The sequence below is a fragment of the Miniopterus natalensis genome, chromosome 18, assembly GCF_054644295.1.
Source record: "Miniopterus natalensis isolate mMinNat1 chromosome 18, mMinNat1.hap1, whole genome shotgun sequence".
Taxonomy (NCBI): Eukaryota; Metazoa; Chordata; class Mammalia; order Chiroptera; family Miniopteridae; genus Miniopterus; species Miniopterus natalensis.
In genome coordinates this window covers 4,740,242-4,811,921 of record NC_142098.1, presented here as the reverse complement: position 1 = coordinate 4,811,921, position 71,680 = coordinate 4,740,242, and positions in this window count along the sequence as shown.

Below are 71,680 nucleotides of genomic sequence, written 5' to 3'. Positions count from 1 at the left end.
CTGTTTCCTTTTCAGAGGTGACTTTTGGTCCCCCCTGTGGTAGGTGAGTTGACTGTCCTGTTGGTGTTTTTGCCTCCCCTCACCGCTCAATTTTTGTTGGCTGCGGCTAGATTTGCCTAAGTTTAGCTCCTGATTCTGATTTCTCAGCCCTGTTTTCAGTATCAATGCCCCAAAGAGCCTTCTCACATTTTCTCTGCTTGCCTTGCCCCGCCCCACATGCACCCTTGAAATGTTACTCTCACAGATACGCTGTCCGTCTGTTTGTACACTGTGTGTATCTCTGTGCTTTATACATAACAAGAGTAAGTTTTTTTACCCCCACCCACCAGGAGTCAATTTTTGCCTCATTGGGGGTGATCTTTTCCTGCCGAGAACGTTAGAGAGTCCTGACAGGCCAGTCTCCCGGGGCTTCAGCTCCTGTCCGCACATTCGAGCAGGGTAGCAGCCTCGTCACGCGGGCACTGTAGGGACTAAAGGCCACACTGCAGGTAAAGTGCTGAGCCCATGGTTGGCACCAGGCAAGTCCCCGGTAAGTGCCACGGCTTTACTACGAGTGATAACCAAGCAGCTAACATTCATCGGGGGTTATTACAGGACAGGATTTAGAGCTTTTCATAAATTCACAGACTTGATTCTCTCAGCAACCCTGTGAGTAGGGATATTATTATCATCTGACGGGTAAGTTGAGCCCAGGCAAGTTGACCTGTCCCAGGTCACACAGCCAGTCAGTGGCGAAGACTCCTGACACTCCCCACCGTGGCCTCTGTGTATTTGTTGTGTAAGGACGACGTTTGTAGAAACATCAGGCTGACACTTCCACCTTTTCACAGTGGCAAGTGACCTCGCTGCTAAATGTGGCTTCAGCGGGCTCTGGCCCACGGGGTCACCTGAGGGCTTGGCGTGTACTTTTCTGAGTCCTTCCTGAGGGCAGAGCCGCCCAAATTACTGGTAAGGATCAGTGATTTGAGTCCCACTTCCAGCAGGGAAGCCGCCAGTCTCCCCTCGGATCGCCCCCCCGTGGAGAGCCAGGATGGCACTGAGCATGGCTGCTGCCGTGGAGACGCGTGTTGCTATGGCAGCAGCTCCTGCCTCCTTCTTACCCTCTCAGGGGTGCTGACACAGGCGGCGGTTTCCATGGTAACAGGCTGAGTGAAGGGTCCATGAGGAAGGACTGTGGCTCGGACAGGGGGCCTGAAGATGAGTCCTGGGCCTCAGAGGCACTCCCGCCACACGTCGAAGGCGCGCGGCGCCCTGGCTGCAGGAGCAGGGGCGTCACAGCGTCTCAGCTCACTCGTCCCTCCAAGTCCCCCTTCTGTGTGTTTTTTTTTTTGGTAGGAACGATTTAAGACTTTGAAAAATAAGATGAAGAGGAGGGGCCACAGTGGAAAGGAATTCTAGGAGGTTGTAATTTAGTTACCATGCAGGCATCAGACCCACAAACGAACTTTTAAATCACTCATATTGGGAGCCACTTGCTACCGTAGCATAACCCAGTCCTGACTGGGGCCCAGTCCTGTAATGGAGGGGCTGCAAGGGGTCGGGCCTGGCGGCGCCCCTGTGTGACGGGAGCGCCTCCCTCCACTGGCCTGAGGGAGGCTCTTCTCTGCCCACGAGCTCTGCAAGGGCTCGGCCCTCCCCTTCAGGTCTCAGCTCAAACCCCACCACTTCGAGGGCTTCTTGGACCAGCCTGTCGAGACGCTCCTCCCAGAGGCTCTGCGCCTCCATCCTTCAGAGCGCTCGTCGAAGCCGATGCGGGGGTGCCTGCAGCCGCCCACGGCCTCCTAGGGAGCCGGGGCAGCCTTTCGAGGGGAGGGCCCGGAGGGGCGAGGTCATGGGGAGGAGCTGAGGTCTTCGCATGAGGTCTCCTAAGTACTAACAACCTTTAAAGCGGGGAGCAGAGCCTCCCACATTGCCCCTCTCACTTCTAGGACATCTGACGCGCACTGTATGGATGAAGGTTTTCCTTTGCTGCTTTCCCGCCTCTTCACTTAGTCATTCCTCCAACGAGCCAGAGGGCACAGGTTTGGGAGATGGGCAAAGTGCACCAGGGAGGCCGAGGAGGGTGCTGTCGGTGGGGGTCATGGGCTGACGCGGCTGAGACCTACCTGGTCTGTTTCAGACCCTTGTCCAGCCCGTCGCTGAGGATTTTGTAAAGAGCAGAATGTATACAGGGTGCGGCAGCCACAGGCTTACCGCTGCTAGCCGTGAAACCGGGGAGCCACTTTCATTCCTTCCACGCAGCACGGTCCCGCGAACTCACCTTCCCTGCGAGGCCCGCAGACGCATTCGCATTGAGGTGATTTATTTCAGCTCTGCATTTATTAATAGCTTCTCCTACTTGGTAAAATGAAATCATTTTTCTGCCGCCAGGATGTTAATGTGAGGCCGAGGCCAGGCTGGCTGGTCAGGGCAGCGGAGGGTGCACCCGAGCATGCATCTGAAGTCCAGGGACCTTATCAAATCTACTCTGTTCTCTAAACTACCTCCGATCAAGCTCAGAAAAAGGAATGAGCTGCAGGAGGCAGGTCTACGACCTACCCATGGCTTCTCCCCGCCTTTCAACTCTCACACCTCCGCAGTATTTTATAAAAGTCTCCCATTCATTTGGGAGATTTTCATCTCTATAGGTCAATTCCCTTTAAATGAGTTTTAAAGATCTTTATTTTTAATCACATTTTGAAAGGAACAGTTTCTCCATGTGTGGCTGAGAGTATCCTGCACACAAACACTTAGGAAGTGTTTGGGAACCTGGAGGCAAGCTGCACATCGTGTGTGGTGGTCCGTCCGGCACAGCAGCCGGAGTCAGCGCCCGAGTTCTCTTGATTGAAATCCTGGCTTTGTTGGTGGCTTTGCCTCAGCGGAGCCTCTGGTGAAAAGTCCCCCGAAGTGGGAAGAGCTGCCCCGTCTCCCTTGCTCACCCTCCTTCAGCGGCAAGTTGAGGGGAGTGTGCTGCACGGACTGGGGACCGGTGCGTGTCCATTAGGGGCCACTTCCCCCAATGCCAGCCACACAAAAGGGTGTTAAAATCGAGCTATGACCAAAGCCTCTTTCTCTTGCCCTTGAAGATACCCAAGTCCAGGCTGAAATGAAGCCCCCCTCCCACGTGTGTGCATCTGCCCAGACAGCATGGGCTTGGGGCCGGGGCAGAGCTGCAGGGCCACAGCCGCTCTGCAAGGTTGTGGGAGGAGAGAATGGGCTTGGTTCTGAGGACCCCGGGTCGCTTCTGGATCCCTTGTCACAGCCTGGCCTGACAGACTCCTTACTATTACATTGAGGTCACAAATCAGGGATGGCCAGTGATGGGGTCTGGAAGGGGCAGGGAAGGGGCAGACTGCAGTTAAACAAGTTTAAGGATCAGCTGCAGAACCAATAATAGGGAAATTATTGGCAGTCTGGACCCACAGCAAGCCTGGCCCTGGACTCAGGGATTTGGGGGAGATATGGTTTTTTAAATCGTAGTAGAACACACATGACACTGAATTTACCTTTCTACCTGTTTTGAAGTGCACAGCTGTCGTGTTAAATGCATTCACACTCTTGTACAACCCATCTCCAGAACTCTATGCCCATTAAACGTCCTGCTCCCCTCCCCGGCCCTCCACAGCAACCACCCTCCACATTCTGTCTTCTCCAGACCACTTTAAGTGTCCGCTGTTAGGCCTCTTAGCCATAAGTAACAGAAGCCACTGGAAACTGCTAAAGCAATAAAGGAAACGTACAGGTTCGAGAGAAGACAAGGACGAGTTGAGCGTCAGGCACAGAAAGGCAGGGGTGGGCATCAGGAGCAGATGGAGCCCAGACGCTACCAGACTTCCCATCCCTGCTCCGGCAGCACGTCAGCTGCATCTGCCCTCTCTGCAGAGGGCCGTCCTCCACGTGGCACAGCGTGGGCACCAGCAGCCCCACATTAACTACATCCACTAGAGAGGCATGGATCGACCAGCTCCGTGGCTCCAGTATAAATTCCTAGGAAAGGGCCTATGGAATCAGGTGGATTGGAAGAGCATGCCTAGGCCAATCAGCCATGGTCAGGATGGCAGGGATACTATCATTGGCCCAGCCGAGGTCAGGTGCCTACCTCTGACCCATCAACTGTGGCTAAGGGAGGGGTATGTAAGATCCTGACAGATCCCATGGCAATCCCACGGGTAAAGGGAGGCTAAAGGAGATCCCAGCAGAAAGCGTGGGTGGTGCTGGGTGGGTAGGGCAGAGGATATTCACCGCATGCCCTCCGTGGCCTTTTCCTCTATCAGTGCCTGTGTATTACAAAGCCACACAAGTGCTCTTTTGCTCCCACCCACTCCCTGTGACAAACCTTTCCCAAGAAGTACCCCCTTCTCTAGATCTTTCTTTCCTACAAGAAACAGTAAATAATGAGGTCATCATCTGCAGAGTGCTGGGCACACAGGCACACAGGTTCTCTGTTTCTGTTTCTCTTTCTCTTTCCAACAAAAGATCACCTGTTAGGATCTTAAAATGTGAGTCTCCCCAATGGTATTCTTGTACTTCAAAAAGGAGACTAAAGACCAAAACCACTTAAAGGTTCATTGCCCCAAATTCACACCATCTGGTGGAACCCGAGGGATCCAGTGAACTACTCTCCCTTCCCTGAGCCCTCCTAGCAGCCCCTCATTGGATCAGATTGGAGCTGCTGGAGAGATGGAGGGAGGCTCCCTCCTCATGCTTGTTACCACCCTGATTCCCTGTTCTGTGACATTTCACCAGGTGGCTCCATCTGCGTTTTCATACTGGTCAGATCATCCTTGACTTTAAAGAACTGTCTTGGCATTGGGGCTGAGCAGATATACAGGCAAGCAAACACTGTATCTACGCAACACATTAGCTGAAGGGCAAACCCTATCTGTGTCCTGGGAGAACTCTATCCCAGCTGGGCAGGGCCACACACCCACCATGGCAGTGTCCCCACAGGGATCCCCACGGAAAGTTGCGCTCACTGGCCGTCGGGTAGATGGAAGAGCCTCCATGGTGTCCAAAGGAAGGCCTGCTCAAAGTATACCCTTGGGCCGACCATTCCCTTGCATGTTTGAGAGACCGTTCACCCCTTCCTATTGCTGCCAGAGACACTTTTGAGGTCTCCTGCTCAGTCTTAGATTGCTGAGCACCATGTTGACTTTGAACAAAGTCAGAGAAAGGTTTCTAAAAACTGTCTATGCTGTATTTCAGGTCACAAGTATTTCCTCAGACTTTTCTGCCTGGGAAGCAAAAAGAAGTTTTCAATAAGAGTCAGGCTTGGTGATAGCCAGGGTAAAGGAAAATCTATTTATTGAGTACCTACTATGTGCTCACAGTGCCTAAGATTGTGCTCAGAAAAGCATGAGCTGTGATCTCTGACCTCAGGAGGCCTACAGTCTATGTCTGTGACCACTTCCCTTTATGCTACTCAAGGAAACCTGATTTCCTTCGAGGAACAACCCCTACTCCACTTTCAGATTGTGTGGCCATTTAGCACTGCCCCTTCTCAAATTTCAAATGTGGTCACACAACTCAGGGTTAACCAATCAGACTGTTTCATCTCTCCGGTTGGTTCATCAAAGGTCAACAACAAACAGAAAATCTTGAAAGCTTCAAAAGAAAATTGACTCATCACATAAAAGGGAGCCTCTGTAAAATTACCAGCAGTTTATTAGCAGAAACATTGTAGGTCAGAGGAGGTGAAATGATACATTCAGAGTGCTATAAAAACACACCAAAAAAACTGTCAACCAAGGATGTTATACCTGGCAAAACTGTTTCTCAAAATGAAAAAGAAATTAAGACTTCCCCAGGTAAACAAAAGCTGAGGGAGTCCATTACCACTAGACTGTCCTATAAGAAATGCTAAAGGGAGTCCTGCAATTCAAAACTAAAAGATGGTAGACAGCAACATGAAATTATATAAAATTATAAGGTTCTCCAGTAAAGGTAAACACATGGACAAATATAGTCAACTGTATTATTATAATTTTGGTGCATAGAATTAGAGACAAAAACATAACAAAAAAATATAAATCTTTGTTAATGGGTATACAACATATAAAGATGTAATTTGTGACATTGATAAATAAAGTGGGAGAGGAGGGAGTTAGAGCTGTAAAGAAATAGCATTTTGTATGTGATTGAAATTAAGTTTTTATCAGTTTAAAAATAGAATGCTTCAACTTTAAGGTGTCTTACATGATTGCAATGGTAACCACAATGAAAATACCTATAGAATATACACAAAAGGAAATGAAAGGGAATCGAAGCATGTCAGTGCAAAAAATCAATGAAACACAAAGGAAGGCCTCCATGTACACAGGTTCTGCATCCGTGGATTCAACCACTCTCAGGTTGAAAATATTGGAAAAAGAGAATGTCACATTGTTGCTAACATACACTACGTAGTTAGGCCTGTGGTGGCTGCATCTGTACTGAACATTACAGACTTTTTTCTTCTCATTGTTCCTTAAACAATACATCATAACAACTATTCCCGCAGCATTTAATTTTAGTGGGTATTAGAAGTAATCTAGAGATGATTTAAAGTATCCAGGAGGATGTGTGTAGGTTACATGCAAATACCACACCGTTTTATACAAGGGACTTGAGCGTTTACAGATGCTGAGGGTCCTGGAACCAACCCCTTACAGATACCAAGGGATGATTTGTATGCTCCTTCTAAGAGACTCACTTTATCGAAGGACATATAGGCTGAAAGTCAGAAGATGGAAAAAGATAACCCCTGCAAGTAGTAAGCAAAAGAGAGCAGGGTGACTATAGCAACGTCAGGAGAAATAGACTAAGTCAAAAACTGTTGCAAGAAAGGGTATTATTTAACAATCAAGTTCCCCAAGAAGATATAACAATTATGCATATTTATGCACTAAACCCCAGAGTTTCCTAAATATAGAAAAAGCTTTGACGGACTCGAAGGAAGAAACAGGCAGCCACACAATAATAGTAAGAGACTTCGATAGCGCACTTTGAGTAACGGACAGAAAACTAGACAGAGTATGAATAGAGAAGAGGACCTGGCAGCAGGGGCGCCAATGGAAGCAGCAGGCACACGCAGAGCTCCAGAGCGGAACACGCATGCTCCTGACCGCACGGGGCACAGGCGGGGACAGGCCACCCGCCAGACCGCGGAACAAGCCTAGACGGGTCCCGACTAACATCGTACAAAGCATCTTTGCTGGCCACACTGGAATAAAACTAGAAATCAATAGCAGAAAGTAAGCTTGAAAATCCACAGATATGTGTAAATTAAACAACAATCAGTGGTTCAAAGAAGTAACACAGGAAACTGGAAAATACTTTGAGAAAAGTGAAACTAGGACGTGCCAGAAGTTATGAAGGCGGTGCCCAAAGGGAGGCTCGCAGCTGCAAGTGCGAACATTAAGAAAGGAAAGACCTCAAATCGACCTAACTTTACACCTCAAGAAGCTGGAAGAAGAAGCACAAGCCGAGGCCGAAGCCAGCGGAACGGAGGAAATAATAAATAGGAGAGCAGAGCTGGAGAACTGGAGACCAGAAAGGGAACAGAAAGAAAGCACAAAACTGAGACGGCTTCTGAAAAGCTGGGTAAAATCGGGGCATGCCTGCGCATGTTTTAACGCCAAATACGTTTCCATTTCAGTTGTGATTGTTTTCTTTGAACAAAAAAATATTTTAAAGATAGCTTTTTAAAAAATTTCAAAGTGGGATTTTTTTTTTTTTTTGGCGGGGAAATTACGATTTCATTAATTTACCTTTTTACTGCACTATGGTTAAAAAATGTGGTCTAAGAAGTTTATAGCTGGGGAATTTATTAAGGCTTTTGTTTGTTCCTTTGTAGCCAAGCAAAGGGGCAATTTTTATAAACGGCCTGTGGCCATCACACACACACACACACACACACACACACACACACACACGAGCATGTGCCCACGCATGCACAAGGCAGGAATGTGTGTTCTTAATGTGTAGGATACCAAATATATCCTGTTTGTTAACTGTGTTTTCACATCATTTATACCCCTTTAGTGTCTTGTTTAATAGATCTGTCAAATTCCAAGAGCCCTGGGTTAAAATCTCCCACCACTGATGCAGTTCCAGCAAACGCTTCCTGCGTGTCTATGCATTTCTGCTACACTTATTTCCCTGCTTAGCTGTTTACTTCCCAAGACTCACATCTGAGTTTTCCTTTTTCCTGTTATAATTTTTGCTAACGCAGCATTCTCCTGCCCCTCTGAGGCTCTGGCCCCCGCGTGCTCTCCGCTGGCCGCGTGCTCAGCACCGACGTGGCGGGGGTCTAACCAGGTCTCCGGAGAGGGATTGGGATTGCTCCGGGTCCCCTCTTCAGCGATGCCCTTTATCCCCAACTTCTGCGAGCCTCTCGCTTCCAACTTTGTTCTGTTGAAAAAAGTGAAGAGAAACATACGCCCGCGTGTTTGCAGCATTATGAGACCTTTTACGGCTCGGGGCCCTACGGGGCACGCGTGAGGCTTTCTTAACTGGACTTTCTCCCCTGCCAGTCAATCCACCTGTAGAGTTCCCGACACTTGGGAATCGACTTTACTACCATATTATTAACACTAGAGGCAGCAAAGTGAATTATGCTGAAGAGCTTCTTTAGGTCAGAAATTCAATACCAGCGGTAGCGCACGGGATGAGTCCCAGATCCGAGAGCAAACTACGGGCGCTCAGAAGAGAAGAAACCGTGCAGATGGTCCAGGGACAACTCCCACATTTCAGCCAACAGCGTGAAGCCGAGTGCAATCAGAGGGACTTTGAAATATAGTTCCATATGGCCGCTGCTACGGAGAGTCCCCAGGGACCGGGACCGGCTCTGCTGAACACTACTTATTATAAAAAGTATTTGTATCGGAGGAAGGAGGAAACGTCACTGAAGCGCTGGTAGGCACTCTGCTGCCGCGATCCGGATGAAACCGCACTGCGGAGAACGCTCCAGGCTCTCCCACCCGATCATTACTGGGGGGCTGGAGAGAGTTTGATGAAAAGCTAAGAGGGGGCTCCCCTGGGCAGACCCCGTGTGGGTGACACGCAGAAGCCGGCGCTGAGGAGTGAGCCACCGAGGTTTCGGAGCACAGGGAGTGCGTGCTGATCTGGCCGCAAAGCTCGTGGGGGCTGATCTGAGGGACGGCCGTTCTGGAAGAAGAAAAGGAGAGTAATCGTAGGCTGCAAAAAGGGGATTTCCTGCCAGAAGTCGAAGAATGAGCTTAATTTTCAAATATGACACTTCTTTTATGGTGATTCCTGCCTCTGAGATGCACCTGGGGCCAAAAGGACTCAAGACGAGAAGAAGCATTGTCCTGGAGAAAGGACCTTCCACGATTACGTCCTGGGACAAAATTCAATCGGGTGCTCCGCTTGGGTCAGAAATGCGGAGACGGGCACCCAGCCGGGCACCCGGCTCCCGAAGTCCAGTCCCTCGAAACCACCGAGCACACCGCCTCCCTCCCAAGGGGAGCAGAACCCAGGGATGGGGTCTGGCAGCCTGCCCAACCTATTCTCCGACCACAAGGAGACCCCACCATGGGCTCTCTTCTGTCCGCCTTCACCACGCCCCTCCTCTTCTCCCGATGCCAGCTCTGTCCCAAGGGCCGTAGCTGCTGCCCTTCTCTCCTGTCCCTTCAGGGCAGCTACTTGACCGCAGCCCCGCGTGAACCTGGCTACCTGCTTTCTGCATCTGGACCGCTGGGCGTCGCTGCAGAAAGTGACCCAAGCTGGCTCACTGGTACCAGAAACCCAGGGTCCCCGCCCGCTGCCCCGGGAGATGGCCGTGTTTTCCCAGCAGTTCACTCCTGTAACTGGCAGCCTTTTCACCTTCTTACGTCTCAGGTTCCCTGCCTCCTCACGGCTCATCCTGGAGACCAAGTCTGCCGACGTTCCTGCACTCGCTCTGCGGCGCCTGCGCCTGGCCCTGCGGTCGCCCTTGCGAGTGGGCTCACCCACTCCCCAGCTGCCTGGACGTGGCTGCCCGCGGCTCACACCTGTGCCCTTCTCTGGAACCCGGCAGCGGGCTCCGTGCCTAGGAAACGGGACCTCTCTTCCTATTGGAACCGAGTGACCCCTGCTCCTGGCAAGGCCAATGCCACCTCCTGCATTCTGGGCCCTTGCTCTTCCATCTTCCCAGGAACCCTACACAGTCAGTCCTTTCTTTCCTCTTGGTTCCTTCCCATCAGGATGGAAACAACTCAAGCCCCCATCTTAAAAAATGAGCCTGCCCTCAACTCCCCTCCCTCCAGCTACTGCGCCCCACCTCCTTCTCTCTCACAGCCCAACGCCAGCAGTCAGTTGTTGGAGTTTTTCAATCATTTTTTCATGGTTACATTGCTCTCTCATGTGTAGAATGTGCAGGGTCTGCATCGGGACAGATCTGAGGTTTAGGAGGGCTTAAGACGGGGCCAGTGGGAGCCCCTCGAAGGCCGGCTGCCACTCTCGCTGCGGTTCTGAGCCTTCCTGGCCCAGGGGCAGGTGAGCGTGCCCCGTGGGGCCGTTTGCCGTGTCTCCTCCCCTCCCCTCCCACTCGTTTCCCAGCGCACCAGTCTGTTTCCCTGCCACGTCCCCTCCGGCCTCCCTGTGGCTAACTCTAAGGGCCGCCTTTCAGCCCCACCCCGGTGCCTTGGCACACTCGCGGTTCTGGCCTCTCTCCTTTCCCCCCTGCCCAGCGGCTCCACTTTTGGTTCTTCTTCCTTGCAGCACTCAGTAAATGAAGCTCTCTCCGAAATCCGTCTGGAACTTCTAATTTTTTCCTGCATGTGCTCTAAGCAACTATGGGCATTCCCCAGGCTTTGATCAGCATCTTGATACAATGGATTCCAAATGCCCAGCCCCTGCTCTCCTCTGAGCTCACGGACTCAACTGGCTTTGCCACATCTCCACGTGGACCCTTTAACTCTGCCCTAAACAAGATATGTCCAGAACTAAATGAATAATTTTTCTCCCCAAACTGCTTCAGCTCCCATCTTGATAGCCTTAAGAATGGCACTACCTCCCACATGATTTCTCAAGTCAATAATCTGTGAGCCAGTGTTATTCCTCTGCAAGCTCACGTACAATCAATCACAGGCGCCATGAATTCAATCTCTTAAATGTCTCTCTAATGTGCCTTCTGCACCCACGCAGCTCAGCCAGCCCGTCTTGTCTGAACTATCGCACTGACCTCAGTATCTCCATCTACAGTCGCTCTGTCCATTGAGGTTGGTGCAGAGGGACTGGACGTGGGATGCACGGAGCCAGGTCTGCAGGGACAACATCCTGAGCAACAGGACAGAGTAGCTGGGCAGGGGAGCTGCCCCACCGCTAAAATAAGAGTGAAAAAAAATAAAAACATCTCAACAGAAAGTATGAATATTCCCCCTGAAGAAAGACAGAGGAGACAAGGGGTAAGGAAGGTTTGCACCCCATGAACCTCCCAAGTCCATTCAGGCGCAGGACGCAGGGCAGCGGGTGGGCTGCGGTGTGGCTGGGCCGCTGTGCCCGCTCCTCGGCCGTGCCCACCCTGACGGGGCTCAGCGCCCCCCACTCCAGAACCCCACCCAACCATCCTGCCGGGCGGTGATGCCCGAATCCACTCGCCATATTTCCAGGAGGTGGCGGGGGAAGGAGAGGGGCATTATATTCACACCGTGTGGGCAAAGTTCATAAATATTTCCTTTAAACAGCTCTGCTCTGTCCAGAGTCCTCTCCAAAAGCCAGCCAACCGACCTCCCATTCATTCCTCTTCCAGAGCCGCCACCCCGCACCTTCCACAGGCGCCAGCCCGCCTCCTTGCCGTCGGAGGCTGCCCGAGGTCCGTGCGTCCCTGTCTCCCCGCCTTTGGGTCGGACAGTGGGCCCCAGGCTCCCCGCCTCTCCAGGCAGCATTCTCACACGCAGCCCCCGCTCAGTGACGAGGGCCCCTCCTCGGGATCCGCTTCCCCAGAGGGCGGGCGGGTTGTCGGTGTAGCGAGGATGCTGGGGGACACTAAGCCAGTGTAACCTTCGTCCCTACTCACTGCGTGCTCCACATTAAGAACCATGGCGACGGGCTCGGATCAGTTTCTTCCGTGAGGGAGCGAGGATGCCCTCCCTCCTGCTGTCAAGCCTGAACCCCGAGGCTCGGTGGCCTGGGAATTAGGGGAAGTGCCTCCAAGGAGAAGGTGGGGACTGGAACAGCCCTGTCACCCCTGTAAAGTGTGGAAAGAAGCCGCAGGAAGATGTCATCTCCCTTGCTGGGTGGAAGGATTGCTGGCCAGCAGATGGGTCCAGCCAGGTGAGGGAGAGACAAGGTCCTGGTGGGCTAGCCCCGGAAGGCCCCCCACTTCTGCTATTGCCTGGGGGACGTGGCCACACCCAATGTGGCACCGGGAGGAAGAGCGTCCCAGAGCAGGGGTCAGATAGGACACCCTGAGGGCGCTCTGAGCCTTGTGCTCGGGCTGCAGGAGACCAGAGCTCCTACGCGTTCTTGTGACGGAGACGAAGGTTCAGGGAGGACTAAGGTGCAGCTGAGGCCAGGGTCAGAGAGAGGCCGGCGGGGGGGGGGGGGGCCCAGTGACCAAAGGCAGTGACCACAGAACTAAGCAAACACCAGTCCAGGCATCAGAGCAGCTCAGCAGTGCGACAGGGAAGATCAGGGATGGAGGACAGCGTGTGCCAGGTGTCCAGACCCCATGCCAAGGCCTCAGGTCTCCCCCCATGCCCGAAGTAAGACGGGAGGGGAGGGAAAGGAGAAGCGGCTTCGCACTGACCAAATATTTGCCCAGTAGAGACCGTTATACACCAGAAGAGACTCCTTAAATGATCTAGGTGAAGAAACCATTGTTTGACAACTTAAAGTTTGTTACCTGCCTCCTACTCTCTCCCCACTATCGAGCCCACGCTCAGCAGAGGAGTCTGGTGACCCGGGGATGCGGCCGCTCCAGGGCAGGTGACCATACTTAGCAAGCCCGGTCCTTCAGGACTGAGGCACAGCCACCAGGCTGGGGGCTGCGGGCTGCGGGCTGTGTCCCAGCCTCTGCATGGTCTCCACAGGGATCCCGAGGGAGCAGCGAGGGACCTCCCGCTGGCTCCGCCTGAAGGGCCTGGCTACCAGGCCTGGCTACTCAGGAAACGGCAGGCCCCTCACATCTCTCAGTGTGGTCCTGCCTGCAGCTGGACGGCTGTAACACAGCAAGGCCAACACATTCTGAAACCCATTTACGTGTTCCTAGGGAGCCCCCGTCCCAGGAGGCGGCGAGGGAGCCCTTTCACATGGAGAACAGGGCCAGCCAGCGACACCCTGGCTGGCAGGCCCAGGAGTGAGGGGAGATGGTAAAGCAGGAGCGAGGACCCGGCTCCGCTCGGTGTCACCACAATGCTGTGGTCTCCCAGTGGTCTTTACAGAATGGCAGGTGGCAGGGAGAGGGTTCGGCTGGGAAGGCTGTTGGAAGGATAGCATTTCAGGACCTGCACTTTGGAAATGCCAGTGCAGCTGTTTAAATGCTTTGGTCGGTTGTACAGAACGATTGTTATCTCGAGGCCTAAATTCTGCTGATTCAATTGCTCTTATTTGGATTCGCGAATTATTCCTGACAAGATAATAAATCTCTTTCAAAACATTAAATCAGATAAATCTCCCGGCTGGAGGTCTCCAGCTCCATTTAATTTTCTGCAAATATTCTAGGGATCTAATGAGAAATCAAAATGAAAGGGCTTAATTGGGATTCCTCTAATTCCCCAGCACGAGTCCTGTGTTAAAGAGCTTCCCTCCCTCCCTCCTTCCCTCCCTCCCTCCCCCTCTCTCCTTCCCTCCCTCCCTCTGTGGGTTTAGCAGAGGAAGTCCCCTCTTGACCTTGAGACCATCTCAATAAACTTCAGTCTGTTAAAGACTGAGTCTTAATCACAGAGCTTGATTCTTGCTTGTTTTGAGACCAACTTTAACACACACACACACACCGGTTTTCTCTAGATCTGTTTAAGGCTGCGTGTTATAGCTTCAGCTGAGCGGCATGGACACAGCAAATCAGATGTGGGTTTTCAGAGCTGTGACTGTAGTCGTGGAGGGCTGAGCACTGAGCTTGGAGCCCCTGCAAAAGGGGTTTGTCAAAATACACTCCCGGGCTTCCCTGGAGAAGTGCCTCTGGGTGCAGCGACCGTCCACACCAGTCACAACCACCACCCTTTACTGAGCACTTACTGTGTGCCTGGCGCTTTGTTAAGCCTTGTGCGTGTGTTTTATACAATCCATCTGCACAACACATCCCAGCCAGGGACATGCTCTGATCCCCCCACTTTACTGACAAGAAAGAGAAGTCACTTACCTGAGGGTGCACACCCAGTAAGCAGTGTACGTGTCGGGACGGGGCCGTGGGTTCCACTTTAGATCCCCCTGCCTCCCAAACTCACACTCATTACCCCAAGTATCAACTGTCTAAGTTACACAAAAATTGCTTTCAACTTAGGAGAGCAGGAGGTGCCTTTGAACAGCCGTCGCTGTCCCCCATCCAGCCACACATCACGCAGAGACCAGCTCTGCTGCTCCAGGGCCGTCTCAGGAAGGGCAGCGAGGCCGGAGGAGGGGAGATCTTCCCTAGAGAAGGGGTGCGGTTTCCTCACCAAACACGTCACCCAGACAGGGAGAGAGACCCGCGGGACAGTCGCTACTGTTGTGCTCCCAGGATCAGGAGGAAAGACAGGGCAGTCACATCCGTTGCTTTTGGCAAAGATCCCCTTTCATTGAAGATGTCATTGGCCACTTTCACGGTCCTGAGACAAATATGGAGAGAGCGCTTCCCCAGAGAGGCAACAGGCCAGAGGACACCCACCCACGGCCTTCATCTCCCCCGCTTGCTACCTGGGCCGACAGCTGCACCCCGATGACAGCTGCTGCTGTCGCCGGGTGTTAACGGCCACCCAGATTAATAGAACCAGGAGGGTCAAGACCAGCAGCGACTGCTTTGCAGTGGTTTCAAGTGCAGAGTTTGCTCGTGTCCTATCACTGCTCGACTTTAGTCACTGGCCACAATGAGACTGCAGAAAAGCCTGCCCTGCATTGATCGGCCAGGATGCCCCAGGCGGGCTCACCCCAAAACTCCACTAGAAACATAAAATGGCCTGCGCCCCTTCCTTCCAGCCCAGCACCCCTTCCTTCCAGCACAGCGAGAAAAAGGGGGGAGGAGCTCACTTTGGCTTAATCAGCACAGAAACTTTCAGAATGAGGGAAACGTCAGGGTCTTCAACTTGGGGGACAATGGCTTCCTCATAAAAGGGCAACTGAGCCCTGGGCACCAGCATCCAGAGCGGAGCCCTCCCAGCACCTCCCGCTACCTGCCCTACACCCCGATTTCCTCCCTCCGCTCACTGCACAGACAACTGGGACCGAGTAAGTACGGGAATCCCCTTTGAAAGTTCGGCCTAGACCTGAGCTCCTCGGTGGCGGGAATGGCTTCTTAGTTCTCAGTCCCTGTCCACGGAGCAATCAGAGGGGGCATTCAGACAGCAGCCCGCGGCGCGGGAGGAGGAGCTCGGAGGGCGGCACTGTCACCCACGCGTGCGGTGAGGCTGCGGGTCAGGGTCTGCAGGTGAGGCACAGCGTTGGCACTCAGACCGTGTGTGGGTCAAGCACCTTAGGAGCTATTTATTGTCTATGCCCCGACTACTTTCTAAAAGATGTGAGGCAGCTGACACCAAAGGACACATGTCCATTAAACTTGTAAAAATGAGACTCAAATAACATAAAACAAACATTGGAAGAGGCGAACTAGAAAATATTAGAGTAGAAACCTAGACTATAATAAGTGTAAATGTTACTTTGAGCTTCCTGGCATCCAAGGCAATAAGAGAACCATGTTAAAGTACACGTTTTTCCACATCTGATTTTAATAGCCACCCAATTTGTCAGGGTCCAGGGACCACTCAGTGTACTCTGTCCATGGCCCCTGCCACACCACGAGCAAAGGCCAGACAACACCAGGGAAATGAGTTTGCAGACCCCCCGCCTTAAATGAAACAACAATGTGGTTACATCTTGCTCAGACTCCGGCATCCTCTGGTCATTTCTCGTGAGCATCTTTGTCCATTTCTTGACTAACCCTCAGTAGGATTCTGGGTGGGAATTAATTCCATTAATACTCCCTGCAGGCGTATTTTGTCTGGTAGCAAGAGCTGAAGTCCACTTCTCCTGCCTTGTGGGAAGGCGTGAGAATGGATTACTCTTTCCAAAGGTCTGGTTACAACAGGGTGTGACAGTATTCCAGAGAGCACTGGCTGGGGTCAGGACCTGGGGGTCCTGTCCCACCTGGACCCTAACATTGCTGAGAGGCACTGAATCCTGCCCCACCTGGATGACCAGCATTGCTGGGAGGCCCTGATCCTGCCCCACCTGGATGGCCAGCATTGCTGGGAGGCCCTGATCCTGCCCCACCTGGATGACCAGCATTGCTGGGAGGCCCTGATCCTGCCCCACCTGGACGGCAGCATTGCTGGGAGGCCCTGATCCTGCCCCACCTGGATGACCAGCATTGCTGGGAGGCCCTGATCCTGCCCCACCTGGATGACCAGCATTGCTGGGAGGCCCTGATCCTGCCCCACCTGGATGGCCAGCATTGCTGGGAGGCCCTGATCCTGCCCCACCTGGATGGCCAGCATTGCTGGGAGGCCCTGATCCTGCCCCACCTGGACGGCAGCATTGCTGGGAGGCACTGACACCGCTCCTCCCCTCTGAGCTGCACTTTCCCAGTTGGCATCCTAAGAGGGTTCAGATGGTTTGGAGGCCCTCCACTCTGGCTGCACACTGGAATCACCTGGGGCTTGTAAGCATACACAAGTAATCTAATGGCCCCTCCACAGGTAATCTAATCGTCTGTCATGTTCTGGGGGCTGAGCCCGTGTAGCCATGACTCGGATCACTAGGTGCACGACCTAAGAGGCCCCTCCAGACCCAGGTGTCCATGAAGACGCTCCTGTGTTGAGGGATCTGTCCATGAACGATTCCCCTGGGCACAGCCTCGGAGAGGTTTAGAAAGAACAAGCCAGAAAGGTCCTTATAAATCATGCAGAACGAGCTGCCTGCCCCCGCAGCTGCGGACAAAAATGCCTCAGGGCAGCGTCTCCCCCGCCCCGCTGCTGCTGATAAACAGCCCGGCCACGGAGCAGGCGCCCCAGCTCTGACCTCCGGTCCCCCTGCCTCCCTCACTCCACTCCGCAGGGCGGCCCGTCTGTGCTGAGTGACAGCAGGCCCTGACCCTCCAGACGGGCTAAATGCGGACGAGACACTCAGCTGCCGCTTCAGCTGGCACTTTGAGTAAACACTAACTCGGCATCAGCCTGGTGAGGCTGCGCTAGGGGCGCTCACGGCCGCGCTTTCAGTGCCACTTGGCGTTTGTAGCGAGGAGGAGCCCCTGCCCCCCTCTGACCCTGAGCCCAGCGCTGGGCTGAGAGAAGGCTGGCTGTGGCACCACAGGGGCTGCTCCGCTGGCCTCCAAGGAGAGCCTTTGCCAAGGGACACGCGGAGCAGGTTGGGGACGGAGTCTGACAGGCGGCCCTCTCCAGGGAACCGTGACCAGCGGCTTCTCCCAGGACCTGGGGCCACTCGCCCCGGACGCGTTGACCAGGAGGCCCGCGTTCCTCCAGTCACATGGCAGGATTACACCCCAACTTCCGTCCAGGGCCCAGTGCTTTGCGTTAATATTCTGCACCCTCTGGACCACTTGAAAAACACACAGTATCTAGGTCCTGACGCCCCAATCTAACCCCCCAAAAACCTGACTTGTAATAGAACAAGCACTATTAAAACTGGCAAGAACTCACGAACATAGAATAACATTCTCGAGAGGATTATTGTTCCAGTGTAGAATATAAATACATAACATCCTGATAAATTAAAAGCCAACAAAAATTCAGTGCTGAGGGGAGGGAGGAGGCAGAAATACCAACAGGCAGTCAACTCACCTACCCCAGGGGGAGCAAAAGCCACCTCTGAAAAGGAAACAGAATTAGCAACAGAGTGAACTCTTAAAGGTTTTATGTTCTCTTGACCATAGGAGAGTCTTTGGGGAATTAGTGAACCTTTGGGGAATTAGTGAAACTTTGGGGAATTAGTGAAACTTTGGGGAGTTAGTTAGTGAACCTTTGGGGAGTTAGTGAAACTTTGGGGCGTTAGTGAACCTTTGGGGCGTTAGTGAACCTTTGGGGAGTTGGTGAACCTTTGGGGAGTTGGTGAACCTTTGTGGAGTTAGTGATTCCCATACTAAATGGGTTAAGTAGAAGTTGGAAAATTCCTACAATTTTGCATCCATTTCTTTTTCTTGCATTAAATTCATACAAAATTAAATGTAAACACTTTTATTGTCTGTGAAGCATGTATCTTTACAGATTTCTCTCTTTCCCCCCTCTTTATAGTCATACGGAGATGTAATATTAGTTATTTCTAGGCAGTGGGAGTTTAGTTAACTTGTTACTTCAGCATTTGTTCTTTTCTGTCTTGTTAGCATTTTTTACCCCAATCAGGTACTGTGTTTAAAAAAAAAATCATCACTTAAAAAAAGTCAATGACTATAGATGGCTTGAGGATAAACCCTGAAATTCTACGCAGCTCTTTGTATAAAATATGTATATGTACATGTGTGCATTTTTTCTAGAAAGTGTGTCATGTTCTCATCCAGGTATCAGAAGTGTTTATGATTCCAGAATGTAGTTCTGAGCTTTCTAAATTTCTTCTACCTTCAGTTTTTCAGCTTCTGGGATACAGCTGTCCTCGACCCAAAGGCCAAGAACTTTAAATGCCTTACCTTTTGGTTTCTGCACAACTTATAAGATAGATGTTATCATTTCCACCTTCTGGAGGAGAAAGGAGGGTCAGGGATGCTCAGTCACGTGCCCAAGGTCACACCTGAACCGAGCTCCGCCTGGTCTGTTTGCTGAGTCACCAGAAGCCATTCATCTGCTGCTGTCTGAGGGCCTGCAGGGAGCTGGCGACGTCCCAGGTTGTGGGGACACAGCAGTAATCATCGGAAACAATTTTCTGCTTTCTTGGAGCTGATGTTTTAGAAATAGCTCAGCACAGTCCTTAAAATGTTTGTATTATTTAATTTAATCATTATAACAATCCTTTGAGCAGGCAGATACCACTACCCCCTTTATGGAGAAGCCAACTAAACCTGAGAGAAGGTAGAGTTATCCAAGTTACGTAGCTAGTAGGTGATGGAGTCAGAATATCATACCCGACAGGCCTCTGAGCCTCACCTTTAAGTTAAAATATGCATGAATTTTAGAACCGGACTCTGCCACGGTGCAGCCCTCAAAACAGACAAAGTACTCACTTTGTCTAGACTGAGACAATCTGTTTGTGAACATGCCAGAATTTCTCTTAATAGAACTAAACACGATCAACACTACTGCGAGTTCACAAAACCCCGACCAGTGCTGGGCCTGCTTGAATGCTTCTCTCTGGAGTTCCCGTGTTTGGAAGAGCTTTACAGGCCACCCGCTCAGCCTCCAAACTACGAATGAGGCACTTTATCTCTGGGGGAGGCTTGAGTGTCCACCTGTAAAATGAGAGGACCGGACAAGTCGACATCTAATCCGCTCTGTTTCCAACACCCTATAAGTCAATATCTAGGTGCAGAGAGCACTCACGACCCTCTGGGGCGCGATCAAACACGCTGAAGAAAAGCAAAAGTTGCAGCTCTTTTCTTTGCTGCCAAATGTCAACTCATAAATGCTAACTTTAATTGGAAGTGTTTAAAGGGAATCTGGTCTAGTCTGAGGACACATCCAGGCACATCTAGACATGTAAACACTCATTTCTTTCAGGACGGTGAAAGGTTGCTGATGGGCATCGAAGGGTAGCCACGACACTGTCTCACCCCTTACCAAGCGTGCACCCTCGGTAGAGGTGCCAAAGGGTAGTCAAGTTCCCAAAGCTTTAGGAAAAAACAGGTCTTCTCAGATTTCCACAAATGCTAATTACTCATGATGACAAGTCATTATCCAAATCTACTTCTGGAAAGTCACAAGGACTTGAGAGGTCAAAGCAAAAATGTCACTCTGGTTCCAGCAGGAGACTCTGACAAATTAATCCTCAGTGTGCTCGAATTTCCAGGCCTCTTTTTCCCCCCAGGAGAGAGAAGCACCAACATGGAGGCCCGGTACCTGGGAGAGAGGAAACCAACTCAGGGCATGCACTTGGGGTGACAAGGGCAGCCACGGGGCTCCAGGGGCAGGGACTTGTATCAAGGATGTCCTGCGGCCCATGCGGCATAACCGTGGACATCTGCGGGGGGCGGGACTGCGGGGTTCCCCGGGTCACGCACCGCAACAGGCTGAGACGATGGAGAGAAGCCCGTCCTGGGGGGGGGGACTCTTCCTGGAGACCTTAAATGCTGGTGGGCTCCCCTCTTCAGGAATAAAAATGGTTAATGTCTGCTGAGCGCACTGTAAACCATCGCACCACAGCCTCATTGATCTCCACCAGGAGACTCCCCATTACCTCCCCATTTAGCGCATGACAACCAAGGCTTAAGAATAAGAAGCGACTTGCCTTAGGTCACGCAGCTGCTGGGAGGGAGGAGACGGAGGCGGAGGCGGAGACGGAGACAGAGACGGAAGCAGAGACAGGGACAGAGGCAGAGACAGGGACAGAGGCAGAGACAGGGACAGAGGCAGAGACAGAGACAGAGGCAGAGACAGAGACAGAGGCAGAGACAGAGACAGAGGCAGAGACAGGGACAGAGGCAGAGACAGAGACAGAGGCAGAGACAGGGACAGAGGCAGAGACAGAGACAGAGGCAGAGACAGAGACAGAGGCAGAGACAGAGGCAGAGACGGAGACAGAGACAGAGGCAGAGACAGAGACAGAGGCAGAGACAGAGACAGAGGCAGACAGAGGCAGAGACGGAGACAGAGGCAGAGACGGAGACGGGGACAGAGAGAAGCTGGGCTGGGTTCCAGTGCAGACAGTCTCACTCACAAGCCACTGTCTCAGCCAACAACTGGTTCTACTCTGAGATGAGCCTCCGCCCTCACTCCCTCTAAGATTTCCACACACACACACACACACACACACACACACACACACACACACACTTTAAGAATGAAAGATGAGTTTATATTCATTTGGCTTTAACAGTTGAGCATTTTTGCTTAAAAAGACCCCACGGATGGGACGCGGGGCTGCCTCCCCCAGTTCCCCTTGGAGACTCGGTGTCTCCACCGTGACTCCGCGTGTCCCTCTCGCCTGCTGATGGCCGCTGCCCGGCTGGGGGCCGCCGGAAGGAGAAGAGCGGGGCAAACCAGAACACACACAAGGACAAGTCTAAGTATTATAATTCTGATTTAAAAAAAATCAAGACACCATAAAAATTCTATTTCTGGAGATTTATACTCTACTTAATGCCGTGAGGACTGGAGGTGGCTAAAGAAATTTTACTTGGAAAGCAAATAGAATTATTGGGTTGTGAAATTGAAAGCCATAAAACTTAAAACAATTTTACATGAAACTTCCCTTTTTTTGGTATTTCAAAGTAAAAGAGTCAGAGCGTGAATCTCCTGAGGCTTGAGGACACAAAGAGTGGGGAGGGGTGAAGGTTTCCCTGAGCTGAGCAGCTGAAAGGCTGCGGGAGCCGAGGGCGGCTGGGGTTAAGGCGGCCTCGGGCTGGAGCGGGACTGGGACCGGGAGCGGGACCGGGCCGCGCCCGCGCCCCTGACCCTGCTGTGCAGCTTTGTCTCGTGAGTCTCGCTTCGTTCCCGTGCAGAGTCTGCACCGACTCCCGTGCTGACCCGCCTGCCGGGACGGGGCGCCTGGACTCCAGCCCTGACCGTGCCCTGGAGGCATTACCGTCTCGGTTCCCCATTAGATTTCTTCTTCCAGTTGAAGAGCAGGCTCTTCGGGCGCAAGGACTCTGACAGTGTCACCTGCTCGCCTGAGTGGCCGCGCAGTGACTGAGACTTGGGTCTGAACCTGGAATCTGGGTGATGTTGAATAGGTCACGCACCCGTTTCCTCTGTATCACAGGGTTAAGGGAGCGTCAGGCACTCACCCCGGCGCCCAGCGCAGCCGCTGCCCAGCAAGCTGTTTGTGACCAGCGTCCTTCGCCGCCGGGCGCCCGCAGTCCCTGCTGCACAGCTGAGGCCCACTGAGGCGGCCTCCACCCCTGCTCTCTGGGTTCTTAGACCCGGGCCCACCCCTTTCAAGGCGAGGAGCTGAACTCTTCTTCCTGCTCAGTGAGGACCCCCCCCCCAAACACTACAGCGCCTCTCCATCTGGCCCGAGTATCTGTCTCCATCTCACTGAGATGCTTAGACGCGGCTTCTAAAGTGTGGGCCGAGGAGGTGGCCGGTGTAGGCTGGGGCCGAGCACCGCCCATTAACATTCAATCCACAACAGAGACCATTATCCTGGCAGCAAAATACCCCAACGGTAGTAGCGTGAGGAGATGGGGGTGGGTTACCAGAGCAACAGAGACCAGAGCCCGCTGTTTCTATGGCAACAGAGAGCAGGCACTGGCACTTTCCCAGCTGAAAGCGGTTAGTTAGGCTCAGCGACAGTGCAGGTGACTCATCGGGCAGACTGATTGAAAAGGGTGGGTTAGCAGGAGCTTCTCTGGGAATTCTGGCCACAGTGAAGCCCGAGGTAGAGGCCTGAACCCTTCAAGCTGGAGCCCAGACTCGCCTCCTAGGAAGCGCTGTTCTCTCTCTGGCTGCTGACCAGCCAGTCTGCTCCCCCATAGCATCAGTTCTTACTTATGGCCCGAGTCTCCGTGAGACGGGCCTGAACAAAATCCATTTATGGAGAGCCAACTCATAAATTAAGGAGACAAGTAAGTTCCCAGGCATGTTTTCCTATTTCCCTTAATTTTAATTTATCAAAGAAATACACTCACATCATTAAAAAGTGAATCAGTGCTTAAAAGCTTGTAAGAAAAAAACAGTAGTCCCCAGGGTGGGGCAAAAGTAGGTTTACAGTTGTAAGTACATGAAACAGTTTATTCTTGTATTATTATTTATTAATTATTGTATGATTTTTCATAGGAACCACTGCCAACCTCCTTTTGCCCACCCTGTATAACACTGCCTTCGTTACTCCAATTCTTAGAGGCAAGTGCTTTTAACAATTTTTGCTGCATGTCCTCTACTTACCTCTATATTTCCAAATATTTCCATATTGAATACAATTTCCTATCAAAGTAAATAAGGCTCTCTGATATCCTACTTCTCTGAAACTCAACTTTCTAATATTATATCATTTTAGGAGCTTACAAAATAATGACGCCTGACCCCGCCCAGATCAATGGAATCAGACAGTCCACCGATGGTGTGAAGCACCGGCAACTTTTTAAAGCTACGAGGTGATTCTCGGGTGCAGCCGAGATGGAGAACCACCGACTGCGAGAGATTATTGTGCAGAGAGGCCAAGGGAGCCTTATAGGCAACACTGAACCTCATTCCAGCACCCTTGGTTTCCAGAGGACACTATTGAGCCCGTTATTAATTTATCCCAAGTCCAGGAGAGAAGGGAGGTGTTGATGAGGCTCCTCCAAGCTTTCCAGGGATGTTGACTGGTCTCGGAGATGAGGCGGACACGGAATGAGTGAGGCCTGGCGTGGTCGTGTGAGTGAGTAGGGCGCGATTCTCTCCACACCGAGAACACTACCTCTTTATAAAGTGAGGTTGGGAGCCTGGTGTCAAGGGAGACCTGGTAGCACTTCCTTAGGCGCCGGATCAGAGAAAGTCCCAGATTCCGTTTTCCACCCAAACCTCCCTCTCCCTCTGAGATTCAAGCTGTGTCTCATGAGAGCCCAAGGAACATTCCACAGAAATTGGCAAGTTTTCTGGGTTTCATCTTGGCTATTTGCTGACAAATTTCTATCAAGAAATGACAAAGAAATAAACACTCCCGGGTTTATTGTGTTTCCCTTCCCTCCGATTTTCTCGCTTGTTTGCTTTTATCCTCCTGAATCTTTCATATTTCTATAATACCACTCACATCCTCTTTTAGAATCCAGTGGGGGAGAATAAATAAGAAGTCATAAAGCCAATCGGCCATGTTCCACGTTTGCTTTTTAAAATAAAATCCTTCATTTAGTCAGCTAGTCAGCATTTATTCAGTTCATTTTTAAAAAATATATCTTTATTGATTTCAGAGAGAGGAAGGGAGAGGGAGAGAGAGACAGAAACATCAGTGATGAGAGAGTCATTGACCAGCTGCAGCCCGCAACCCGGGCACGTGCCCTGACCGGGAATTGAACCCCGATCTCCTGGATCCTAGGTCAACCCTCAACCGCTGAGCCACGCCCAGCCGGGCATCCAGTTCATTTTTAAAAATTTCTATTGGGAAACTCTAGGTGTGCTGTGAAAGCTACGAAATGAACACAGCTCTAATCCCCTTCCTTTTAAAAGAAATTCATCTCCCATTGTTATTAGATGAAAAGAGAAACACCTGGAACAACTAAGGAACAGTATGTGATAAATTACTGAGCTAAATGCTCTCACATGTGAGGGAACTAACGCGCAGAGCGCTCAGTGCAACCGGGCAGTGGGCGGCTGTTCTCCGCACATCATTGCACGTGCCCCGAGTGGTGGAAATTTGGAAATTGGGGGGGCCCAGCGGCATGGGCCTGCCGGGCCCCTCGCTTCGCCCCTGTGCCTCGCAGGGGCGTGAGGAGAACAGTACTCCTGCCTCAGTGGCCGTCCTGGAGCGGCTCCTGTAAGCAGCCAGCAGTGTGCACGGGCGTGCTCCTCACCGCCTCAGCGCGCTCGGCGGCCAGCACGTGCGAGCTACTTGTCACTGTGAGATGGCATTTAACTCCACGTAAAGACGTGGAAACGGCTGTGAAAGCTTAATACCACGTCATCGTGACACAGCTAGGCGCCAGCACCTGTGTGCTTTCTTCTCTTTGGCATGTAAAACCGAGTGCTAAAATATTTAGCATAGATCCCAGGCAATGGACCATTCGGTTTGCATTATAGAAATACACACCCAAGGTCTGACTATACCCGGTTAGTCTTACTCCTTCTTTTTGGGAAAGAAACATGTTGCAGGAAACGTGAAGTTCCTTGCTGCAAACAGCTCCCCCGGTGCCTGGTCCCCGGGCCTCCAGTGCCATTCCCATCCCACCCAAGTCAGGCTCCTGCCGCCTGGCGCTTTGCTCGCTGACCCCTCTCTGCCCTTCCTGGTTCCTCCTCTTTTCAGTTCGGGACCTCCCCATATTCCAAGGCGAGGCAGGCCCCTTCCTTTGTGACCCTATTTCCCCTGCTCCCTCCCTGCCGCTTCCCAGACCCCATGCAGCCTTCCTCTATGTTGTGACCACAGCGGCCCCCTGCTGGCCCTGCATAGCCCCCCCCCCCCCCCCCCCCCCCCGTGAGCTCTCTGAATACTCTCACACCTTGATCTTGGGCCTCACGTTAGAGGGTGAGAGACTTGGGCTCAGAGGAGTTAGGAAGATTGTTGGAGGCCCCACATCTAGAAACAGAGAGCTGACTCTAAACCGGGCTCTCTCGCCTTTGGCTACAACACTCACAATTTCCCCTTCATTGGTCCTGGCTTCCCCACGAGACTTAGCTCCTGGGATTCAGTGAGCACAGGAATGGGACACAGGAGAAGTCAACGCTTAGTGACTAGCAGAGCAGAGGTCTACGTACAAACACTGCCTCCGTCACAAACCCAGCTTGTACAATTGATTGAAGAGGACCCATTGGGCATGGACTGGCATTGGGGGTGCTACAAAGACCTTCACAACGAAGAGCAGAGACCACAGTGTTCCCCCAAACTTTGAGTAGGTTGTCCCCTTTCCTCTCTATTTCTATCTGGAGTCTGAGTTCCTGTGGACATTTACCTGATTTAATTTTTGAATTTAAAATTCAAAATTAGGGCGCCACACCTAATGAGCAACAAGAAACACACTCCTTGGCTTCATGGAGCAGAGCCAGGTAATCAGAGCCCCACAGGTCCAAGACGAGGAGTGCTGTGATGGGGAGGCGGAGGGGCCCTGGGCTCTGAGATCACGCAGGAGGGAGGGAGGTAAAGCCTTCCTTGTGGGAGTGATAATTGAGCAGAGCTCTGAACAAGGGTAAACATCCTCTAAAATAAGGTGTGAGTGGTGCAGAATGTGCAGCAAACAGCGAATGCAAAAGCCTCAATGTGCTGGTTACATAAACAGGCAAAGGGAGGGCAAGCCTGGCTGGGGAGACAGGCAGGAGAGGGGTCAGACCATGATGGCCTGGTGGACTTGTCAAGGATTTGGGTTCTTTTTTCAACTTAACTTTATTGTTGAAAGTATTACAAATGTCCCCCTTTTCCCCCCATTGATCCCCTCCCCCCAGGCCCTCACCCCACTATTGTCTGTGTCCATGGGTTATGCATATGTGCATATAAATTCTTAGGTTAATCTCTCCCCACCCACCCCCACCTTCCCTCTGAGATCCCTCAGTCTGTTCCATGCTTCTCTGTCTCTGGACCTACTTTGTTCATCAGTGTATTTTGTTCATTAGATTCCACATATGAGTGAGATCCTGTGACACTTGTCTTTCTCTGACTGACTTATTTCACTTAGCATAATACACTCCAGGACCCACTATGCTGTCTCATAGGGTAAAAGATCCTTCTTCTTTACAGCTACATAGTATTCCATGGTGTAAATGTCCGAGAAGATGCTTGATATGATTTCAATCTTCTTGAACTTGTAGGGACCTGTTTTGTGTCCTAACCTGTGGTCCATCTTTGAGAATGTCCCATGTGCACTTGAGGAGAATGTATATTCTGCAACTTTGGGGTGGAATGTTCTCTAAATATCAATTAAGTCCATCTGATCTAGTGTGTTATTTAGAGTCACTGTTTCCGTGTTGATTTTTTTGTCTGGAAGATCTATCCAGTAAAATCAGTGGGGTGTTAAAGTCCCCTACTGTGACTGTATTGCTGTCAATCTCACCTTTAAAGTCCTCCAGAAGTTTTTTTTTTCCAACCTGTGTGAGTCTTGTTCTGAGGTGAGTCTCTTGTAGACAGCATATGTTTGGGTCTTGTTTTCTTATCCATTCAGCTACCCTATGTCCTTTGATTGGGACATTTAATCCATTTATATTTCAGATTATTATTGATAAGTGCTTATCTATTGCCATTTTAATTCTTTATGACTATGTTTCTCATTCTCTATATTTCAACTTCTTATTGCAGCAGTCCCTTTAACATTTCTTGCAATGCTAGTTTGGTGGTGATAAACTCCTTTAGCCTTTTTATTTTTTGTCTGAAAAGCTCTTTATTTCACCATCTATTTTGAGCGATAGCCTTGCTGGATAGAGTACTCTTGGTTTCAGATCCTTGTTTCTTTCCTTTCTAGCCTGTAGAGTTTCTAACAAGAAATCATCAGGCAGCCTTATGGGAGCTCCTTTGTGGGTAACAGCTGCTTTTCTCTTGCTGCCTTTAAGATTCTCTCTTTGTCTTGGATTTTTAGCATTTTAATTATGATGTGCCAGAGTGGGCCTCTTTGGGTTCTTGCTTGGGACTCTCTGTGCCTCCTTAACTTGTGTGACTTTTTCCTTGACCAGGTTGGGGAAGTTTTCTGCCATTATTCCTTCAAACAGGTTCTCTATCCTTTGCTTACTTTCTACATCTTCTGGCACTCCTATGATGTGAATATTGTTATGTTTCATGTTGTCCCACAGCTCCCTTAAACTGTCTTCCTGTTTTTAATTGTTTTTTCTTTTTGGTTCTCTGATTGAGTGATTTTTTTCTACCTTGTCTTCTAATTCACTGGTCCAATCCTCAGCTTCCCCTAATCTGTTCTTCATTCCTTCCAATGTTTTTCATTTTATTTCTACTATGTCATTCTTAATTCCCTTCATAGTTTCTATATCTTTTTTCATGCTGTTGAGCATCTTTATGATCAGTATTCTGAACTCTATATCTGATAGATTGCTTATCTCCATTTCATTTAGCTTGTCTTCTGAAAAATTCTTTTGTTCTTTCATTTAGGGCTTGTTTTTTTGTCTCCCCATTTTGGCTCCCTGTTTGGATTTGTTTCTATGTATTAGGTAGATCTGCCAGGACTCCCAGTCTTTTGGATGGTCTCTCGTGCAGGCCAGTGTCAGACACTGTTTGTGACTGGCCTTGAGTACCCTGTTTGAAGTTTTCCACACTCCACAGCTTCTGATTTCCTCTGCTGGGTCTGGGTGTGTTTGTACAGGACCAAGATATGAGCCAAGTTCTGCTTTTCCAAGCCCTGGGTCCAGAAGCAAATCAGGCAAAGACTCAAATCACCCAGGTGCTGTTATTCAGTCTCTTAATGAGCCTCAGGCTGTAGAAACTCCACAGGGTGGAGCCAGAGGTTTCCCAACAGGTTGGGGCAATTCCGCACCCCCCCCTCCACTCCCAGGCAAAAGCTGCTTGGAAGATAAATGTCTGCCAGAGAAAAATGTCCTCTGCTGTATGTGGGAATGACTCAGCACCAGGGTCCAGATGCCTGTCCCCTGAGATCTATTCCCCCAGCCAGCCCTCCTGAATTTTCCTCACACTGCTCTAGTCCACTCTGCCTCCTCCGGAGCCCAAGGTGAGTGGCTGCACAGGAAACTTAGTGTGTTGGCCTTCTAAGAGGGTGCCTGCATTTCCAGCCGTCTCTCCCTGGCAGACAGAAACCAGTTGCTTTTCACAGCCAGATGTTATGTGGGCATCTTTCTCAGTTCTGGTGCTCTAGGTTGGGGAGCCCAGCTTGGGGTTTAGACCCCAGAGTCCTCAGTGGGGACCCCCCAACAGCTGATATATCCCTCTGGACCTTCAGCTGCTGCCTGTGGGAGCCCAGCCAGCCCTCTTGTGCCTCCACACTCCCTACCAGTCTCTATGTGGTCTCCCCTTTTTCTCCTTGGTTATGAGGGTGCTCCCCAGCTCGTCTTCAGTTGCAGTTGATTATTCAGGGTGGTTTTCCTATATTTTAGTTGTAATTCCAGTTTGGTCCTGGGAGAGTGTCAGTGTAGCCTTCACTCAATCTGCCACTGTCTTGGATCTGCAGATTTGGGTTCTTATCTTAAAATCAACTGGAAAACTCTGAAGTTTTTAGGCAGAGGAGAGTGTGACATGATTAGATTCATGTTTCTGAGAGCTTACAACATGAAAAACAGACTGGGGCATGCCGGAAGTCGACCAGTAGGCCAGGAAGGTGATGTGAGCAGGGTGCTTGCAGTGGGGTGTGAACCAGTGAACCAATGTGGGATGTTCCAGTGACAGGCCTGCAGAGGTTAGTGACAGGGTGCACAGTCAAGGGCAGGAGAAAGGCATGCCCAGGAGGACATCCTGGTTCTTGGTTGAAGCCTGGGGGGTGGGGCCACTGTTCAGGGAGGTGGTATTGTGGAGGACAAGCTTCTGAGGGGGAAACACTGTGTTCAGATTTGAAAAGGCCAAGTGGAGGAGCCTCTGACACATCCCCAGGGAGTTGTGAGGAAGGCAGGTAGGCATATGGGTTTGGGCTCTTCAGACTAGAGTTTGTGAGCCACCTGCCCATCAGAGGTGGTTAAAGTCACAGACATGCATGAAATTCATAAGAAGAGATTAAAGAACGAGATCCGAAAAGGGATTGGACTAAGCCTTAGCTTCCTCAATATTTAAAGGCCAAGATACACCTGTGAAAAGACAGGCATGCTGCTCAGAGCAGTGGGGAGAAAATCAGAATGAGGCAGGGAGCGTTTAAGGGCAATCTCACGATGTGGAGGTCACGGGGCCTCCCCTGAGCTCCGCTGTGCAGGGATGCCAAGAGCAATAGAAATGGAATCTGTTGTCAGCGGTGATTTTCATGGATACTCATGCCAGCAACTCCCCGTGGCGGTCCCAGCCAAACACTAATAACCTTGGTCTTGGTACTGGAGTCCATGCCAAGCTGTTTGAAAGAAAGCTGGTTTCATCCAACTTATTTCTAGCATTCCAACCCAGCAAAAGAGAAAAAGACAGAGAATTTGAATTTGTTGATCTTCTCTGGTCCAAGGGTCGAGACAAGAAAGGGAGTAATTATCCGCAGAGAAATCAACTCTCTCTCTCAACCCAAGGTGCTGGGCTCACGGGAGGGTGCCTGAGCCACCTGATGAAAAGTCCATCTGTTGTGAGATGAGCTGTGGCAGAGCTCCAAGCACGTCACGGCAGCCTGCGATGAGACCTGTCCTGTCAGGCATGCTCTAAAGACGAGAGGGCTTCCTTTGGCACCTGACATGAAAGGGCCATTGAAGGATTCAGAATACAGTCTCAGAGCCAGGCAATTCTGAGGACGGCAGGATGAGTGAACTCATCCCATCACTTTTAGAAGGACAGAAAACATTTTTTAAAAAAGAACAGAGGTCTGTTTGAAGAACAGAAAAGCTGGGAAATGAAAGAGGAGGAATGTGACTGCACGTGGGATTGCAGCTTCGAGCAGCACCCGGTGTGCTGGCATCCTCTGAAGGGACGGGCCACGAGAGAATCTGCGCAGACGTCCCGTGGACTGGAAACCTGAGCCCCTCCTCCCCAGATCCTGGGTGCTGGCCATTGCCACCACACTGACCATGTGTCCCGAGACTCTCTATATAGTTCACACCCAGTTCACACAATGACTGTGACTAAGAGCGCCTCCCCTTTTGGATAGCTAGTGAACTCATCACCCACCAGGGAGAAGGACAGGGGTCCCGGCGGGGGGGGGGTGAGAGAGGAGCAGGTCTGTTGCTGTCCCTTCATGAAACATGATGCAATGGCTGCCGTTTGCTAAGGGTCTGCTAGGGGCCACTTTGGAAAGGGTATCTCTAATCTGCACAGGAGCCTGACACCTGGACACGACTTAGCTCCATTATACAGATGAGGACTCTGAGTCCAGGAGAGAGTAAGTGGGGCCCATATTATGGCTCCAAGGTCCATTCTCCTTGGACTGCACCCCAGATTTGTGTGTGGCTGTGAATTCAGTGGGGACATCAGGAGGAGGCATTAGAATAGAAAGTACACCCAGAGGGGAACCACCCATTACTGTCTGTTCACCGAGCATCCATTGCGCCTTTGGTGACATTGCCTCTTCCCGCTGGGTTGTCACACAGGTATGGGAAGCTGGCTGCCTGCCCTCCACTGTGGGGCTGTAGTTGGCCCCAGGAGCTCCTCCTGCCAGATCTGTCCCCCACTCCCCAAAGGCAAGGATTTGGCTCATGAACTAAGCTCAGCCAACCAGTCTCTCTCCTGGGACACTGAGGGTGTGGACGGTCCTGTGCCCCTGTGCACTTGGCACAGTTTCATGGGTCCCTAAATTCCAATGTCACCTTATTTCCTGTCTTTCCCTGAGGACTCCACACCTCCCTCAACAGAGGGAAGTGGTCTACTTTTAGCACTTGTCACATGGCAGTATGGCTGGTTTTTAACAGGTCTATCTTCTCCACTGTGAGCTCCCGGAGGGAAGACTGTGTCTACGTGTCTTTGTGACCCAACCTCCAGCCCAGGCCTGGCACCGAGGAAGCTCCCTTCCAAAATGTGAACTGCTTCACTGAGAGGCCAGTCCTTAGGACTGAATGGCTGTGTCCCCAGATTCATGTTGAAACCTAATCCCAGTGTGATGGCATTTGGAAGCAGGGCCTTCAGGAGGTGATTAGGTTACACGGGTGCAGTTATAAGAAAACAAGAAAGGCCTTGTGAGGACACAGCAAGAAGGCAGCTATCTCGCTGACCAGGAGGGGAGTCCTCCAGAGGCCTCACTGGCCAGCACCTTGATCTTGAACTTCCTAAACTTCCAGTCTGTGGGGAATAAACGTCTTGTCTAATCCACCTGGTCTACAGCGTTTCTGCTATGGCAGCCTGAAGTACGGGGAGCTCTTTCCGGGCCTGGGAGTCGGGGGGCTTCAGGGGGATGGGGAGGGCTCGGATGAGCATAAAGGAGATCATCACTGAAGAGGAGGTGGCGCAGACAGCTGGGGGGCAGGAAATGGCTCATCATGCGTCATGTGGTCTAGAAAGAGCAACCCCCTCCAGATGCGAGTAACCTACTGTCTATAAATTATAACTCAACCAAGAAGTGGGCTTCCTCTCAGTGTATGTCCTGATGCTCAAGCCGAGGGAACATGGCTGGCTATCAGGACAGACAGGAGCAAGGACCTGGAATGCTGGCAGGTCACAGGAAATGGCATCTTGTCTCTGCTGCTCTCTCCACACCCACCTTTCTCCAGATCTCCTTCATTTACTCCACCTGCACACTGTCCGGCCTGGACTCCCTGACTCACCCCACAGCCCCTCAAGTCCACACAGTCTTGCAATGTAGCTCTACAGCTAATGACCCCCCAGACCCACCCAGGCCCAGTCAGCTCTGGGTGGGAAGAGGGACACTGAGGGCTACAGGGGTCCCCTCCCAGGATGGTAAAAGGGCTGTTTCTAGACAAGAAGGCCAAAGTGAGACAGGAACTCCACAGGTGTGTCAACCACAGGGCATCCTAAGGAGGTCAGCGCGGCCAGACTAGATGTGTGTGAAAAGAACTGGGCGTGGGGGTGGGTCAGCTGAAGTCTCTGCAGGGTCATAGACAGTATCCTTTTGCAGGAGAGAGCCTTCACAGTAAAAACACATTAATTCGGGGCTCCAGGACCCCTGGGGGTGTATCTTGCACTTCTCCTGGAAAGGCCTTCCAAGGGAGAGGACCAGAGAGAGCAAGCCTAGGCCATTGGGCTCAACTGCTGATCCACTTTCCATGCAAAGCAGGGCTGTTGTGAGCGGTTTCATGACCCGCCTCCTTTATTACAGAGGCTGCCCTTCTTCGTGACCCTAGGAACAGGGACCTCGAATCCCCTGGCCGCAGTGGCAGAGAAAGACAAACACTGTACAACCTCCCTTACGTGTGGTATCTAAAAGAGCCAAATCTTAGAAACGGACAGGAGAATGGTGGTTGGGGACTGGGGTGGGGGCTGCTGTTAAAGGGGACAGACAGGCACCTAGGGACGGGTAGGTCCGGGGTCTGACACACAGCGCCGTGATGACTGTTTTGTACCTGCAAAGTGCAGACAAACACCTGCCTCCCAGGGGTGTTAGAGGCTCACCTGGGGTGAGGTTTGGGAAGTGCTGGGCACACCACGAATGCCACAGGGGCTCAGACCCACCGGTGCTTTCCAGGGCAGGCGTGGCTCCTGGAAGGTCACTGTGGGCTCACCTTGGCAGCACCTTGTGCCCATACTTCTCAAAAATCATCCCCCATCTCTCCAGGTGAACCAGGCTCCATGAAGCCCTGTATGGTAGTTCAAGTGTTGGAAGTCAGCACAGCTGGATTTAAACACTGGTTCTGCAATATTCTGGCTGGGTGACCTTGGGAAAGTGGCTTAACTTCTCTGAGCTTCTTTTTCTTCCTCTGTAAAAATGATGATAATACCTACTCTCAAAAGGTTTTTGTGAGGATCAAATGAAAAAGAGAGCCAGCCTGCCCAGCCTTTCATCCCCCTGCATTCTGTCACCATCACCTGCCACCAGCTGCCGTGGCTGTGACATTCCTGTGCTGTGACATTCCTATGCATGCCTTGACAAGAGCTGCTATTTCAGGGACATGACGAGCTGCGTTGCGCTGGCCGCCGGAGAGGACTCCGTGGGAAAACAGGCCTGACCGTCAACTTCATGGTTCTGACAGCGGTGTGTCTGGTAATGGAAACAGTCATCCTTTCCGCAGGAGAAGAAGGGAAAAAGCGTCTCCCGAGCCCTTTAAATGAGAAATAATTCATGCATGCAGAAAGTCATTCCAGGGAGATATTCTTAAAATCCCACCCTTCTTGCTATTAAAAGGAAATAAGTAGAAAGTGCTGGTGGGGGAAGGCTCCTCTCCCATGTCCACAGCTCACAATAAATGTAAAGTGGCTTCTCTCTAAATGTTGAAACTACATCCCTGCTCACTCAGGACCAGCTCAGAAGTGAGAGAAATGGGAGGTCTCTGCTCTACTCACAGGGACCCTTTTAACATTTTTACTCTTGTTTATACAGTCAGTGGGGTGGGGGAATTCTTCTCTGGGGAGATGCAAGGCTGAGCTTCAGGGGTTTGCCCTGGTGGTATTTGGGGGTCAACTACAAAAGGGGTGACTGGGGAGCTCCTTTGACGGTCGGGATTGGGACCCCACACTTAAACCAGGCTGGCCAACTGGAGCGCCAACAGCACTGGCAGGCATTTAGAGAAACAAGTGGAGAAACCACCTCTGGAGGGTCCATTCTCCATCGACAGTGGACAGCTGCCATTCAACTCTGTTAACCCCATTGGAAAAGAGGCCCAGAATCGCCAGATTTTCCAATCCTCCCAGAAAAGCCAAAAATCTAAGTTTTTGTCTGCAATTTCTATTTAGGTCACAATTTAAATATTTTTTAAAACCCTGAACAGCCCCAGAAAAACCAACCAGATCCATCCGTGGGCCACATCTAATCCGGGGAGACTGGTTTACAGCCTCTGGTTCAAGCACGTGTCCTTCGCCTCGTCTCTCGCCCACTGGGAGTCTCTAGGCTGCTCTGCAGGTGCAGTCATGGGGCACCTTTCCAGACACCCGTCCTGTGGCCAACCCACACAGCACTGCCCCATGTCCCTAACAGAGGAAAGTGACACCGCGCCTGCCTCTCTGGGACATTTGCTGCATCCAATCTGCCCAGGTTCTGAGGAGGAATATTAGTCTCAGACGTGTTTTCAGTAGGGATGTTCTCTTGACACCAGCATAATCTACTGTGATGTCGCCTGTTTGCTTGACAAATGACAAGACAGGGACTTGACAACTGGGATGGATTCCCAGCTGCAGGGTCCTCAGGGGACCCGGAGAGCACTAGCCACCTCCTCCAGCCGCTTGCAGGCTGCCTAGCACACGGCTGTGCCCAAAATGAAAACGGATGCTCTTTACCATATGCCTGAGCGCTGCACTGCAATACTGCGACAGTTATCTGACAACCAGGAGGCCACTCAGTCCCTGACGGGCAGGAGATGCTGGACAGAAGACGACTCATGCCCTGGGTGGTCAGAGTGGGATGGCACAAGATTTCATCATGTTACTCAGAATGGCACAAAATTTAAAAGTTACGAATTGTTTACTTCTGGAGTTTTCCATTTAGTATTTTTGGACTGTGGGGCATAGCAGGTAACTGGAACCACAGATAAGGGAGGGCTGCTGTATTTCATTGGTCTTCACATGGTAACGACTAAGTGTGTGCTCTTGGGTATGTATCCCTTATCTTCTCCGGCCTCAGTTTGCTCATCTGTGAAATGGGATAATCTAATGCTCTAGCTGATGCACAAGGAGAAAGCGTGGGAAGCTGAGTGAAAGCACTGGAAAGAACACGAAAAACGATACACAGACTCAAGCTGTCAGTCAGCTCGATGCCCCAGTCGCCTGGGGGTTCGCGGCCACAGCCGGCCCTCTCACATGTCAGGGTGACCTGGGCCCTGCTCATCAGAAGCGGGGGTGAATCTTCTCCGTGACAAAGCAGACGTGGGGCAGAAAGGCTGGTCTCCAGGCTACCTCAGTGCCTGGCAGGATGACATTTCCTGAGCTCATATGTCCTTTACACACTCCCAGCTCCTCTCTTTCCCTCTGCCCCATCCCGTGACCGCCTCGCTGGTCCAAGGCCCTGCCGCCCATCCTGACAGCCTCCTCCCTGGCCGTATCCCTTCCTCTGCCTACAGCCTACTGTGCACATGACAACCAGGGTGGCTTCACCGTGAAGGTCAGACAGGCTCCCTGTCAGTCATGCTCGCCACCCCAGTGGTCCCGCCCCCTGAGGATGAAGGTCCCGCCCCCTGAGGGTGAAGCCAGGTCCACCTCGGATCCCAGGGATGCACCTGAGCTGAACCCCGCTCCCCTCTCACTCTCCCCACAGCCTCGCAGGCCACCCAGCACCTGACATGGAACCTTCCTGCAGCCCCATCACGACAGAACTCTGACATCCTTACAGACGAGGGCCTGAGGCTCAGAGGTTGCACTGTAAGGAGGCGATGGAGTCAGGATTTGAATTCGAGGGTCCCTTCATGCAGATCTTATTTATTTTACCCTGTTGTGTAGGACGGATAATCCACTCAAATCCATCTTGCAGCAGGCAGGGAAGGAAGGAAAGGAAGGAGGGAGGCGGGGAAGGGAGGGGCAATTTGGGGTCCGGGACCAGCCATGTCTCTAGACCAAATTCCTTGGAAGCCAGAAAGCTGTTTGCATGCTAAAATCGTCCAGTGCTGTAGCCCCAGCTTGCCCGCTGCTTCAAGAACTTCTGCAGACACAGCGAAGGCACATTTCGCCCTCAGAGAAATGGGCTGTGCTGGCCGTCACCGGGGGCGAGCGGGAAGAAGCCCACAGGGGCCAGCAGAGCGTGGCTGTGGGAAACCACTGTCCTGAGGACGGTCTTGGGCTTCTACATGCACTTTACCCTCTCAGCCCAGCTGCCAGGCTCGCGGACTCACCTTCTGAAAGGCACTGACCTGCAGCTGGAGGAGCTCTGGCTGGTACCAGGGCCGACCGCTGGCTGCAGGAAACCCGAAACCGATCGGCTGTCTTGGGCAAAAAGGGCTGTAAAGAAAGGGTATGGGCCTCAATCAGTGGGTCCGTGGACCAGGCTTGGGGGGTGGGGTGGGACCAAGGTCACGCAGCAGGACCCGCCTGGCCCACACTGCCTACCAGCACGGGCAGGGATCCCACCTCCAGATGGTCCCCCCACTTTTACTGATGGCCTAGCAAGGTCACAGGAGGGAGCAGCTGACTGACTGAGCTTCCGCCAGCTGCCCTTCCCTGGCCGGAATGCGGACAGAGGGAAAGCAGAGAGGGGTCTGGGCCCCTCGGCTTCCACGGTAAGAGGTGGGCATGGAAGGTCCCTTTTTTGAAAGTGTACATGGGGTATTTCCCAGATGGAGACCAGGCACTAACAGGGCAAAGGACGTTTGATTCAGAAGAGGCTCAAAGGCCAGAGGGTCACTCCCCCTACTCTCCTCCCCACACGCAACACATCAGTAGCAGAGGAGGAGGAGCTGAATCCAGGTCTGCTGACCCCGGCCCTCCTTTGCCCACCCTTCTAGGACAGGCTCCTGCAAATTGCAGGGAGGGATGGTGGGCGGAGGCACCAAAAGGGAAATGGATATGGGATAGGGTGCCCAGGTGAGCCTTACGAATGTACGGGGGGGCTGGGCAGCCCAGCCAGCTGAGAGGAGGTGGGGAGGCTTTGTGGGAGGGGAGGGGAGGGGAGGGGAGGGGAGGGGAGGGGAGGGGAGGGGGAGGGGAGGGGAGGGGAGGGGAGGGGAGGGGAGGGGAGGGGAGGAGGGGTCGCCTCCAGAGAAAGGGGGAGATGCTAGGGGTGCAGTGGGCGGGGAGTGGGCAGAAGAGCAGTCCTGGTTCTGGGTCTGGGACATCACTACACAGACATGTGTTCCCCAGGGGAGGCCAGCACATCCAGACCAGCTGCCCTTGGTGCTGAGTCAGCACAGCCAGCGCAGCTACCCCTCCAAATGCAGGAGCCCATATATCACAGCTGACAGGGCAGGGTGCTAGCTGTGCCACCTCCTGTTTCTGGAGCAGGTGGCCGCTGAGCACTGGTGTGGATTTTGTGTGGTTGGGGGTCTGCATCTGCCTCCTGAAGCAGTTATTAGTCTAAGAGCTGAAATAAACAGGTTATTCAGCCCAACTCACCACAGGCCACAGGCTGAAGCTATTAGAATAGCAATTGTTTTGTTACCTAATAATGTCCTATTATTCAGACTCACTTTTTAATCTAAATAAAGGTATTCTTTTAAAAAGGTGTAGACTTCTCTCCCTAGCCAGTTTGCTCAGTGGTTAGAGCACTAGCCTGCAGACTGAAGGGTCCCGGGTTTGATTCTGGCCAAGGGCACGTACCTCGGGTGCAGGCTCGATCCCTGGCCCCGGTCAAGGCTCAAGTGGGAGGCAGCCAACTGATGTGTCTGTCTCTCTCCCTTCCTCTGTCTCTGAAAAGCAATGGAAAAAATATCCTCGGGTAAGGATTACAAAAAACAAAAGTGTAGACTTCTGGTTTTGGGTCCTGCACAGAAGGAGCTTGAAAGTTGTCACTGTGTTCCAGTGACAAGTATAAAGCTGGACTAAATGAAGAGGCAATAACTCTCCTTAGATGTATCAGAGAAGGTAGGTCGGAGGGCTGAGCACAGCCCGGACACTGCAGAGCCAGACCAGTGAGTGCAGGAGTCACAGCTGCTGGGGCAGAAACCTTGGGAAGCAGCCCGTGGGCAGGAAAAGCTGAACTGCAACCAACACATTGCTGGAGGCTCAGCGGGGACAAGTCTGAGAGTTACAACCCCAGCGGACCCAGTCGGGAGGGGGGCACAATATTGTGAGTTTTACCTTCACAGGTTCTCACAATAAATATCAGAGAAAACTCTCCTGCTCCTATGGGGAGGAAAGGAACCACTTGGAAACACAGCAGAGCCCCTGTCTTTCCCCAGGAGAAACCCCTCCAAGTGTAACTCACTCCTGAACTGTTCTTTCATCTTCCCTCCATCCCCCCCACCTCTCTCTCTCTCTCTCTCTCTCTCTCACTCACACACACACACACACACACACACACCACGTTCCTCTTATGGTACAGGAAAACCTTGGAAATGGTTGCTCCATTGAAGAAATATAATGGGGCTGTGCTCAGGAATGAGGGCATCCTAAATGAGCACAGTGCCGTCTGCTTGAAATCAATTCCACCCGAAGGGTCACTGGTTGCAGATAGACAGCTGAGGTCCTTTATTACACTACAGAAACTGCGGCTTCTTGTTGGATTCCCGGCTGCTGGTTTCTGAAATCTATGGCCCAGGCCACCAGCAGGGCTGCTAACTGAAGAGCGGAGCAGGCTTCCCCTGAAAGTCAGGATGACAGGGTGAGACTGGGCACGTTGCCTCTGCTCCCCAAGCACCCTTCTGGAAAGCACGCTCCTCTCCACAAAAGGAAACTTGCAAGGCACAGCAGACAGAAGGCTGAAGGTCAGGAGACAGATTCTAAATGCTAAGAGAGGCTTTTCTAGGGAAGGTCTGTGTTCCACTGTGTCTCGGCACACAGGGACTATTCTAGGGAACGTCTGTGTTCTGCTGTGTCTCAGCTACAGGGGGCAAAGCTCCGGGAACAGAGCAGAGACTCACAGACTCAGCAAGAGCAGAAGACTTGAGATCAGGGTGAGGGAAGGATGCTCCCTGGCTGGGAACTGGTCACTATTTGCTGAACACCTACAATGCTCCAGAAAGAGAGAGAAACATCTATCGGTGGCCTCCCGTCCACGCCCCAGCTGGGAATCGTATCCGCCACCTTTCGGTGTATACGGGATGCTCCAACCAGCTGGGCCACCCGGCCAGGGCCCATTGACCTTTTTATTGGAGAAGCTACAAATTCCTAATTCTAGAATGAAGACAGCCATGGCCACCTGGGGCAGCTCCTTCGTTTCGCAGTGGGATTCAGAGTGGACGGGTGACTGTGATAAGGTCACACGGCTCGGTGGTGGGTGGCTCTCATCCCTGCAGTGGGCTGATGGACTAGACAATACCTGAAGGACTAAACCCAGTGAGACACCCCCTTCGGGGCAGGTGAGTGACGGGCGCTGAGGAGAATGACTTCTGCCCGGCCCGCCGGCCGGGAAAGCCCTGAGAGGCCGCCCGCCTACCCAGCCACATGCCGCAGCATCACGCGAGCACACTCTTCGCTGAGAATCAGGTACCTTACGTCACAAGGCCTGCAATTACAGGCACCTTCGAAAGACCCCTTCAAGACAAATGACAAGGGACTGAAATACCTTGTTATGAGTCACTTCTGAGTTTTTCAGAACAGAAAAAAGACACAAGGGATAGTGATTTTCAGCACAGTCGTCGTTTTCCATTACCGTGCCAGGAAAAATGGGCAATTCATTGCGTGCAATTCATCTCTGCTCTTTTGTACGCGTTTTGATGAGATTTCTTAAATTCCCTTGGTAAATAGCAGATATTATGGGCTCTTTATTAAAACTTGGGAGCAACTGAGCATAAAATGAAATACGACTCCTTTGCAACAAGCCCATTACCATTCATAGGAATATTTCGCCAACACAGGTTGCACTTGTCAGTTTTGCTGAGTTATAATTTTATACTTCACAGCTCTGATTTGAGATTTCAAAAAACAACAAGTTACCCATTAGGCAGAGAACATATTTCATAACAAGAAGCAACAAAGCCGCTTTATATTAGCTGTTCTGCTGAGCCTGGGCCTCGGCCACTTCTGTACATACCCCAGGGAGTGTGTGAGTAGTTTACTATGTGCCTTGCCTTTTTTTGTTTGTTTTCATTTAAAATTTTCCTTAATACCTGAATTCTCATGGTAAAAATTAATACAGTGTAGATGTAGGACTAAACATTAAATAAATAAATATTAAATGAATACATTTCCACCCCATCCACTTGAAATACCACTCACCTCCTAAAAGATAACCACTATTACCCAGCCGGTGTGGCTCAGTGGTTGAGTGTCACCTGTGAACCAGGAGGAGGTCACAGTTCGATTCCTGGTCAGGGCATGTGCCCAGGTTTTGGGCTTGATCCTCAGTAGGGGGCATGCAGGAGGCAGGATCACTGATGTTTCTACCTCTCTCTCCCCCTCTCCTTTCCTTTCTCTAAAATCAACAAAAAAAATGTTTAAAAATTAAAAAAAAAAAAAGATAACCACTATTTGCAATTTGGTATATAACTTTCTAGATATTTTTCTATGCCTTCATATTTGCAACATAAACATATAAAGGTCTTTTTCATCTACATTTTTATACTTAAATTCACCTTTACATTTAATCACATGTCCTAGAGAGTTTTCTATGCTGTTATATATAGATGCACAATGTTTTTTTCCTGCTACATAGTATTTTATAGAATGGAAGCGTCATAGTTTGACCTTCCCCTTATTGATGGACCTGCAGATGATTTCAAATGACTTTTTAGTACCGCCAGTAATGCTACAGTGAATATTCATGTCTGTGTGTATGTCTCCTTGTACTAATGCTTGTGTATTTCTGAGTATAACTCCATGAAATGGAATTACTGGGTACAGAGAACAGGCATGTTGGACTCAACAGATTCTGTCAAACTGTGTTCCTAAAAGGCTGTATAAATTATGTTCTGTGTTCAATGCAGACAGGACCGGACTCAGAGAGCTTTGCAGGCAGACAGGCAGGGTTCAGTTCAGCCTCCCTCACTTCCTGGGTGGCGACCTGGGCAGCCACTCCTGCTTTCTGTGCCTGTTTACCCACTGCAAACACGGGCCTGATGCACATCTTTAAAGGGCCTGGGAGAGGCCACAGCATGGTAAACTGAAGTGGAAGTTCCTGGTCTACAATGGGTATTCAACTTTCCCCCAAAGCAGTAATCTTGCTTTGAAAAAAACCTCCCTGGGGATCTTGTTTGCAATACAGGCTCTAAGGCGCCCCTCTAGAGGTGTGACTGGGCTGACCTGAATGGCACCCAGAAAGTCACATTTGAATGGCCTGCCAGGAGATTTGAGTGTAGTCAGTCTTTGGAGCCCACGATGACCATCACCTCCTCATTAGGTAAGTCCCAGTGCCTCTGGTGACCTCTTCCTGAACGGAACCCCACTTCGTATATTTAAATGGACGAATTCCAATCCAGATTCCTTGCTGTCTGTCTGTCTGTCCTCTCCAGTAAGAGAGAGCAAATGAGTCAGGAACAGAGACGGTATCATTTGTTAACCAGGCCTTGGGACCCCATGGACGTCGAGATATATTTGTTTTGAGACAGAAAATTTTACATCATAAGTTTATAATAATAAAAATGCTCTTGGAGAGAAATAGCCCTGTATTCAACTAGAAAGAAATGCCTTCTTTAATCAAACCTAAGATGCTAAGAAAGAAAAACATTCTCATTTATAAGCGTAATGTGTCTTCTACTGTAAGTAGTAATTCCAATTTCAGAGATGCTAAGTATGAAAAAACCTCAGCCTTAGAGCTGATGAAATATGGGGATTTGTATGAGCTATTTGACATGTGAGCAGGGAAAGACCAAGTCATAGGAAACTACCAAATGGTCGCCAAGCCCGTATCTTCTGATGGAGGGTGTCCCAGGGCGGCCATGTGGTAGGCTGAGTCCCAGACGAGCCTGGGCATCAGGCTGGGAGCGGCAGAGCTGCTGTGCTCGCTGGGAGACAGAGAAGTGTGGGGTTCTGGAAGGAGCACCAGGAGGCGGAGGAGAAGTGAGGGTCCTGGGGACTACAGGAAGGCCCTTTAAACACACACACACGTGCAAGCGCACACATACTCACACATGTGCTCGCGCCGACATCCACGGTCCCTTTGGGATAATCCTGAGGCCTGGCTCAGTCATACTGTCAGCGAGTGGGCGCCCAGGGGATGCTGAGGTGTTGTTTCCACTCTGGCAGTAAGCAAAGACAGAGAAACCTCAGGATGGGGCAACAGGAATAAGAAAACAGCTGCCAACTGGTTGTCAGTGTCAGGTGTTAATTTAATTCGTAAGTAAGGGACCCCATTGGAAGAACCGGTGGCTTGTCTGACTTGGTTCGATGGACCTCAACCTGGGTATAGTACAGGAGCCCCGAGTCCTCTTTGCTTCCAGGTCTTGGGCTCCTTCTGAAATCAGGGACATGCCCCTCCTGTAGCCACATCTAATGTTTATTCATTAAATTAACTATGAGATGGGAATGTCTGGACTCCAAGGGACCCGGGACATGCAGCGGGTTACCCTGCGTCCTCTGAGGCTTCCCCTCCCGACGTGTCCACACAACCATGCTGCCCTGACCCGACAGAAAGGGGCGTGTGGTCCTGGACACAGAGCTTGCTCACAACGGAGTATCTGCTGCAAAGAAGGGCACGCTGAGCTCTCCTATGACCCCAGCTCTTGGAGGAGAAATGATTAGCCCTGAAGGGCGAGGGTCAGGCACCAGTTGTCATGACATCTCTGTGCGTGGACATGTGACTGTAAAGTGTTGCAACTCCCAGTTGGCTGAGTGTCCCCAGTTTGAAACCCACACTGTCCAGGTAGAGAGGACGAGAGGACCAGGTCAGTAAGTACTAAGGCTGAGCGTGGTTCTCAGCGTTCACCCCAAAGGAGCCGCCCTGCCTTTGCAGAGTAAAGGGAATGCGTCATAGTTCACACGGGGAGCAAAGCCTGTAAACAGCTGGCTCAGGTTTAACAAGCGGAAGACTTAGCTGAGTGTCTCTGCTCCTCGACATTCAGAAGTGACATCCGCACAGTAGAGCATATGTCACTCTGCTCAGCAGATTCTCTGTTTCTCTAACACAGGCAAGTGCCCCACGGAATCCGCTTCTGTGTTGTTTTCTGCAGCTGCAGTAGAGCTGCATCGCCAGCACCCCAGGGACCCCAGCCTGCTCCGCCCGCCCAGCAAGCAGCCTCTGCGGCAGGATGTGGGCCCGTGGGTGCTGCGCCCGTCTCTTCCCTGGGACGACGGGCAGGGTGAGAAGAGCACTCACAGGCTGTCATCACCAGGAGGTCTGTGCCTCTGGTTTTGGGGGACTTTACTGACATGTGATGGACATTCAAATCGCTACGTGCATGTTAAGTGTGCAGGTCAGCAACACTGACAGAACACCTACACGTCACCACACAATCACAACACAGCATGTCAGCATCACCCCAGAAAGCTCCCTGCGACCTCCCTGCGGCAGACCCCCACAGTCCCCAGCCCAGGACACCGCTCATCTGTTTCCCTTGCTACAAAGTCCCTGTTTGACATCTGGGGACCCGTGGCCCAGGCATTCGCCTCGTGGCATAGTGTCTGCGAAGCCTGTGTCTTCCTCTCACAGAGGACCGCTCCCCCGCAGCGAGGATGCACCACAGGTTGCCCCTTCGGGGTGATGGACACGTGGGTTCCTCCCAGCTTGGACAATGACAGGTAAAGCCACATGAGCACCTGTGCCCACGTCTTTGTGGGAAGCCTGCCTGCATCTCTCCCGAGAGGGGAGCTGCTGGGTCATGTTGTAAGTGCAGGTGTCAGTTGACAAAAGTGGCCCCGCTCTCCTCCAGCCTGCCTGCTCTCCTCTGGGGTTCCAGCCTCACCCACCCTGGGGATTTTCACTCTTTTTAACACCTTCTGGTGGGTGTGAAGTTGTTTTCATGAAGACAAGCGGCAGGCAGCATGGTTGCATGTGCTTGTGGTCCCTCTGTCGCCCGCATTCCCGAGCCACCGTGTCTCAGGTGCGGCCTCCCTGCTGCGCTGCAGGAGCTGCTGACCTGTTCTGCCTGCGAGCACTTCCCCGGGGGCACTGTACGTGAATTTTCTCCCAACCTGCAACCTGCCTTTTTAAATTTCCAAGGCTTTTGTGGTTCTTTTGAAAAGCAGACCTTTTTCATTTTGATGAGCTCCAGTAGGTGAGGTTTTAAAAACTATTTTGTGTGAGAGCATAACGTGTCTAAGAAACCTTCTTCTATTCCAAGGTCACGAAGGCTTTCTCCTGTTTTCTTCTAGAATTTTTATAGTTTTCGCTCTTACGCTTGTCTGTGATCCACTTGGAAACACTTTGGTAGTTTCTTAGGAAGTTAACTGTACACTTTCCACACGGCCCAGCGATGCCAGGCCTGGGGATTTTCTCGAGAATTACAAAGACACGCCACGGGGAACCTGAACGCGCGTGTTCGAGGCAGCGCGCCCCGCATGGTCAGCAGCGTAGGCAGCAGGTACCTGTAAGTGCAGCGCTGCAGCGTCTGACGCTCACCTGAGCGAGAGGCCCGGGCACGGAAGGGGAACACGCGTCGCTGCAACCGCAGGTAAGAACGCCCGCAGCGGCCCAGGCTGGCCCCACGCGGTGGGCGGGGCCGGGCCGGGCCGGGGGGCGGGGCGGCGGCCGGCTCGGTGCCTGCGGGAGGGCTCCCGCCTCAGGAGGGCTCCCGCCTCAGGAGGCGTCGTGCGCCCCGGGAAACGTGCGGATTCTGTCGCGTCAAGTGACGTCTCAGCGACGCCCGACTTACACGTGACGCGCGGAGCGTCTCCCAGCCGCGCGAGTCCCGCTCCTCAGAGCCGCCGGCGGGACAAGCGCGCTCCGGGGCCGCGTGGGGCTGCGTGGGGCCCGGCCAGGCGCTCACAGTCCAAGGGCGGGGGACGCGGGGGCCCCGTGCAGGGGGACCCCTCCTCCGCCTTCTGTTCCCTGAGCCCCTCGCAGGGCCGGGGGTGCTCCCCGCGCGGGGGGAGGCCGCCGCGTTCCTCAGTCCGCCCCAGTTCCAATGCCGGCCTCAGCCGCACCCCCCCGACACCCCCGACACCCGGGCCTCAGCCGCACCCCCCCGACATCCCAACACCCGGGCCTCAGCCGCACCCCCCGACACCCCCAACACCCGGGCGACAGCCGCACACCCCCGACACCCCCAACACCCGGGCGACAGCCGCACACACCCGACACCCCAACACCTGGGCGACAGCCGCACACCCCCGACACCCCAACACCCGGCCTCAGCCGCAACCCCCCGACACCCGGCCTCGGCCGCACACCCGACACCCCCGACACCCGGGCCGTGCTGAGCCGCCGGCGCCCCACGCAGCCCCGGCCGACCGCGGGTGACGCCCCGTCTCGGGGACACTGCCGCGCGTTCCCCCCGTCAGCCCCCAGCTCCAAGGCCCGAGCCCACGCGCTCGCCACTCAGCCCCCAGCGCCCGCCGAGCCCGGAGGCCGCGGACGGACACTCAGAGGAGGGAGAGGAGCCTCGGGCCCCGGGAGACGGCGTCAGCGCGGGGACAGCCGCCCTGCGTGCTCAGGCGGCGGCGCTGGGGCGGGCGAGGCGGCGAGGGGCCGCGAGAGGAGAGCCGGCCCGCCGCGGGTCACTCGCAGGTCGCGGCGGCGGGGAGCGCGCTTTGGCGACCCTTCCAGGGCGCCCGGGGGCACGAGGGGCCGCGGTCCGCCGCCGGCCACGCGAGCCCACGCCCAGGCCTGGCCGCACCCGCCCGCGCCGCAGCCGGGCCCGGGGCGAGCAGGCCAGGGCGGGGCGGCTTCGCGGGGAGAGGCGTCCGCGGGAGAGCCCGTTCCCTCGGCGGGGCGGGGGCGGGGCCCGCCGCCTTCACTCGCGTGCACCGGGCCGGACACGTGCGGCCGCGCCCGCCGCCCGCCGCCCTCCAGCCCTCCAGCCCCGGCCCCGCCGCCCCTCCGCCCGCTCCAGGCGCGCGTGTTCCTGCCGCTCGGCCCCGCGTGTTCCTGCCGCTCCCGGGCGCCTTCAGAGCCGCTCGCCGCAGACCCTCCACCCCCGCGGGCGGCCTGCGGCGGGCGGGCGGGGCGCCTCGGGCAGGGCACCGTGTCCCGCAAACGCGGGGAAATCGTCCCGGGCCTCCCGCCCCCAACCGGTCTCATCCCCTCCCCCCGCCCCCAGCCCCCAACAGGACTCATCTCCCCCCCCCGCCCCCAACAGGACTCATCTCCCCCCCGCCCCCAACAGGACTCATCTCCCCCTGCCCCGCCCCCAACAGGACTCATCTCCCCCCCGCCCCCAACAGGACTCATCTCCCCCCCCGCCCCCAACAGGACTCATCTCCCCCTGCCCCGCCCCCAACAGGGCTCATCTCCCCCCCCCCGTCCCCAACAGGACTCATCTCCCCCCCCCCCCGTCCCCAACAGGACTCATCTCCCCCTGCCCCGCCCCCAACAGGACTCATCTTCCCCCCCGCCCCCAACAGGACTCATCTCCCCCTCCCGGCCCCCAACAGGACTCATCTCCCCCCCCGCCCCCAACAGGACTCATCTCCCCCCCGCCCCCCCGCCCCCAACAGGACTCATCTCCCCCCCCGCCCCCAACAGGACTCATCTCCCCCCCCCGCCCCCAACAGGACTCATCTCCCCCCCCGCCCCCAACAGGACTCATCTTCCCCCCCGCCCCCCGCCCCCAACAGGACTCATCTCCCCCCCGCCCCCAACAGGACTCATCTCCCCCCCGCCCCCAACAGGACTCATCTCCCCATCCCGGCCCCCAACAGGACTCATCTCCCCATCCCGGCCCCCAACAGGACTCATCTCCCCTCCCCGCCCCCAACAGGACTCATCTCCCCCCCCCCGCCCCCAACAGGACTCATCTTCCCCCCCCGCCCCCAACAGGACTCATCTCCCCCCCCCGCCCCCAACAGGACTCATCTCCCCCCCCCGCCCCCAACAGGACTCATCTCCCCCCCCCCGCCCCCAACAGGACTCATCTCCCCCCCGCCCCCAACAGGACTCATCTCCCCCCCCGCCCCCAACAGGACTCATCTCCGCCCCCCCGCCCCCCCCCGCCCCCAACAGGTCTCCCAGCGGAGCAGCAGACCCTGCAGGGGACCGGCTGGCGCAGGCTAGCGTGTGGGGCCGCACGGGAGGGGCGCGGGGGGGGCCCCCCGACCGCGGATTCCCGTCTTCAGGTCGGCAGCGCGGACTCACCAGGACCCTGCTCCGCCAGCGCCTCCACCCGCACGCAGCGCACACGCCCCCCACGCCCCCCACACACCCCCCCCACCCCCCCCCACACACACACCCCCCACACCCCACCCCCCCACTCCACACACCCCACTCCACACACACCCCACACCCCACACCCCCCCCACACACCCCACACCCCACACACACCCCACACCCCCCCACACCCCACACACCCCCCCCACACACCCCCCACACACACCCCACACACCCCACACACCCCCACCCAACACACCCCACACACCACACCCCCCACCCCCCCACACACCACACCCCCCACCCCCCCCCCACCCCACACCCCCCCCACACCACCACACACCCACACCCCCCACACACCCCCCCACACCCCCCACCCCACACACCCCACCCCACACACCCCACCACCCCACCCCCCACCCCACACACCCCACCCCCCCTCACCCCCCACACACCCCCACCCCACACCCCCCCCCACACACCCCACACACCCCCACCCCACACACCCCACACCCCACACACCCCCCACACACACACCCCCACACACCACCCCCCACACCCCCCCCACACACCCCACACACACCCCACACACCCCCACCCCACACACCCCACACACACCACACCACACACACACCACACACACCCCACACATACTACACACCGCACACATACACCCAATACACACACCACACACACACCCAACACACCACACTCACCACACACACCCTAAATGCACACACCCGTCACACACCACAGACACACATACACCACACACACACACCAAACACACATACCACGCACACCAAAGACACACCATACACAAACACACACACACACATTCCCACACACACATGTACCAACACACCCCTCCCTGTTCCGTTTCCCGGAGCGAATGCAGCAAGTACAGGAAGTTTCTGAGAGGCAGTGCCAGCCTCAGGCCAGTGAGGAGAGGTGAGGACACTGCGAGCGCGGCTGTCACACTGGCGGCCTCCACACGCTGCTCAGGGAGACCGTCGGGCCCCTCCAGGCTCCGGGCCCGGCGCATGACTGTGCTCTGACCAAAGGCTTCGGAAGTGAACCGATCAGGCCACAGCAACACCAGAGCCCGGATCCGCCCCCAGGCCGGCTCCATGGTCCACTCGCCTGCACAGCTGCCCCTCTGATGGGGTCACCGCGACTCCCCACCGAAGCCAGACCCCAAAGGAAGTGACCCTCCAGGACCTGCTTCCGCCTCCCGCAGGGCAGCGGTGGTTCGTGAGGACCTCCTCGTGGGCACTGCGCCCCTGGGCTGGGGACCTGCACGGCCGCTCTCTGCCCCTTTGCTCCCAGGCGTTCGGCCGGGCCAGGAAAGCCCGCTGCCGCTCTGAACCCTGGCAAGTAAGAGCCGCCAGCCTCTCCTCGGGCAGCCGGGACCCGATCGCCTGGAAGCCGACCTGGCCTCTGGTCCTGCATTCGGACTGAGTCTGGGTGCCCCTGTCGCTGACCTCTGAAGACAGAGGCAGCCTGGACGCTGCAAAATTGATTAGCGAGCTTTCTGGAGCTTGTTAGTGGCTACCTGCCTTGTGCCTTGAGCAAGACACCTCTCTGACCAGGTGCCGTTCTTCCTCGAAACCCGAGGCCAGGGGACCCTGCAGTCGGCTCCCGCCTTTGCGACATCCCCTGAAAGCGCCCAGGTCGAGCCCCCATAAACCACCGCTTGTGGGGCTGGTGAGCGAGTTCTTTATGACTCTGCTTCCAGCTCTTAGGAGAGAGCACATTTTCCTGAACTTAAATCTTCCAAATTGGAGTTGCCACCTTTAAAGGGTGAGCTGACCCAATGTCCCTGCTGATGGAGGAACCTAAATGCAGAGGAAAAGTTAACACCTTCCTTTCCCGCCACTGAGGGGGGAGGGCATGTGGTCAGACACATGGGCCTAAGTTAAATTGCCAAGGTAGTCTGAGTTTATTTTTATGAACAGAAAAATTGCAGAGTCCCTTCTACCTCCTCCCTCTCCTAGGGCTCTACCCATCCATCAACAGCTAGTGCCCCAGGCCCTCCAGGTGACCCGACCTTGCCCCGCAGCAGATGAGGTTGGAAGCACTGGTCCAGAAGCCTGTGTGCCTGCAGGAGCTTCAGCTCCAGAGAGGGCAGAGAGCAGTGCCCACTCCAGGACAGATGGCACAGCCACCTCCACCTGCACCTCGCTGCACGCTCTGCTTTGGGGGAACACCTGACGCTGAGTCTGAAAGTGGCTTGAAGTGGGGTGCACAGAGCATGACCAGACTGTGGCAGATAAGCAGAGAGGGCTTCCTGGAGGAAGTGAGCTCTCAATTTAATTTCAGAGGAGAGAAATGTGGATTGGCAACTCACAAAAGCCCTTGGGGTTGTAGGGTTTCAACTCCCAAGACTTAGTGGGGAAGTGTGAGAAGGAAGTGCGCAGGGATCGAGGTTTCTCACCTGAGACAGTGCCCAGGGCTGCCCGAGTGCAACCCTTCCTTAGAGACGAACTTACTAGATGCTTCTGCCTTCCTAACAAAATTTAGCTTTCTAGTCTTATTACCCGTAATGCGAAAAAAAATGCTTCAATCTCTTTTTTTCTGGAGGTAAAAGCAATGATATTAAATGCTCCAATTTAAGCATTTCTAGTCCCACTCTGGCCACTAACAAAGACACATCTGCGACATCACGCGAGGCTCATCTGGGGCCTTGCTGGGGGATGGAGAGCGCGCAGACTGCCCCACGCAATAAGGAAATGCTGGACACAAATTCAATTTTTGTGAATCAAACCTTGCTCTCCCCTGGATTCCCATAATTGTTTAAGCATCACAGTTTCTAAGGAGCTGGGCTTTGGCAGGAGGTCCCCGCACACTCTACGTGTCCTCACCGCCAGGTGGCTGGCGGCCCACATGGAACAGTGTGCAAAGGGAGCAAGCACCTCGGCCAAGAGCAGCAGGGAGGGGCGCTGGGCAGACAGGAGAACTTTTAGGCACAAATAGGTTAACACTGAATTTAACGATGACCACAAGGGGCTGAGTGCACACAACAGTCCTATGCGGTAGGTATGTCACGACTCCCATTTTTGTAACTGGAAACCTAAGGCTGAGGGGTAAGCCAGTGGCAGGGTCACCGCTGCTGGGCACGTACCTGTTGTGGCTTCACACCACGTCCACAGCTAAGCACTAAAGGACTTTGTTTATCTCCAATTTCACACTCATGAATCCATTCACCGAATATTTCCTGAACAACTGTGAAACACCAGGTACCAGATGTCACTGGCCTTTGACTAGCCTTCCTTAGGTGCCTCTGTGTTAGGTGCCTTATCTCCTTTAATTCTCACAATAATCTCACTCTTACCCCCGCTTTCCAGACCGGGACACAGAGGCAGACAGCAGGCAGCGGAGGAGCTGGGACCTACACCAGCCACCCGGATCCACGGCCACCTGCTCTGCCTTAACCCCAAACTCCCTCCCATGGGGAGAAATTAAAGTTCAAACCTGCGTCCCCTGATCCTGAACTGTTCGCCACCGCTCAGGACACATTGAAGTGGTAGCCACGGCTCCCCGCTGAAGCCTCTGCCAGTCGGGGCCCATCACAGGCGAGCATTCTGGCCCCGTGTTCTTTATGCCCCTTAGATCCCACCCACCCAGAGGCGCTGGATAGAAATGAAAACAACGGGGCAGGTAAGAAAAGAGAGACAAGGCGCTTCCCCGATCTCAGGCCCTGGGCACTGCCACTGCCTCGGACGAGCCTGGCTCCCACGGGTGTCCAGCTGCCTCTGTGGCTCTGGCTTTGGTGGGAGCTCTGCACACATTCCTTTCAAATCCAACACCCATGCAACGAACCCCGAGTGAGCGCCCTTTCAAATGCTGATGTGAGGTGAACAAATTAAAGGAGATGAAAAAATTCATCTGAACGTAATTATTTGTAATGATTCATGAAGTGGTGTTTGAGGGAACCAGTTCTCTAAGAGGAGCGCGACCCATCACAGTTGTCGAGAGGCACGGGGGTTTTCTGCATATTAAATGCACAAAGAGCCATCTGCCCCCGGATGACAATGATTGAAATTGACAGACAAGTCCATTACGTATAATCTTCAACTTGAGACTTTCGGGAACAGCTTGCAAGAAGAGGGGATGCTAAAGATTTATTATGCTTATGAACTATTTTTGTACAATTATTCAAAACAGACTGAGAGTAAATTATTTCATAAAATGTACTTGAAATGAGTGTGTACATTTAGGCGTTTAAAGTGTATGCATTTATTAGAGAGCTCTTAACATTCTGTTATTTTATTGGGCATGTGGTTTGTATTTTACAATGTCAGTTATGTATTTCTTTGTTTAGGGATATTTTTCAAGCATTTCTGTAGGAAATGGAAAACAAAATATGGCTGCTAATTTGGCAAAATTATAGCTGGAGGACCATTAAACTCGGGGGGGGGGGTGCTCTGCTCATTTCATAAACAGTGCGATGTCTAACAGTGGAGGCGGCTGGTGTGTGTTAAATATGGATGGGAAATGGGAGAGGCGCTAATATCTTTATATATTATTACAATGCCTTAATCTCACGCTTTCGGAAACTTTGAGCCACACTCTTGCACCATAACGCAAGCTAACCTTCATTCCCCGCCACATCGGTTCTCCTGGTGATCTTTCTATCCCTTGTTTCTCTGGGCAGAATCTGACTCTTCTCATTCCCTCCTTCACTCCATCTCTCTGATCTTGCAGGACTTGAGGGTGTTGGAGCCTGTGTCCCTTCCTCTGAAGAGCTGGCCTGAGACACATGGATCTGACACACACAGAGTTATGCTCCTGAGCCCGATCCATGGGCCTTCTGAGGGCATGTCCCCTTCCTGGGGAGACCAGGGCCAAAGACAGAGGGGGGCTGCCTGCTAATTCTGCTCTTATGGCCAAGAAATATTTAATATTTCAGGGTCTCTTGTTTCCTCTCCAAACCCTACACTGTCAAGGAAAGGAGGGCAGCTCTCAGGAGCTACCTTTCAACAAACCTTTCGGAGCTTACCACTAGCTATAAAATACATTCTCCTAGAATCAAACATCCCCTCAACCAAGAGAGAGTAGGAGGAAAAGTGAATTAGGCATTGCTGTAGCCCCAGGGACTGCAGTGATGAATGAGCCAGATTATTAACAATTTCTTGTTTAATACTTAACAAACCAAGGCTCTCCCCTTGACAAGCCACTCTCTGGGTCCAGACATGGTCCAGGCAGGACAGGAGGCCTCTTTCCCCACTGCAGAATCTGATTTTTATTGCTCTCGCTGTGATGCTAGAAACTGTCATACACTCTACATTTACTCTCTTCTCTCACTGCCCCGGACGCCCAGATTCCGCCTGTCCTTCCCTTTGCCCTCAAGTTCAGTACGGTCCCAGTCCCTGGAACATGCAGAGCCTCTCCCACAGAGCTAGCGCCTCTCCCCTCTATCTCATGTTCCTCTCCCCTCCTTCTCACGGCGACTTCAGACAAGGAGAGAACAGGGGCTTGTGACCAACCAAATCAGAAAGTTGGAGCAGTGAAGACTCTGTAGGGATCAGCTGGGAAAACCGAGGCCCAGGGAAGACGGGACTGAGCCAGGGTCACGCGGTCAGCATGCGGCACACCTGGGCAGGTGAGCCAGGTGGGGCAGGGATGCGTGAGCTCCGGGATCGGGCTCCCAGGGAGCCCCGCCTGGTTCCACCGCCTGGGGCCGGAGCTTCCTCTGGGAGCCTCTTTTCAACCTATAAATCGGGGGTAAGAACAGAGATCTACCTGCTGTGGGAACTCCGTGGGTGATGCAGGCAGAGCCCGAGCGGCGTCAGTGACGCCCACCCGTCAGGAGAGGCCACCGTCCCCTGAGTAAGCGCAATTTTTCTTTCCACCAGCGGGGGCTCTGGGCGCCCCTGGAAGTTTCCTTCCCGGCTGCATCAGGATTCCTGCCAGAGCAGCAGCCTGCCCTTCCTCCTGCCGCAAGTATTCTCGGAGACGTTAAATAATATTCTGTTGCCCTTGGCGTCTTGACAAATAAGCGGGAAAAGGGAAAGGTCAAGGAAGAAAGGGAGGGAAGGCGAGCTCAGCGGGAGAGGCAGTGCCCGGACGGGGCGGGAGAAAAGGCAGCCCGAGGAAGCAGGCAGGGGCCTTTTTGGATAGAACGGAATCATCGGGCCCAGCCCCTCGCGTTACATTTGGGGAAACTGAGGCACGGGGGGGACGGGTCTCTGTGCTGGCAGAGGTAGGATGGGCCCCAGGATCCAGCCTTCCGATCCGCCCAGAATGCTTCTCTTCCGCGCCGCCCTCCCGCCCCTGCCTTGCCGAGACCATTACATTTGAAATCTCAGCTCCCATAGCCACTCCTCTGTCGAGTCTGCCCCGACCTCGCCCCCTCCACTCCATCCAGGCCCCTCTGCTCAGCCCCTGCCGGAGCTTCTCCCCAGCTCCCCGTCTCCCCCGGGCAGGAACACAGAGCCGATGCTGCTGGAGCCAGCAAAGAAACACCTCCCCTCAGCTCCCTCGCAGAGCAACAGCCAGGCAGCTTCCCTGGCACCTCTGAGCGGCCGGTCGTGCAGGGTTCGTGGAAGGAAGCGGTTCCTCGTGTGCCCCTCCTGCGGAGGAGCCAGTGTGGCTCCCCTGCAGCCTCCCCCCCCCTCGAGACAGAGCACCTGCCAATAAGCTACTCCCGTCAGTTGTTGGAGGGCTTTATTTGTTTCTAACACTTGCTCTTGTAGCCCAGGACATACTTTATGTGGAACAAATTGATTCAAACATAAAAGGAGGGTTCTCTGTCTGCTGGGCTCTGGAGTAGAGTTCCTGGGATGTAAAGCGATCCAAGCGGCTTAACTAAGTCCAAAAAGTCCATCTCTGACCCTCTAGCTTCAGCCGTAAAGTCTGAGCTCGCCCTGAGAATGGTGGAGGAAGAGAGCCAGCGTTTATTGAGTTTCTACTGTGTGCCCAGCTCTGGGTGGGACGGCTTTAATCGCTTATGTCGAATGCCTGAGTCCCAGGCACTGTTCTGGAAAGTGGGAGGCAGCCGGGAAAGATTCAAGTCACCATTTTCCTGTGTCACCACTTTCCTTCCCAGGGAGGGGTGGCGAGCAGTAAGCTAATAAAAGAGCACACACGTCAGGTAGAACGGGGCCGTGGAGAGCGGAGAGCCGGGTGAAGACCCGGGAGTGACGGGAGGGATTCCAGGCCGGGGGGGGGGGGGGGGGCAGCGTTTGTTTTCTGTGCCCAGGGGTATCAGGCACACGCGCCAGGCGGTAGATCAGGAGATGTGCACAGAGGGGCTGACAGGGGCTAGGTGGCATCACCGTGACAAGGATTCTCAGCACTATTCCAAATTTCACACGTCCTTGGAGGGTTCTGAGTCAGCGTGGGCCATGACCAAACCGACTTTTTAAATGGTGTGTCTCATTTAATCCTCAAAAGGACCTTGAGAGAGGAGGAGCATTAACCTCCCTTTGTAGATGTAGAAACGGGCGGCTGGGAGATTAAATACCTTGCACGAGTTGGTGGTGCTTGTACATGGTGGGTCTGCAGTTCCGACTCAGGACCTGTGACACCGCACACCCCACACCACTCAGGGCTCGACCCGTGTCTGCCGGGTTCTGAAGCACCCAGGGCTGGGCCTGTGCCTCATGGTTCTGGAGCACCATCGTCATGGCAGGTGGGGAGTTTCCAAATGAATGTGTAGGACTCCAGCTCTGCCCCATTCCTGGGACTCCTGGGCAACTGAGTCAAGGAGATAGAGATGGAGATAAAGGGATTTTTATAACCAAAAAAGAGAATGGAAAACACTAAGCTGTTCTGATCTGTACCCTCTTTTGGGGAACACCCTTCCATGGAGAACCAGGGTTTTTCCCCATTGCTTCCGTTTTCCCCTCAGATATTTAAGATTCTGTCTTGTACATAAACAGCTCTGTGGGTACACACACATCGATGTTGAAACGAACTGGCCACCTGCTGTTCGGTCCAAGGGTCTACTGGAAACAACAGCCATTCGAATTTGGCTGAGCTTTGAGCTTACTCCTAATGGCTGTTCACACAGGGGGATGTCAAGAGGAGTGAGCTGTGATGGGGTGGTGGGCGCCGTCTCCTTCCACACCCACATCGCCCACCGTGCACAGGCTCCTGGGTCCATCCTTTCCCCAGGCTGGAAAGAGAAAAGACCATTTTCAGGTGAGGACCCATTAGGTACCCACTGCTGACTCAGGACCCCTCCCTGACCACCCCCGAAGTCCTTCCTGTCGTACAGGCTGCTAAGGAGCTGTGGGTCGCAGGGTGAGGTCCCGGTGGCGCTGGAGGGCAGTGAGCTCAGCCGGCCACCTGCTCTCAGGGACCAGGCCACACAGTCAGTGGGGAAGGGACCAAAGTCTGCCACCCTGGAGCTGCTTTTTGGGATATTGATGTTAAGCTGCTTATTAAGAAATAAAAGACATGTAAAGAACCTTTGACACACACACACCCCCCTTTCCTGCCCAGGAGATTCAGACAGAGAAGCCTGCTTCAGGAAGGAGACCTCAGGGTGAGGACCTGCTTCAGGAAGGAGACCTCAGGGTGAGGACCTGCTTCAGGAAGGAGGCCTCAGGGTGAGGACCTGCTTCAGGAAGGAGGCCTCAGGGTGAGGACCTGCTTCAGGAAGGAGACCTCAGGGTGAGGACCTGCTTCAGGAAGGAGGCCTCAGGGTGAGGACCTGCTTCAGGAAGGAGGCCTCAGGGTGAGGACCTGCTTCAGGAAGGAGGCCTCAGGGTGAGGACCTGCTTCAGGAAGGAGGCCTCAGGGTGAGGACCTGCTTCAGGAAGGAGGCCTCAGGGTGCTGCCTGAGCCTGCCAAGTGTGTTCCCTCCTCAACTACCTGTCAGTCACCCACTGTCACTTCTGAAACCTAATATCCACACCACCCCCACCCCCACCCCGGCTCCTTTTCTCCTTTGTCCAAATTGTCATATATACCCCATGTTGCCTCACTGTCTTTGGGATTTTCATGGACTTATCACGGCTGTGTATCCTCCATGTGCATGCACTAAACGTTGGCTTTCTCCTGGTAATCTGTCTGTTAATTTGGATATTAGCTCAGCTGGAAGAACTTAGGAGGTGTGAGGGACAGTTTTAATATTGTGTTTCGCCACCACACTGGGAACGTGGGAAGGCTCTGAAGGAAACAAGCCGGGAGTTCTGGGAGCTTCGGGAGGGGTGGAGGCTCAGCGGTTCTGTGATGACGGGCAGGCCACCCATTGAGAGACGATGCTGGGCGGGCCCTAGAAGATGAAGAAGAGGCAGGAGCAGTGGTCAAGTCCCAGAGCTTTCTCAGCTCCGAAAAGGGCAAAGGGCAAAACCAAGGGACCCCAGAGTATGCCTGGGGTGCGGGAGGAGGGAGGCAGGGGCTTTTAGGGTGTTCTTTGTCCCCAACCCTCACCACGTGTTGACCGCAGCCTCTAGATGAGACAGCAGAACGCACATGGGCGCAGGAGACCCTGAAGGCCCCCCGGGGAGTCTAGACACTGGGGTTCCACAGTCCTGCAGGAGAACGGGGAGGATTTGCAGAGAAAACCATTAACAGCCCCTTCCCGGGGAGAGGGCCTCCAGGTGGGGCTCTTGGAACCAGCAACCGTGAACAGTCTTTCCGTCCCGGGCTCCTGGATGAAATGAGAAGCAGCCATCAGCACAGCAGGCAGCCCTAATCCTCCCTCCCCGTAATAACACTGTCACCGGAGGAGGAAAATTACCCTGACGTCTCTATGTCTCCAAATTGCACTTTGGAGGCAGACTGCGTAAGGCAAACAGACCCCGAGCGAAAACCTCTGGCTACACTTCCGAGCCAAGGACTCATAAATAACCCTGAACGATGCATCTGGCTGTGGCTTTGCTCTGTGGCTCCTGCTTCTGCCCTGGGAGGACCACGAATCCCGGGCGGACAGCTGGGCAGAGAAGCCGTGTCTGCCAGTGGGCGAGACCCTGCAAGGTAACCCCAGCGGTGCTTTCCGGCGAGTCGCCTGGAGGCAGGGACTCCCGGGCAGGAAGGAATCGGCAAGCCCACGGGTGCACAGATGAGACGCCCTGCTGGAGAGAGCTCCAGGAACCACAGGACCAAAGACGGCAAACAGGATTTCAGTGGCGACTGAAAATGCTCATTAGGAGAGACTCTGAAAACCCAACAAAAAGGTGTGAAACTTTCAGTCTGTGTTTTTCTCTCTCACTCAAAAACACTCCATTTGCCAAAGCGCTTTTGCAATCATTAGTAAATTGGTCTGCGAGGGTCTCCAGGGGAATGTGAAATTGATAGAGGAGGCCATCAGACAGGCGTGAGCAGAGTAGGAACGACGGGGGCAGGAGGTCACCAGGGTGGCCAGCCCGGTACCTAGCAGTGAGCAAAACTGGGAAAACAAAGTATTGTAGGGTGGGCCCTCACCCCCTGGGTGCCCTTTCCTCCCCTGGCATGTCACTAGTCATACAGTTAGACCCCCTTAGAGGAGGAACAAGGGGGCGGGAAAACTGCCTCATAGACCCCCATACAAGCCCTTGCAGAACACTCCCTGAAGCATTAACCCTCAGGACAATTAGGTTCTGACCCACATCAAAGAATCTTAGGGACAAAGCCTCAGGTCTGTTAACCACAGAAACAGAGTTTGGGTCAAACTACAGATAACATCTAGACCCCAGCTGTGTTTCAGCTCCTGGTCCAGAAAAGCAGCAAAACCAAAGTGACCCCAGAATATGGGTGTCATTAGGACCAGAGGCCATGACTAATGACCTCACACCCTAGTGAAGACCAATCAGTAGGGACCACAACCCTGAAAGCACCCGCCTGGAAAGCTGATGAATATTCTATTGAGATCCTCCCCAGAGAGCTCAGATAAAAGCCCTTAAGCAGAAGAACCCAGTGTGGCTCTCTCTCCTCTTGAGCACATCCACACCTTACCCCCTTCTTTCCACAGCAAGGCGTGCTCTCTCTCTCCCCCTCTCTCCATCTTTCCTCCTCTCTCTCCTCCTCTCTCCCCCTCTTACTCTCCCTCTCTCCCCCTCTCTCTCCCCTCTCTCCCCCCTCTCTCCCCCTCTCTCCCTCTCTCCCCCTCTCTCTTCCCCTCTCTCCCCCCTCTCTCTCCCTCTCTCCCTCTCTCCCCCTCTCTCTCTCCCTCTCTCCCCTTCTCTCTCCCCTCTCTTCCCCCTCTCCTCTCTCCCTCTCTCCCCTCTCTCTCCCCTCTCTTCCCCCTCTCCCCTCTCTCCCTCTCTCTCCCCCTCTCTCCCCTCTCTCTCCCTCTCTCTTGTCACCCCCCTACACCTTCCCCCAGGCGTGTCCCTTTGCTTTCTCTCTCCTAAGCTCCAAGGGCCCTTCTTTTGCCTCTGAAACTTCTTTCCTGAGCCCACACAGCCCAGCTGGCTCACTTCTTCTACCCCTGTGAGTTTCTAAGTAAACTTTTGCCTGTATTTGAGTTCCTTGGCTCTGAATTCTTTCCTTAGCCAAACTCAAGGACTGAGGTCTAACATCTGGTGCTGTTTGCCGTTAACAAAATGACAAGAAAAAGAATCAATATCTCATCGCTGGCTCGGGGTAGGCATTCGTGTGAAAAACAAGATTGGAAGCACCAATAGGGATGCAAAGGTGTCAGTCTCCCAGATGAAAAACGGTTCAGCAAAAGGTACCAAATGCCAAGCCAGAGACAAGTAAAGAGCTAATGCAAGAAAATCCAACAGAAGGCAGCTCTACATGTTGAAGCTTTGTTTAAAATTTGATTTTGTCAGGGATAAGAATTACGTCAAAAAGATTATCTGGAATGAATTAACTCACGCTTAGGCAATGGCTGCAAAAAAATGTGATGTGAATTATAAAGAAAACATTCGTTGTGTGACTAAGAAAGAAAACAGATGAACGACTCTGGAAACAGTTTACAGGTTTTAGTACGTTAGAGAGAGAGAGAGACAACGGCCCCAAATGGAGTCGCTGGTGCCGAGCCCACGCCAGCAAACCCTGGCCTGGCGCTCCGGCCCGACGGCAGCTCTAGCCTCTGCAGGAGCGTGACCTCCGGCCTGCCGGTTGGAGTCGGTCTGCTCTGGGGAGTCGTCTGCCCACAGAGCCCACACTCCCCAGCAAGGTGAGCTTGCCGAAACCATCGAAACCGTCGCTCATCGTCAGGGACCCCCCTTCTGCTCCCTCCCCCTCTGCCTATGAAGGCCTCCCGTTCGGTCCGTCTTCCCAGAGCTCCTTTCTGGTTGCTGGATGGGATGCTGCCCGATTCGTGAATCAGTGAGTGAACTAGGTCTGCAGAGCTGCTCGCTGGACTTGGTTTTTGAAAAGCACAAAACCTATGGCCCGGAAGAGACACAGCGAGGGAGTGAGGACTGCTGCTTGGGAGCCAGCCCTTGTTAGTGTTTATCAGGTGTTAACTCCGTACCAAGTACTGGGGGGGGGTATGCATGCACATGTGTGTGCCTATGTGTGTGTGCGTGTGTACGTGTGCGTGCATGTGTGTGTGTGCGCGTGTACGTGTGCACAGTGTGAACAAGTGCTTTTTTGTGAACATCCAACAAACCCTATGAAGCAAGAAGATTATTATCTTCATTTTGTCGATGAGGAAACTGGCATAGAGAAGTTAATTATCCAAGGTCACCCAGCAGATCAGAGCTGAGATGCCAGTATGAGCCCCAGAGCTGTGGCTATTTAATTCTACTTTTCATAATTTTCTAACCATTTGGCTGCCAAGAAAGAGAATTTTGAGGGACTAGCTGATGCGCCCACAAGAGCAAGAAAGAAAAAGCAGGGTAGCTTTACCCAGCAAACTGGTGTGTTTTTTTCTTTTTTGGGGAAGAGAACGAAGTGCCAACGGGAAGAGCAAAGACAGACCTTGTCCGGGTCCGGCCATCACCCAGGCTTCAAGCTTCTGGCTGGGACTTCAAAGGGAACCCAGGGCTTTCTGTAAATGCAGTTATATTTAGTTAAATAAATAAGTAAATAAAACTGGGGAGCATGTGCGAGAAGTACTGCTTTTTCATGTTTTTCTCAAGCTCCTTCAGAAAAAAGAAATTCAACCAAGTAATCATTTATAGTAGTTAAAGAAATTTACAGAACCCAAGCCAAGAAGCCCAAACATTCTCTCCCTTTCCCAGGTAGTCTGGCTCCTTTTGCATCCCTGCCTCTTGGAACAACACACCATCCCCCTCGTTAGTCTGTGTCTCTTTCAGCAAAGCTGCACAACCGTCTCTCAGAAAATTACCAGTCTCCTGAAACAGTTCCCTCCAGCCCTGCAAAGGCTGGGAGTCAGGTCCTCCAAGGAGAAAATGGAGAAGCTTCTTCTTTTCAGCCTGTGGCCTCATTCCACCAGTATCTTCTTTCCCTACCAAATAAATATATCAGTAAAAAAATCTCATCTCAAATAGCAACTGAACTGTTTCCTCATTTTATTTTAGCAAGAAGGTCTGGAGTGATTGTTGATAGTTCAAGCCAACGGCTTCCACCAGGAGATGCCAACCGTCCTATTTTCTGTGCACTCAACAGCCACACTGCTTACCGGCGGCTCTTTTGTTAGCCAGACCCGCTGGCAGTGGCTGAGGGCATGAAGACAATTAATTGTGTTGGCGGCTGCTGGCCCTGAATCCTGTGAGCCAGCAGGGAGGGCTGCAAGCTGGGCTGTGAGGACAGGGTCTGGGCCGGGGAAAGAGAGTTAGGTGGCTCCCTGGGGAGGCGCTGCCCGGGTGGCCCAGGGAGCAGGGAGAAGGCGGGCCCGCCGGGTGAGAGGCTGGGCTGTGGCTTCCCCTCCAGCCAGCCGCTCAGGGTCTCCCCTGAGAGGTCAGGGCGCACACTCCCCTCAGAGCCTCTCTCTGTTTCTTAGCTACTCGGAAAAGCTCTCCTTTGCTCCCTCCTCCCCTTCTTCTCCCTTTCCAGCTCCTCTGTCCCTGTCTCCCGCTGGCCACCTTCCTTTTGTCACTGATGTTTTATGGCCACACTCCCCTTGGCTGGCGCTCTCCTGGGGAACAGACGGACAAGCTTTTGTTCTTTCAGCCGCTTTTGTTTCCAAGAGACACAATACCTACGTTGTGTCATGTTCTCCTGTGTGTGACTAATGATCACAGGACAGTGACGAGCGGTACATCGGCATTCTCAGAAAGCTTAAATGAGCACTGCTTTTAATGTAACAATTATATCGACATCAGTTGTTTGCTGCTAAAACAAAACATGTGAAAGCAAGTTAAGTGGCTTAAATTATAGATGTTCATTGTGCAAGATCCTTAGGAAGCAGAGACTAGGAATCCTCGGTCCAAAATGCTGCACTACCCTAGGCCTTCTAAGAACGAGAGAGTACCTGGGCCGGAGGAAATAACAGCGGTCAGCAAGGCCAGCAGTCTGTGCCTGCTCCCACTTCAGGTCCCCACTTTCTGTGCTGATTCCCTCTCTTCAGATTTTTAAAAAATATGTTTTCATTGATTTTAGGGAGAGAGGAAGGGAGAGGGAGAGAGAACGAAAATCAATGTGAGAGAGAAACATTGATGGGCTGCTTCTCGCGTGCCCCCCACTGGGGTCAAACCCACAACCTGGGCATGTGTTCTGACCAGGAATCGAACCCACAACCTTTTGGTGAGTGGGAGGACACTCAACCAACTGAGCCACACCGGCCAGGGCCTCTCTTGACATTTTTGATACAGCGATTAATATTAGTCATAAGATAAAAGGATTTTAAGACTATAGATCTTGCCACAATGAGCTGTTTAATAAACTTTTCTTGGGGAATGAATGGGTAGACAGATGGGTGGTGGATGGAAATATGAATGGATGGATGGTGGGTGGCTGGCGGCTGGATGGTGGATTGAAAGATGAATGGGTAGATGGATGGATGGTGGGTGTAAGCAGACTAATAGCCAAATTGGATCATCTGAGGGACAGTAGGTTTGTTCATCTCCAATTAAATGAGTGCCCATTCTATGCGTGCAGACAGGTAGCAGACGTTTTGAGGCAAAGAGGTAGAAGATATGGTCCAAGCCCTAAAAAAAGCTTCAGTTTAATCAGAAATAAGACAATTGGCAATTAAACATAAATTATGTGACACAAATTGCTCACAGGAAACTCAGTCGGCAAAAAAAAAAAAAAATCCAAGTGAGGGATCACATTCAGGGAAGGCCTGTGGAAGAGGCCTGATCAGCAGGAGCTGAAAGGAGGGGCCTTCCTAGGGAGTGACACATGAAAGTGGTCCCCCAGGCCCTTTCTCTTTCACTGGCAGGTTTCTGATGCTCAAAGGCCTTCCGCAAGAGGATCTATGATGTTGCCTTTTCCTTAGCTGTGCTCTCAGCCCCCAGCACGGTGGTCTGCACAAATTAGGATCTCAGTATGGAGCGAATGAACGAGTCGAACAAATACTGAAGTCATTCCCAGAGTCCCTCCCAGGACTATGGTCTCACGTTGAGATTTTGGCTTTATGCTCAGCTACACCCATTGTGGATGGCATTGGATTAGGCATTTCCAGCATAAAGCAGCTTGGTAGCAAGTTTACAATATGAATTGTGAACAGTTGACTAAATGAAACTTGTAGTTTGGCAACAATAGAGACAAGCCAGTTTCTGTACATTGTCCCTAGAGGAACCCTTTCCTGTTCAAAACAAAAGGCCAAAGGGGAGCAGAGTTATGCTTTGACATGATCATTAAATAACTCCACTCCCAGCTTTTTAGGAAAAAATCAAATCTAATACTACTCTGCCCAGGGATTGTTCGTCAGGAGGACAGCAGAACCTCTCGGCTGGCTCTGCTGCACCCAGCACCGCGCCCAGTAATCAGCAGAGTCGCCCATCAGCAGCTTGGAGACTGCAGGTGACGCCTCCCGGCCCCAAACAGGAAGCTGGGCGGGGAGTGGCTGTGGCTGAAGCTCCTGGGCAGTAAGTGACAAGAGCGTTTGCGAACGACTTCAAGTCTTCTTAGGTAGCTGACCCCTGGACTCCCTAAAGTCCATCTGTTCTTGAAGAGGTGCCCTCGGGCACTTCTAGTTCCAGGGCTGGAGGGAAAGGTGGGAAATCAGTGAAGACAGAAGCCGTCCCTCACTTTTCTTGTCCCTCTGCCCTGCTCAAATGTCACCAGCAGGGAGGCTTTCCCAGGTCATCCTGTCCAAGCGAACATCCCCGTTACCCCAGCCACCTTTACTCTCTGCCCCCTTCCACAACACTTATTACCAGAGGACATCAACGCTTGTTTTTTCGCTGTGGGTCACCTCCCACGAGAACAGGTGGGGAGAGAGCCTCACTTGTCCACGGTGATCGACGCTGGGCCTCTGTGTGGGGCTGGAGCAGTGCTGGGCACGGGGCAGGCATGTCTATCTAGGGAAACAGGGAATCGCCGATCGGGGTTTGCTTTGAATATTTAAACTCTTTAAAGAGCTAAACCAGAAGCAAGTGCTCCGGTGAGGCCCCCAGTCAGCTGCCCCTGAACACCCCGTGTGTGTGAGTGCCGTGTCCGCCCTCACGCTCATGAACTCATCCGGCCCTCACGCCACGGCTGGGCAGTGAGCGCCGTCATCAGCCATCACCGGTGAGCAGACTGAGGCAGCCTCCCCGGAGTGCGGGTGCGTGGAGGGCGGGGCTCCCCGGGGGTGATGGCCTCGGCGGCGCGTCTGTGGATGGTCGTGAACCGCCTGGGCTGAGCTCCGACGAGACGCTGCCACGTGAAGCACTCCCACGTGCGGGCCACTGCTCTGAGCGCCTGGCGGTGGGGACTCACCGATCCCCCCGCAGCCCCGTGGAGGAGATCCCGACAGGACCCCATTTCCCAGGCAGGAGCACAAGCCCGAGAGAGACGACTCATTCGAGATCACACATTTGAACTGAACGCCAGGGTCTGGTTCCGGGGTCTTGTGGAAATGCCACTGAAACAAACATTCTGGAAGCCCAAAGAAGAGGGGCTCAGGACTGGGTCAGTGCCAGCGTGCTAGACCCACAGCTGGGTCTCAGCAGTGCCGCCACCGCAGTGGGTCACACAGGGTGCCAAACAAGAGCAGTACTTTCCCTGAATAAGCTGATGCAGTGTTTACAGAAAACTGCCCATTGAAAACCACTGAAGGCGGACCCTGTTGCCACAGAGGTTTTATACCCAACAATCACTAGCCAAGTGAGAAATTCATGTGCTGGGGAGCTAAAACTCCCGAGGGGGACGGAAAAAGCATCCCTAAAACCAAAAAGGACATCGAAGATAATCATTCTGCTAAATAAGGCACACACTCACACGCACACACTCACACACGCACACACTCACACGCAGACACATGCACACATACTCGCGCACACACTCACACACACACTCACACGCAGACACATGCACACATACTCGCGCACACACTCACACACACACTCATACACACACACATGCACACATACTCGCGCGCACACACACACTCACACTCACACACTCACACACACACATACTCACACGCAGACACATGCACACATACTCGCGCACACACTCACACACACTCACACGCACACACATGCACACATACTCGCACACACACACACACAGCTGCCCAGTCATTTGCATTTCACTGAAGCTTTTTTTTGTTGTTAGAAAAGGGGTTTTTTTTACTTGCATCTAAGCGACTTTCTTCCATTTGAACTGCCTCAGAAAGAGTGAGTCAAAAAGAGATGTCACTGGAAATGGAATTTCATAATATTTAAGGAGAATTGAAGTTAAATATTATTTGATGCCTCAGTTCCTGGCTGGTCACACGCACGTTCCTGGCAGGGAGCTCACTTAGCTTCAGGACGCATGGTCAGTGGGTTGAGGTCACGCACACACACACACACACACACACACACGGTGGGGTAGTCTGAGTTTTCTAGGAGCACCCAGAGTGCAGCTCAGAGATGCTAGCTCGGATCTTGTCTGTGCTCTTGTTACTTTTCTTCAGACTACTCGCATCCTAATAATTTAAATATTAATATTTATGACTTGTTGAGCATTTCACTGAGCCCAGAACTCTGGATTAATGCTCACAACAGCCATGAGAGAGATGAAGGAATTAGGTCTCAGAAAGATGCCCAGGACTGACCCAGCCCCACAGCTGGTAAGAGGTGCGGCTGAGACATGCTCGAGGGAGACATCACTGCAGAGCACATGGTGTCAGCTGTTCCGCGGGACTGTTAAAAGCCCTTTAGGGGTAGCTTTAGCTGGGTTCAAATCCCATCCCTGAACCTTATAACAAATGCCCCTGGGCTGTTCTGAGACCAGGCAAGCACGCGATCCCAGCTTGCCTGGCTTGGGTGTGGTTCTTACCCAATGCTGAGCATGGCCCTCGGAGCGCATCCATGGGCCACCGCCATGGTCACGGTGCTGTCCTTCAGAAGCCTTCCCGGGCAAGCCTGCTGCTCACCATGTGCTGGGAACAACTGACGTCACAGGTCAGAGAAGCCAGACCACTAGGTTCAAATCCCAGTGCCATCACCAGCAGCGTCATCTGCTTCCAACCACAAGATGACGACAGAGGAACCTACACTTCTGAGGGAGGGCGGCTGGGCGGGTTCAAGGAGATGCTGCTGCTGAGTGTCGGCACAGTGCCCGGCACGTGGGCACACAAGCAACAACAGCTGTTGTTTTCGTTGTGTGTAGTCCTCCTACACTTATCTGATCACCTAAAACTCCCTGTGCAGCTACAGTCCACAGTCTAACGAAGGTGGACATGTCACCAAACGCTTTGTTCTGCCAGAAAGCAGATGCTAAGAACCCTCTGAATACGGACTTTCGGTATTAAAGCTCCCCAGAGAGGAGCTTCTCCACTCTGTGAGGACACTGCCCCCAGCCTCCCTGTGCCCTGCTCCCCTAAACCGGGTGCTTCCTGGCACAGGCCCTCTGGAGAAGGAAGGCCTGGCTTTGCTTTTGAGGCAAGGTGCCCATCGTGGGTTCCTCAGAAGAACCCCAGCTCTTCCAGGTGACCGGGAACACTGCTGAGTTGACAGATGCTCTGAATCAGGCCACATTTCAGGGGTCACGGCGGGGCATCCATTTTAGAGTTCTGACAAGAGGCTACCCCATTCGGGGGATCCAACCCTTTCAAAGGAGCTAAGAAAATAAACACACCCGCCCGCTTGAAGCCTCTGCCTCCTCTGAACTCTCCCTTTCAGAATCTCCCGCTGATGAGGGCGAGTGCAATTTTCCCCATCAGCGGATCTGAACAGACAATCACATTACAGCAAATGAGACAGGGCGAGGCCAGTGATGGAAGCCACGGCGTGTGCATCTAATGTGCAAACAAACCCTCGGATGAAATGAACCTCGAGAAGCAGTCAACAATTATCACTGCGTGTGCGCATCCGATCGGGACAGTCTGCATAAGCACACCTCCACCACCTCCACAAAGTCACCTGCTGGCGTTTGGAGTCTGGAGAGAGGGAGAATTCAGCCAATTTTCAAAACATTTTGGGCACACAAAGGAAAATTCCAGACCCCCCAGGAAGGGGAAGGGCAAGGGCTCCCAGGTGCCAGGCAGAGAATGCCCTGGCCGCTGAGACAGCTCCATTTGCAGGCATTCCCAGGCTCGGCCCCAGTGAGTCCAGTGAGTCCGCACAACAAACCTGTGCTCTGGACAGGAGCAAATCCCTTATCTCCACAGTGGAGATACGCCCGAGACCCACTTCCCAATGAGTCTCGGCTTCTTCCAAAGTCTTTGTCCAGGAGAAGAGCCTGAGCCCAGCCAGAGTCACCCGCAGGCCCGATGCCGCTCTGCCCCCGGCACTGAGCAGGAAAAGGACCTGGAGTGAGGCAAGGGGCTTAGAAAGCAGCAGAAATGTCTCAGCCTCGCTGAGGTTTACGATTTTGCAAGTGGCCTTTGAGCCAGCCAAGCGGGGGAAGCAAAAGGTCAGGCTCACAGAATGAACTCAGCGTTGAGCCTTTGTGTGCCAGAGAAAGGGAAAGAAATGATATTCAGGGAGACACGGGAGGGCGGGAGGGAGCGAGGCGTGCTGCACATGCAGAGAAAGGAAAGAAATGATATTCGCGAAGAGTGTCGGGGCCACGGGAGGCAGGGCCGAGCGAAGCGAGATGCACACACAGGGAAAGGCAGCAGCCTCTCTTCCAAACCTGCCCGGTACTGGCATCAAAGAGAACAGGACCCAGCCTGATGAACCTCGGACAGGAAGCCGGTGGCCCGAGGGGCTCTTTGGCAGGCTTCTCGCACGTGGCAGTCAAGGTCTGATGAGGCCTGGGGGGCCATCCCGTGTTGGGATGCCCTGGAGTCGCGAAGCTGGGCATGCTCTCCAGAGCCCGGGTGGGATCGCTGGCCCTCTGGGGGCACAGAGGGTGGGACCTAATCTCAGTGTGACCCCAGAAGGAAGCTTGATAACGAAGAGGACTGGGAGGGGCCAGCAAGGGTTGGCCAAGGGGGGCGAGAGGGGGTGGGGGGCCCCTGGTGAAGTCAGCAAATGCGCTGAGGTGAGAAGGCAGCAGGCAGGAGCACCGCAGGCCCTTCAGTGCTTCTCTGGGGAATGCCGTCTGCTCCAGGCTTCCTCCCTCCTCTGCCCCGACTCCTCCCTAATCTCATCTCCGCCAGAGGCCTCTCTAGCTCCCGCCTGCGCTCCGGTTGTCATCTCCATGGGGCTCTTGAGGCCAGGCACCCTGCGTTGCGTTTTTAGTGCCCTCCGACTAGCTCTGGCTGTGCTCCCGAGCTCACTAACACCGCCTGCCTCGCCCCTGCCAGGTGCCCAACCAGAAGGCTTCCTCTCGCCTTAGAGTCTTTTCTCTCTCACCCAGCTCACACCCAACAGGTGAGGAGCTCCTGTCTAACCCACCTCTTTATCTCCCAAGTCTGTTCCCCACTTTCCGCACCTCTTGCCACTGCAGACAGCCAGTGTGCTTGGGCGCTTTTACCTTGCTCCTGATTTTAGTGGGGTCCTCTGATAATTCACCGCTGAGCAGGATGCATGTCAGAGGTTCCTCGTGGCCGCACTCCATCCTATTGAGGAATTTTCCTTCCATTTCTTCGAGGTTACTGGGGTTTTTATAAAAAAAGGCATGGGAGTTGATTTTATAAACTGTTTTTTTTTCCCTGAATTGATTGAAATGATCACACAGTGTTTCTTCTTTACCAGTTACTGAAGCACAGGTCCGGAGGCTCCACAGACCACAGAGGGTGGGTTCCGGTACCATTCTTGCTGTGATTTCTCCCAGCCAACACCTCCAGTTAGACTTTCTGCATCTATGTTCATGACCAATACTGACTTAGGTCTTTCATCTTTGCAATGTTACATGACAAACTTTGTGATACTGTGACAAACTCATACCATAAATTAGAACCCCTTACGTCCCTTCCTGTGGTCCTGAAAGTATACGTAGCATACACTGGGTAATGGGCATTGTGGTACGTACACTGGATCACGGGCATCTTCATTCCTTAATAGGTTAGCAGACCTCACTTATTACATTAACTGGAAATAGCGTACTTTTAGGGTTGCCTCTGATTGCCTTTCCAGTTTCTTGCATGATTATTTGTCTTTTCTGGTATTTTTTAACCTCGAGTGAATTTGATTTTGTTAATCTAATATAGTTTATTTTCTATTTCATTAATAGAAATTGCTTTTCGTCTATCTGAGCCCCTTTCTCTTCGGTTGGTGTTAATTTTCCTGGCTTCCTGTGTTGAAGAGGAGCTCATTCACTTTCACTGCTTCCCGGCTCCGGTTCCTGCCCTCCCAGCTGTGCCCCCGGGGGATCATGTGGGCCCTCTCCCAGGGGTTTTGATTGGAGGGCTTTTATTGCTGTCCATTGAAGGTGGCCTGTAGCATCCGTTTGGCTGTTTTATATGACAAGCTATTTCTCCCTGATTTCAGTGAGTTTGGGTCATTTCCCTCTTTCACATATGCAACAGACAAACCATTTTAAGTTTCCTATTGTGATTTTATAATTGAGAGTTTTTAGTCTAATTGGAAGGATTAAGATCAGATCTCCTAAGGACACATGACCTGTCTCCGTTTGTGTAGGCCTCCTTTACGTCCAGCAGTGACCTGTAGTGTTTCTTTTACGTAGGTCCTATGCAAATGATTAGGCTTGATTTTGCTACTGTGGAGGGGACCCTTCCGCCTTTATGTTTTCTCATTGGTTATTAATGATATGTAGGATAACTAACCATTTTTGTAATATTTTATTTGACTGTATTACTCAAGAAAATTAATAGTTCTTTGGCTTATTCTTTTGAATTTTCTAGGTAGGCAATCAAATGATCTGCAAACTATTGCACAAAATAAGTGCTCAATAAACATGCACTGAATGACTATTTGTTGAATTTCTGAGCATCTCTTCCAGGAAGTGCAGACAGTCCTGTGAATTTGGATGCCCCTCAAGAATGGCTTCTCAGAATACACTCAAAATTTTCTCTACAAATCTTTGTACCTCTGTGATTTATTTCACCACATTACATAAGCTATACTCTGGTCTTAAATAATTCAGAAGAATCAGAATGTAGAGAATTCACATATTAGGTCCTCCATGGTGAATACTCTCTTATTACTGAAGGACCTTGCCACCAACTCTGAGCACCAAGTTTGGGAGCAGGCCTACCCGCCCGCACCGTGAGCAGACGCCCTGGGGACGCCCCGCCACCTCGTAGACAGGCTTTCGGGCTCTGCCTGCCCTTCACACGCGGACTGTGCGGAGAGGGAGCCGAGAAAAGAAACCCTGGGACTTGCCCTGGTGGCAACGCCAACCCAGGAGCACTTGAAAGATTGGAAAATGTGCACTGTCCTCCAAGAACAAACCTGCTCTTCCTATATTGATTTAAGCTTCCAAACGTAAAAACAAACAGCAGTGAGGGTTAGGGAGGAGGAAGGAGGCGGGAAAACGAGCCCTTTGAAAAATCCCTCTAGAGAGCCAGCTGCAGCCTGTTACTTTGAACCCCAGTACCTCTACCAGGCCGTGTTTGGAGACTCGTGGGCTGCCTCTTGGGAGCCCTGCTGTGCTGGTTCTTTCTGAGTGTTAGGGATAAAACCCACAGCTCTAAGTTCAGCAGAAACATGTCCGTTTCCCTTCGTGCGCCCGCTTTCATGGGCAGCCACCTCGGGCTTAGAAAAGAAGGGAAGCCACGAGAATTTTAACAAAGGGCTGCTCAGTGGCAAGGAAAACCCTTATTTAAGTCTCTTACAAGCTGAAGGATGAACAGGAGACAATGAAATGCAGCCCAAATTCATCTTAGAAAATTGTTTCTCTTGGAGACAGGCTGGATTTCTGCTGCTGCTTGGTGACGTCAACATCTGCACCCAGAGTCCGAGCCTGAGAGCAGCCCAGAGCCTCAGGCTCTAAACAGAAAGGCATTGGAGGGAGGAGACTCACAAACTAGAAGGAAGGACAGTCAGCGCCTCCGCTGTTCCCTTACGTACAAAGGTTGCTTAGTAGGAATTCAGACTTGACCTTGAACACAGAGTCTCACCACTAGGCCCCACGGGACGGGACTCGCTGAACTCGGCCGCACGGCTCCACCTGAGTCCTCTGAACTAGCCTCTGTTGGCACAGCTCTCGTTCACCTTCTCCCACCGGTCGTTGAGGTCTGCTGAGATGTCACTTCCTCTGAGAATTCTCCCCGAGCCTCCCAGGCCCCCAAGACCACTTCTACTGTAGCTCTGGTCACATGGGTTCTGATTGTCCCATAGCCGCCTGTGGCTTCCCCCGTGATGCCACGTCAGCTGGTGCCGGATACACTTCCCTGACAGTGCCTGGTGCACGCTGAAAACTCAGTAACTACTTGCTGAATGGATGCCCGGGGCGGAGGCCAGAACAGAATTCCGGGGGCAGCAAGCCACCCTCTGGCCCTTGGGCTGCATTGATGTCTGAAGTGAAAGCATTCTTAAGGTTAAATATGTTCTTGGAGTCGCATTTAAGTGGCCAGTATCCCAAACACTAAATCACTTACTTCAAGAAGGAAGGGTTTTTTTTCTTCCTCAGCAAACACTTCCTAAAGAGAAGTGGATGAGGCGACTGTGGGAGAAAACAGAACATGACTGCGGAGCCACAGAGATGCCCAAACACTGCCAAGGATGTCCCACGCGTGCCCACTCCAGGAAACAGCTATAAATATTTTCCTCGGTTAAGCTACTAAGACAAAATTATCTTGAAAACACTTTCTAAACGTTAAGTCACACAGTTTCCTAATAATGTGTTGCCGTTTTAGTCTCCTTTGCAACCCAGCTGGACGTGAAGGGAGTTTTCCATCGTATGACCACCCTGGAAACCGCCAGCCTTCCTCACCTCTCATGAGAAAGGTCAAAACGGCTGAGCCTTAGAGTCTGCTTAAAACAAGCTTTACCCTTAAGTGAGGTATATAAGTTTGCTAGGGCTGCCGTAACAAAGGGCTACAGGCTGGGCAGCTTTCGCACCAGAAATTTATTCTCTCGCAGTTCTGGAGGCCGAAAGTCTAGGATCAGGGAGTCGGCAGGGTGGGTTCCACCTGAGGCCTCTCTCCTGGGAGCATCGGTGACATCTTTTCCCTTTGTTGTCTTTTGCATCCTTGGTTAAATTTACTCCTAGGTA